The 72,089-nt window shown below is 34.4% G+C and overlaps 3 protein-coding genes and 1 long non-coding RNA gene across 4 annotated transcripts; 3 read left to right on the forward strand and 1 right to left on the reverse strand.

Moving 5' to 3' along the window:
* The first annotated feature begins 10,258 nt into the window (after positions 1-10,258).
* Positions 10,259-11,456, forward strand: LOC140872667 (cytosolic sulfotransferase 12-like). The gene has a single exon (XM_073275555.1). It carries the CDS (start codon positions 10,300-10,302, stop codon positions 11,296-11,298), a length of 999 nt encoding a protein of 332 aa, XP_073131656.1. The 5' UTR covers positions 10,259-10,299; the 3' UTR covers positions 11,299-11,456.
* Positions 11,457-36,809: 25,353 nt separating this feature from the next.
* On the forward strand, positions 36,810-37,912 carry LOC140872615 (cytosolic sulfotransferase 12-like). Its single transcript, XM_073275505.1, has one exon. It carries the CDS (start codon positions 36,810-36,812, stop codon positions 37,851-37,853), a length of 1,044 nt encoding a protein of 347 aa, XP_073131606.1. The 3' UTR covers positions 37,854-37,912.
* Positions 37,913-47,263: 9,351 nt separating this feature from the next.
* Positions 47,264-54,677, forward strand: LOC140872412 (uncharacterized). Its single transcript, XM_073275206.1, has 7 exons — positions 47,264-47,395; positions 48,288-48,377; positions 48,519-48,583; positions 48,688-48,768; positions 48,932-49,016; positions 49,309-49,373; positions 54,408-54,677. The coding sequence occupies exons 2-7, from the start codon at positions 48,343-48,345 to the stop codon at positions 54,422-54,424; spliced, it is 348 nt and encodes a 115-aa protein (XP_073131307.1). The 5' UTR covers positions 47,264-47,395; positions 48,288-48,342; the 3' UTR covers positions 54,425-54,677.
* On the reverse strand, positions 49,568-51,638 carry LOC140872673 (uncharacterized). Its single transcript, XR_012147879.1, has 3 exons — positions 51,103-51,638; positions 50,999-51,026; positions 49,568-49,878 (listed from the first exon to the last, which is right to left on the reverse strand). It is a non-coding gene; the product is annotated as an uncharacterized lncRNA (long non-coding RNA).
* Positions 54,678-72,089: the final 17,412 nt, after the last annotated feature.

Consider the following 72,089-nt stretch of genomic DNA (forward strand, 5'->3'; position numbering starts at 1 on the left):
AAAGCCCAAATTACACTTAAACTCTTAATTGATTTAAAATTAAAATACCCGAGCCCGGCCCACCTAACCCGGACCCGAACCACCTGACCCGAACCTAGACACTATGGACCCGACCCGGACCCGACCCGGACCCCCCAGGACCCGAACCCGTACCCCCCTCCCTACTCCCTTGGCAGCGCGAGCAGCAGGCCTTAATGGCTTGCTGCCGCCCGGCTCCGGCCGCCCCTGGCTGGAGCACCGCCGCCCAGACGTAGCCCACGTCTGGGCGGTCCTAACCCACCAGGCCTCACCCTCGGCTAGCCCCTGCATGTCTCGAACCGAGCCCCCTTCCAGAAACCCTAGACCTGCGCTTGCTGTCCTCCTAGCCGAGACACCCTTCGGCCAAGCCTCTAGCCACCCCTCCCTTGGCCATGGCTCGGTCCCTTAGACCCTACTTGACCCTTAGAACCTCTGTCAACCGTCTGAACCAAGCCCCATGCCAAGCAAATTCGACCCATGCAAACCGTGTGCAAGAAAAAGAAAAGAAAACACTAACATGCTTCAACCCTTCAGAATTTAAACGTGTGAATCATAATATTTCTGATAAACCATGAAGTAATAGCTTATATGGTGTTGAATGGAGGAATTAAACATGCCTTTTATTTATTTGACGAAGAAAGACGCGTATACGAGGCTCCGGGACGACGAACGACCAAATAATTCCTCAAATAAAAGTTGATCGGCTATGGTGGCTTGTTTTCTGCTGAAACCGTGAGGAAGATGCAGAAAGATATGGGGGAGGCGGCTAAGGAGATTGTGGTGGGGTGTAGGGTAGGTTTAGGTTTAATAATAAGTAAAAAAAAAATATTATTAAATAATATAAATATTATTCCATAAAACTAATATTAAAAAAAAACCCTTAATAAATAATAATAATCTGATGGGAAATGTTAAATCCCGAAATATTATAATAGGGAATTTTTAAAATTACTAAAAAGTCATTATTTTGGCTTATTTTGAATAAAAACGGACTCCTAAAATTATATAAAATTAAATACTAAAAATATTGAGGAAATAAAACTCAAAATAATATTTTTGGGCTCTAAAAAGACTCATAAAATAATTTGGATAGAAAGTTGTCATCTCGTCCGTCCACGGTCCTGTCTACGCGATCAAAAACAATTAATTTCCATAAACCGTGAAAATCACTAATTATGGGTTTAATGCTTAAAAATAACTTAAAACATGCACAAATAATTTCACATAATTATTTAACCCATAAATCTAAAATTTTAAATAAATAAATTTCCTAATTATGCATACGAATTCACGTATTTAAAATACCGGGTGTTACACCCTTGTTTTTATGGGACAAAGGGGATTTGTTGGAAGAAGCAGCATCCAGGGCTGCAGCCGAAGATGTGGCCCAGTATCTGATGGCTCAGCAACAGGGTAGCGGGAACCAGGGTACACCAGGCGAAGGATTGCCTTTGCATCACTCGGAGAGAGTTCTATGGGAAAAAGAGGTGGTCGGAATTAAGTACCACCTATAAACATGCACGAAGAAAGGGACAATACTTCGAGAAGATGAGGCAAACAGTCACGCACCACCCCTCCGCCGCGCCAAGGGAGATGAGGGTTCTTTAGCCATTTTTCTCGCTCGTTGTAGTCCGTTCACCACCGCTATCTTGGCAGAAGTACTATCGGCAGGAATCAAAATAGCAAATATGCTTGAGTTTAATGGGATAGGGGATCCGCAAGATCACCTAGATAGATTATACGCAAAGGCTGACCTCTATGACATCATCGACACTGCATATTGTAAAATCTTCATAACTACTCTGTCAGAACAATCCCTTACTTGGTTCAACAAGCTACCCCTGGGACCAGTGTTTTCATAACCAGACCGGTGATCAAACCGGTCTATCTAAAAAACAATGGTCCAACCGGTCGGACCGTTTTAACCGAACGGTCGAACCGGAAAACCGTTTATATAATATAATCTAATAAATAATATATTTTGAATTTTAAAAACTCAAAAATATATGTAAATAGACAAAAAATATATATATTTGTCATAGTTTAAAAGCTAAATAAATATGTAAATATATTCAAAATGTCAATTATACTTCTAAATTATTTAAATAATTAATTATTTAACTTTTAAAAAATCAATAATTACTAAAATAATTTTTTAATGAAGTACAAATTTCAAATAATCATGTATATATATATATCTATAAATATATTAAATTTAAAGTTTTTAAAATAAAAAGAGTATTATGTTAATAACTCATTTTTCAGGTCACACTTAGATTGAAGTATTTGATTTGGAGATAGTGTTTGCATTTGATTTAGGCGAGTTTAAAAAACACCAATCCAACTCAATCAAACTCAACCCATATTTTTTATGTGGTGGGATGGGCCAACCTGAGATGGTTATGTGTCATTTGGAGTTAAGGTCGGCTGGCCCACAACCCGTCGTAACCCATTAGGTGGGGCAGGGCAGGGCAGGGCAAACCGACCCTTTATTTGGTGGGTTAGGAAATTGTCAACCAAATCCTCTTATTCTATATGGCAGGACGGACTTAGCCTATTTTGACACCTCTACTTGGGATGATCTAAAATTACACACATTTTGGGTAGATTTCAAATCCATCATAATCACCATTACATTTAAAGTAAGGTTGCGCTTGGAAGAAAGAGATATTTTATTTATGAACTTCGATTATAATTTATTGTTAATAATGAAAAATAAATCAAATCTTAAATTCACACCTTACTTATTTACACATTAGTTATATAAAGTAGAATGAATTTCAAATAACACTATTATTTGGCGAATTTGAAATTCAACATAATTAACATTAAATAATATATAAACATGAAAGATGTAAATTTGAAGTTTATTATCTTACTTCTGCAAACAAAAAAATACATTTGAAATTTATTTATTTTGAATCATTTCATTCAAGTACAATATAAGTTAACAATATTATGGTATGGTGGATTTAAAATTCATTCATGCAATCAAATGGATTTAAATTTATATCTTCAAATCCAAAATCATGCTTTTTCTATGTGCATGAAAATGTTTTGGAATCAATTCGACTTTTATGTGTCAACTCACCAGATTATTCGTTTCTACATTGCTCTCGGAAAGCCAAGCAAGTAGAGCATCACTAGGGAATCCAACTGACCAAATTCCTCCAATGCCACCAAATGTTGGAAGATCTGCCGGGGGGCCTAAAAAAGCAAGGAGAAGAGAAAGAGATGAAGTTGAAGAGAGGGGGGAAAAATGAAAAGAGGAAAAGTGCTGAAGTTGAATGAGAATCGCATGAGGAGACAACAGAAGACAATTAAATGCAGCAAATGTGGGGTTCAAGGTCACAATAAAAAAACATGCACTTCAAACATTCCACCACCAAATCCAATGGTAAATGAAGAAATGGTTGCATCAGAAGTACTAATAAGCCAACTAACACAAGAGCTAGATTGTCAAAGGCCCCAGAAGTTACATGTACGATTATATGTTTAAATTTGGATTTAATGTTTATATATATTTTTATTATTATTTTTTTTTGAAGATGAGGAGAAAGACATCATTCCAAGAAGACACATGGGGTGGTTCGTCCAATCTGCACACAAGTTTCATAAAATAAAAATATATATAAAGAAAAAATGTGCAGATAAAAGTAATAATACACTGAGTAGGCCAAAAAAGCATGCATTAAAATAGAGCAGATGAGTAAATGTGGCAACTCGAATGTGAACATGAACCGTCAAAAAGGATGTAATCTTAATTCACAAAGACACAAATTATTAATTTTAAAATAAGTAGACCCATCATTATCATATTAAAACAATGACTCACAAATGTGTTATGCCAAAACTTTCAGAACAAATCAAATAAGAAAATCTAATGTGAACAAAATTAACAGAATAATGCAAATTTGGAAACGAAACAAACTGTAGTTAGTGGGGGTTGTATAGCATACTTCAATGGCTGATTTCTCATTGCAATTTTATTGTGAGAATTATTTTTTGTTCATTGTGAATGGGCCACCCAGTGTCTTCATCGCTTAGGGTTTATCGAGGGATTAAGCGATATCAGTAGTTGGGGATATTGATTTGGGCAGAAGTCGTGTTTTTCACCTTCATTTTTGAATGATATTTTTTAATATTTTATTATTTATTAATTGGTTTAATAATGTTAAAGATAGGTTACGTGTGATGATTTTTTTTTAAAATTGAAACTTTCCCAATTTTTTTGCCACATCATCGGCTTAGTCAGCAAATTCCGGTTAAAATTAAACATTCCGGTGAAGTAGGACCAAAATAATCAAAATTTAAAAGTTAGAAGACTAATATAAAAATTTGATAAGTTATAGGACTAAAATAGAAAACAAGTAAAATTACAGGACGCAAATGGATTTTTTCCCTTTCGGAAGTCAATAAAGCTATGTAGAATTTGATGGGCCACCGACCCACCAGATTCTTCGACGGGCATCGTACGGTCCATACAAAAGAAATCCGCCCACTTATGTTTGCTAATGGCAAATTTATTTCATTTATATAAGCATATATATACTATGATGCTATCATATAATGATATTTGAGTTTGTGGAATAGGTGAACGTTGCAGCAGAGGCGTAGCCAGAAAATATTTATCTAGTGGACAAATTTTCATTTACAATAGACGTAAAAAAGAACGTAATTTCATAGAACTGACAAATTTATTTTAAACAAATTCACCTTGAAACAATATTTATTAAAATTACAATTATATCATCATCATATAATTTTATTGATGAATTTCTTTATTTTCCTAAAACAACCTAATTTCTTTTTAAATTTTTAAATCCTATATTTAATAAAATTCAACCCCTATATTTATTTATAAATTATTTGATTATATTTTAAAATTAATCATATCTTTATTTATACTTTAAAATTTTTATATTAAGAAAAAAAACATTAATTTGATTAAAATAACAAGATTTATCGTGTAAGATAATTATTCAAATTGTCACATCCCACACCCGAGGAGATCGACACCGACATTGTTCCCAAACATTCATTCGAAAACAAAAAGCCTCAGAAGTATAAATTTCAGAATTTAACACCAATCTATTTATTCATAACACTGAATTGATATTGTCATTAAAATATTAGAAATACATTGTCTTTACAAACTGAACTAATAACAAAGTCTAACGCAACAGCTTAACAATACAAAACTAAACAATGAACAACAGAATTCACAGGTCTTTTTTACCAGCCCCAAAACTGATTTTGTTCATCTTCTTCCATTTCCTCTTCGTTTTTATCTGAGATGGTGTTTGATTGGTGAGTGATATGATCGTCACTCAGTAAATGGGAGAATCCTAGCTTTAAAATCTTTTTTAACAGAAATATCATATACTTACATATCAGAGCATAAATTCATGTATTCATCAGAAACAAACAGGTATCGTTTTATGCACAAATCCGCGTATGATTTTCGTGGCTAATGTATATCAGTCCCCTATATTTTAATCCTCGAAGGGGCAAGGCAGAAATCAGGAATCAGGAATTAGTCATGTTTAGAATATATACTTCTACCACTAGTTCATATGTTTCAGTGTATCAGAAATACATGTTTCGAAATTCATACTTTGAGTACAAAACATACATGCTGGAAGTGGAACATTTATAAAAAATACTATTTGTTTTAAAGCAGAAAGCCAACTTATCGTGAATTCATCAGAAATAAACAAGAATTATTTTCGTGGCTAACTGATATCAGTCCCCTATATTTTAATCTTCTAAGGGGCGAGGCGATGCAAGGAATCAAGAATCGGCAATGTTTAGAATATATACTACTCCTACCACTAGTTCATAAGTTTCAGTGCCTCAGAAATACATGTTTCGAAATTCATACTTCGAGTACAAAATATATACGTTGGAACAATTTTAAAACATACTATTTGAGAACCCAAAATTTCACTCAGTTTGGATCAGTTCAGTAGACTACCCAAATTCAATCGAGTCCAAATTCAGTTGAGGAAAAATTCAGCAGATCAAATTCAGTTGAGGACAATTCAGGAGACCAAATTCAGTTGTGGTCAATTCACCAGACCAAAATCAGTTGATTCAGAAGACATTAAGTACAACTGATGATTCAAAGTTGTAACTGATGCATTAACTTGAAATAATGACAAATAATGGAATTAAATGTGATTTGCCTATAAATAGCACTCAGATTTATGATACAATGTTACACGAAATTCTGAGAAAAAGTACATAAAATTCGAGTGAATGAAGAGCAGTTGAGCAGTTCAGTTGAGCAAGCCGTTCAATTGAGCAAGTGAAGAACATTTTTCAAGGACAACCGAAATCTGTTTAACAATATTCGGTAAGTAGGCTTTATTTTTTAAAAAATCTGATATGATGTTTTACACGATTCCAACATGTGTATTATAGTTCAAAGTATGAATTTCGAACTATGTTTCTGATGCATGGAAACTTGTGAACTAGTAGTACGAATATATATTCTTAACATCTCTGAATTCTGATTTCTGATTTCTGGCATCACCCTTGGATAAATATATAAGAGATGGATATCAGTTAGCCAACAAACTCATAAATAAATTTAGTGCATAATACGATAGCTGATGAATATATATATATATGAATTTATGTTCTGATATATGTATATGAGATTTCTTTTAAAATGGTTTAAATTCTGGGTTGATTCCTCCATTTACTGAGTGACGATCATATCACTCACCCACCAAACACCATCTCAGATAAGAATGAGTGAGAACCGAAAGAAGATGAACAAAACCAGTTTTGGGGTTGTGAAAAAGAATCAAGAACTCTGCTGTCTAGTTTTGTTTCATGTTTTCGCTGCGGCAGACCTTGCTTTTCAGTTTAGTTTGTTATCGTTTTAAACATTGTAAATACACTGTAAGTTCAGTTTTATGAATGACTATGCATTTCATTTTATGAATAAACAGACTAGGGTATGTTTATGAATTTTGTACTTCTGAGACTTGTTGTTTTCAAAGGAGTAATTTGGGAACAACGTAGACGTCGATCAACCCCGGTCTCGGGACGTGACATACTACTTGTTTTAAATTAAAAAGACCCCTTACCTTAAATTTGCTAAAATATATTTTGGTGGTCACTAGTGTTCAACTGACTGCTCGAATTGATCTTCTTTCACTCGAAATCTGTTTCTTTTCACTCGAATTTCTAATGTTTATGCTCAGAATTTGTGTAATATTACCACAGAAATTCGAGTTCTATTTATAGGGAGAATTAAATCTGACTGTTAAATTATAATTTATTGTCATTATTCGTCATGATTTCGAATTAATGTGTCAGTTACCACTTTGAAGCAGTTGGTCTATTGAAATTTAGTCTGACTGATCTTGTTAGTCTAGCCAAACTGAACTGGTACTCTAATATAACTCATCTAGCTTTCCTTAGTCCAAATCGATCAGTTCCTTCTGTTCAACAAATCAGTTTTATTCCGTCTACCCCAAATGATTCGGGTTCTCACACAAACTAATTAATAAGAGCTAATATACTGATATAAACAAGAGTTTGAACTAATCATGTTATTGTGAGAAAATTATTTATACAATAATTGATGGGCTTTTGTGATTTTTTCAGCTTCGTCCTTGAGACATACCATTATGTCAATTTGATCAAGCTGCTATTTCCACTTAATGGATGTTTTTTTGGTTTTGTTTTGTTTTGTTTATTCTTTTTGGGTGTCAATAAATACCATGAAAGGAACCACGTACACAGCCACTAGGCTTAAGAATGAAATAGGTAGGTGTAGTACTTATTGTCTTCAATCAAAAGGGGGAAATCAAGAGCAACTTGATCATCAAATTGGTACATATTGATTCAGACATGGGCCAGAGAGAACATGCTACTGTCCAATCAACTTTATAATTTCTTATAATTATTTTTTTTCTTAATCTATTTTTATTTTTATTTTTTTAATAACTTAACAAGATATATTCGTTAAGACAATGTCATGTCGATGCAAGCACGAGTGCACGACCAGACAATGAGTTCATGTAGCAGTTATTTCTTATATGTTATCATCACTTTTTGAAATAGTTCATTCATGTTTTTATAGCAATGTGTTGTATATTATTAAAAACTCATTCAATACAGTATTTATCCATGTAATAAGATGAGGTATTTTACAAATTTTTTACAATAATGAGTTATAAATCTCTGTAAGACGATTTCACCGATGTTATAAAAATTTTTCAAGTGACGTCGGGCGATATTAATGTTTATAAAAACGATTGAAAACTACCAATCCAAACAGATTTAATGGTGCATTAAATGGCACCAGCTACGCCCAATAATCGTCATGTCGGTGGTAATACAGATTAGGACACGAGCAATGAAATGCGCATGCTATCACGAGGATAATACCTACGTGAATAGTCCATAATTATTTTACACGTGGGTCGATCGATATCGCTTTAGTCGACTCGACTCCATATACAACAATAATTTTAGATCATTAGATGCAAGATTTCGATGCTAGTTCTTTTATTTTGATGATGTGGGAACATGCATCCGTTGCTATTTGATGTGTACTTAGTAAACCTTTTTGCTAACACAACAGTATATATATCACAATGATATATGATGAATCATTTGGTTACTTGTATAAACCAAATCAATATTTTCGGACAAAAAATGAGTTATTTGCACCAAACACCCCTGTGAAATATTGAAAATGCACACTTCTCCACTGTGAAATTTTAATAGACATCTTCAACTCTAACATTTTAAAAAATTAGCACACTCGCCCCATCAGATGAGTGATTGTTGCGCACGCGCCCCTCATGCGACTGAGCAAATATTTTGATATTTTTTTTGCACCAAATATCCTGTGAAATATTAAAAATTCATTTTTAACCCCTGTGAAAATGATTTTTAAATCTATTCAACCCATAATACACAATTTTTAATAAAATCCAATTATAAATATTTAGCAAACATTTTTTGTTTCATTAATTTTTATTTTTTATTTTAAATGTATTATCATTAATTAATTATTTTTTAAAAAATATTATTACTTTATAATGTTATCATTATTTTATTAAACTCACTTCGTATTTCCAACTTTTTCATTAAACATACATTCATAAACAAGTATTTAAATAATTTCAAGTACCAAAATATTGAACTAAACCGATAAGTTCAAATATATTGCTTTTTAATTTATGACTATATATTATTGAACCAAAATTAAAATTTTTCTAGAATATGCATTGCACAATTTGTAATAAATAATAAAAAAATAACATGCTTATATAATTCTAATTTGAAAAAGTAATACTTATCATTTGGTTCAATATTTTGATATTTTTAGATATTTAAATCCTTATTTATAAATCATGTTTAATGGAAAAGTTGAAAACACGAAGTAATTTGATAAAAATAATGATAACGAGATAAAGTAATAAGTTTTTTAAAAAATAAATTAATTATAAATTATAAATTTAAAATAAAAATAAAAAAATAAAAAATGTTTGAAAAATATTTTATAATTAGATCTTAATAAATATTGTGTATTATTATTTAATGCAAATTCTGCAATGCATTTTAAAAAATTTAGATTTTGGTTCAAAAATCTATAATCCTAAATTGAAAAGTAATTTGAATGAAATTATCATTTTTGATATAATATTTTGGTACTTTTTAAATCTCTCAAAAAAAAATAATACTTTTTGGAAAATAATTATATAATCATAATAAATTAAAAATTAAAAATAATATTAATAAACGAAAAGTGTTTGCAAAATATTTTATAATTAGATTTTAATAAAAATTGTGTATTATGGGTTGAATAGATTTAAAAATTATTTTCACGGGGGTCAAATATGCTTTTTTAATATTTCACAGGGATATTTGGTGCAAAAAAAATATCAAAATCTTTGTCCAGTCGCATGAGAGGCGCGTGCGCAACAATCACTCATCTGATGGGGCGAGTGTGCTAATTTTTTAAAAGGTTAGGGTTGAAGATGCCTATTAAAATTTCATAGGGGAGAAGTGTGCATTTTCAATATTTCACAGGGATTTTTGGTGCAAATAACTCGACAAAAAATGAAAGGTGGTGAAGGATAACATATAAAAATATTTTAATTTTCTTTTTCACCTGATCAAGAGCTATGCATGTTATTATTGCCAAATTCTTTTCTATATATGTATGCCAATATATATGCATGATCAGGGGCAAAACCTAATTCTTGAAAGTGCTTCACGGGGGAAAAAAAAAAACACACTAACCAAAAAATGTCAAATGGAACCACATCACCCCTTCCAAAATATTTAGTACAAGAAGACGAAATATTCAAGGAATTCAAATCCTTAATCTCGAATCTACCTAAAGAAAAAGGGATGGTTGCCACACATCTCCATCAATACCAAGGTTTCTGGTACCCTCCTAGATTACTTCAAGCTACAATCTTATGTCAAAACCATTTTCAAGCTCGAGATTCCGATGTTTTTCTTGTTTCCACTCCTAAATCGGGCACTACATGGTTGAAAGCAGTCATATATAGCCTAATAAATCGAAAGAAATATCCCCCGAATTCCGAAAATCACCCTTTGGTCAGCACTAATCCTCATGATCTTGTCCCGTTCATAGAAGTCAAACTCTATGCCGATAATCAAATACCGGACATCGAATCGTTGCCTTGTCCACGCCTGTTTTCGACCCATATACCTTATTTTTCTCTACCGGAATCGGTACGCGACATCCACTCGTGCAAGATAGTGTACTTGTGCAGGAACCCGAAAGATGTTTTCGTGTCGCTTTGGCATTTTACCAACAGATTGAGATCGAAAGAAATGGGAACTAATTCTCTTGAGCATGTATTTTCCCAGTTTTGCAATGGAGTTAGCATTTTGGGGCCCTTCTGGGATCATGTGCTGCACCATTGGAATCAAAGCAAGGAGAATCCAGGCAAGATCTTTTTCTTGAAGTTCGAGGATTTGAAAAGGGACCCACTGTGTCATCTGCGTCGCTTGGCAGAGTTTCTTGGATGCCCATTTTCTGCAGAGGAAGATGGATTTTGGATGGCTGAAGAGATTTTAAAAATATGCAGTTTTAAGAATTTGAGCGGTCTTGAAATTAACCAAAACGGGAAACTATCATCCGGTGAGGAAAATAAAGCGTTCTTTCGTCGGGGCGAGGTCGGGGATTGGAAGAATTATTTGACGGATGAAATGGCCGAGAAGCTTGATGAAATTAGTGAAACCAAGTTCGGTGGATCAGATTTAGTCTTCTAAAATTGTCTCTACAAAATTTCTAGATCCGGATCCTCTAGGAGAGAGAGCATTCAAATAGCTTCTTTAATTCATATCATATGATTAAAACATAATGATATCGTTTGATATCATGGATGGGATGTACGATAGATCAATAAAAATATGATGAGATATGGATAAACAAGACATAGTTATGAATAATATGTTGTTTTGCATGTTTTTGATTTTGTAGGATTATTGTGTTTATTATCTTAATTACCATTGTCAATTTCACACAATTTCACTTATATGACATTCATCCTCAACTAATATCATGGGTTGAGAGGTATTTGTCATCAAACCTATATCTAATCTCATACCGGACCATGAGATATCATTGGATTAACAAAAAAATGAGAGAAACATGAGATGAGTAAAAATTTGTGTCTCATCTCACTTTCATCTCATGTGTCAAACGGTGCCAATATGTGTAATTAATTAGACACATGGAATATTGTAAATCAAGGTTTTTTCCATGAACAACACCAATGATGTTTCTCTCTCCATAGCAGATGATCTTTTTCCAAAATTTATGCTGCAATTTTAGTTCTATATATATATATGTTTTATTATTTGTAATTTTGTATGACATAAAATAAGTGTTCGATTCGTTATATGTGCATTATAGTATTTCACGTAGAAAGTCCAATTTCTTTCGATAATTGTTTTCTTTCACGTACAAAATCAAGTGGAGATATTTATTTGTTTTGCTTTTTCTAAAAGTTTCTTTTCTGTCAAAAATTAAAAATGATGACCAAATTAAGAATTGGAAGTTAGTAGACATGTTTAATAGTGGTCGATTAACATATGGACCCCGAAACACAGAATATACAAATTACAAGAACCCAATGGTGCCATATATATATCTAATATATATTATGGTTAATAAGATGCTATAATAATGTATTATCCTGAAAATTCGGTTATCATTATTGACTCAAATACGTGGGCACCATATTCGACCTCACATGAAATATTTGAGATTATAATTGTGACAATTAATTGGACCTAATTAGAACACAGGATGTTTGACTCGAACTTGTTGGTGGATAAGGAGCTTGAAGGGTCATAGCCAATTCAATGGCCGTTATCAACCATGCATGCATGCATGACTAGACGTTGTTACAATTTAATTTGATGGAGAATTCTTCAATTTCTTGGTTAATGAGATCATATCTAGTATCCAAATCATGTGATTCATATATGTATAATTAATGTTATGAAGTTAATGTGGCAAACCATTAAACCATTAAATTTAACGTGACTCGTATATTTAAGATAAGTTGAACTCAATCCAATTTCTGTTAGTTTGTTTAGTCATTATTAAATGTCGGTCAACATGACTTTTACAAATATATATATATATAGGGGCGGAGGACTATATGCTTGGGGGCCGGTCCCCCCCAAACCCCAAAATCTTTTTTTTTAGTGTTAATAATATGCTAGTTTAATGTTGGTCCCTTCGTGAGTTTTGAATTGAATTTATTGGTATTGGGTTGTGAAATAATGTATGTAAACTTTAGCCCAATAAATAAAAACAATAGGACTTAAACTTTGGAAACAAGTTTACAAATTTGAGAATGCATATTTATTAGCATATTTGTTGTCTTCTTTCCTTCTCCCGATTTGTTTCTTCACGTCTCACTTATGCTACAACTTTGAAATAAAAGGTACGACTTCTTTTATATTTCTTTATGTGTAAATTGCTCAAAAATCCCCAATGCAAACATGTTTTGCTCTGCACTCCCTAGCCATTTTTTTGTACCACATTTTTTGTTAATTTGTACCACATCTTGTATGGTTTTGTACCACATCTTGTATTGTTTTATACCATATTTTATGACTAGGGACCCCAAAGCAAAACATGTTTGCATTTTGGGATTTTTGAGCAAATTGCCCTTTTTTTATTCTCTTGAGTTTTAATCTACTTTTAAATTTGTGAAATATATATTTTTTTAAAAAAAATCTGTATCACTCTTAATATTTTATTAACAGATTTTTAAGTTTTATTTGTTTTTATTTCTATTATGTATTTGACCAAATTTTTAATTTTCTGAACATATAAATTGTTTTTCGATTTTTTTACAGTGGTCGATTTCTTGGTTGGGCAAATTCAATATTTGCATTATTTTTTTTTAAATATATTATCGATTAAACATATGTATTGCTTTCTTGTTTTTTATTTTTAATATGAGTAATTAATTCTTTGCATTATTTATTGCTTTTATTATATTATTGATTATATCAAAGATTTATATATTATTATTTGAACTTGAGCCAATTTTTTTGTGGATGAAAAAATCACAAATATTGGAAACTATGACTGATTTATGCCAATGGATGGTGAAAACTAGAAAGTCGAAAATTTATTCGCTTGTGTTTAGAGTCGTAACACTTATTCTCGCGCTTTCAGTTTCTACGGCTACCACATAGCGATATTTTTCTGCAATGAATATAGTAAAGACTACACTTCGTAATAATATGGATGATGAATTTCTTAATGATTTGTTTGCTAGTGTATATTGAGAAGCAAATTGCTAAACAATTTAGTATAGATTCAATTATAAATGATTTTTGTGATATGCAAGAGAGACGTTCTAAATTCTAATAGATTTGGGAGTAACGATATATTTTGGAATCTTTGAGAATTGATGTGATGCATTATATGATGCAAATATTGTTTAAATTTTATTGTTATATATAATAAATAGTTGATCATTTTTAAGTTTATTTATGCTCCCTCAATGTCTAGTCCTCGCTCCGCCCCTATATATATATATATATATATATATATATATATAGCCTTGGTTAAAATTTTTTAAATTATATTAGTAATTAAATATTTTTCACAATATTAATATCAACCATCGTTGAAGTGTAATATCAATAACAATTTACATAATCACCTTAAAATATGGAAGACGATAAGTCATGAAAACGACTGAATAGAAGAGTCATGGAAATAAGAGAAATGAAGGTAGAAGAAATATCCGTGTAAATTGGATAAAAATCCATCTTTTGTCATTATTATTGTTATTATTTAAAATAAACATCAACAATAGATGGCCACCGCACAGAGACCCAAAAATCCCAAAGAGTACTGCTGAAAAATGTCGAGTGAAACCTCTTCACCGCCTCAAAATACATATATGTTGCACGATAAGGTTCATTGTTATGACCAATTTGGTTACAGAAGCATTTTGCTTTAAAAATTATTTTTAAAGTTTGTTTTTAAAAGCACTTTTTAAAGTAAAATCTGTAATAGTTTTGTGTTTGAATAAATAGATTTCAAACACTTTTTTTAGTTGAATTATAAAAAAAACATTTGAAAAGCTATAAAAATGAGCTTTTAAAAAAACACTTATTTTGGCTTAAATAAATGCTTTTAAAAGCACTGTAGATCTATCCAAACACATATAAAACAATAGATTAAAGTATTTTTTTATAATAAAAAAACACTTTTTTTTCTTCCAGCTTCTTAATCCAAATGCACTTTTGTCGTCTAAAATTGATTCTACAAATTTTCTGCAGCTAGCTAGCATTTAATTAGTTCTATATCATGTGTTGAAAGTCCAATTATATACATTATATAGTAGGTCGTGTCTTGCAAGAATTCGAACAACGATTGTGTTATCTATGTTTGATTATGCTGTTATGTAGTGTTATGCCCATCTAGTACTAAATAGAATAATGCTAGAGGTACAACCAAAATATCGTACAACGATATTTACAACAATTATGCCGTGATATTTTGTTATTATCTCGTGAGATTTTGATATGATATCGTGATATTTTGCATTCAATGTATCATGAGATTTGATAAATTTAAATTTTGTATTGAATTTTTTGTGGTGTAAAAATTATTGTACAAATTTGGTTGTACATGTAGCATTGCTCTACTAAATATTATGTAATGATTTATTTATTTTTTTTGAAAAAACATAATATTAATAACATCAAACTTGAGACTCAAGTACAGACAACCAAACTGGAATATTACCATTGTAAGACTCGAGATTATTTAATTTTGATTCGAGTATATTTAATTTGGGAATATTTAGAGTTTCGATTTAAATTCTAATATTCTTAAATTATTTAGGATTGAAATTGAATAAAAATAAGGATCGATGACTGAATTGCAATTATTGAAGAATTGAGGGCTAAAATACAATTTTGCTGAAGTTATCTGATTTTAAATGTAATACTCAGCATGTCAACGTGTAGTTCCATTGTGAATTCAGAAATAAGAACAGAGGAGCCGAGATCCTTTCTTTTTTTTTTTATTTCATAAATTTCAAATCGCCGTATCTTTTGATCCGGTTATCCGATTTCGATTTCGTAAAATGTTCTGAAATCCTTGCAACAAAGGCTTCGATTTGACGTAAGTATTTATGTATTTCATCATGTTTTGAGAATCAAGATATGGCAGAGATCAGTACGTTTGCATATAATTATGTTCTTGAGTTGTTGTATCGTTTATTTTCAAACCGAATCGACGAACGACTATCGATTGTGTTCTTATGATTTCCAGCTTATGATTCGAGTTATATATCTGCTGATATATGGGATTATGATGATACTTTGCTGGTTTTTATAAGTTATATGCTGATATGAGTTGGGAAATGGTTTCGATATTTCGTCAGTTACCGATTTTCAATCGCTACGCTGCCGGTTTAGGTTTTGAGACTGTTTTGATAGCCGATGATTGAGCTGAGATTTTAAGTGATATGTTATTGATGTTGCAGCAATGTTATTTTCAGTTTCAGAGTTTATTCGGAGACTATTAACTCAAGAACCTCAACTTCAAGTTGAAGGAAGAAGTGACGAAGGTTTGATGTGGTTTTGATTGACGATTCTTGATGATTTTGGATTGATTCTGAAATGGTAGACTTGAACGAAGTTTGATATGTGTCTTTTGATATTGTGTTTCAGATTTGAAGCATTCTGAACTGAGAAATACGAAGGTATAAGATGATATTGCGAGTTAGGGATTTGAAACTCGGGAATGACGTTTCTTGAGTTGTCCCGCAAAAATCACATACTTGATTATCTTTTGATTTGTTTTTGATGTTGTCGATCCATCTCAGGTAGTGGATCTTTGAGTTTGAGTCGATATGATATGTTATTGAATTGATTCTATGCCAAGGTCTGAGGCGGCCTTATTTTCGAGTTAAGAATGACTACGATAGATGGATATCCATGTCAAGAACGTTTACGAATCTTGATGGCACACGACGTTATATGAATCAATTCTTAATCGATATATGCGTTATTTACTCTATTGTTGAGTCGTTTATAAATAGAGTTGATATGATTTCTTTAACGCTTTATATATGTCGATTATACTGGGAATGATTTCTCACCGGAGTTTATCCGGCTGTTGCTTTGTTTTGTATGTGTGCATGGCAACAGAGGGGACAGGAGCTAGTCAACGACATCATTGATAGCTTGGGAACAAGATCTAGCAAGTGAGGACTCGGGTTTTAGAGGATATATGATAGTTGAACTAGCATCAAACTTGTGAAAGAATCATGTCGTGAATTACACATTGTGTAGTCTATGGTTTATTGCCTTTGATATTATTAGTTTGATGTAATAAAGGCATGGATTTATGCTTCATGTTTAGTACTATCATTATATTCATGTTCCTTAATATATTCAACCATGTTATGTATTGTTTTGAGGTGATTTAGATTGAACGCTCAAGTTTTGACAACACAAAACTTTTCTGCAGATTTTCTGGGCAGAGTGGCCGCTCGATCGGTAGGATTTCACCGATCGAGCGAGGCCTGTTTTTCTTGAACAGAAACTTCAATTTTCTTGCTCGCTCGATCGGTAAGATTTGACCGATCGAGCGAGGCCATGATTTGCTCAGACCCGAGGGATGAGAACCCTTGCCCGCTCGATCGGTAGAATTTTACCGATCGAGCGAGGTGCAAGATTTTTAAAAAAAAAAATTTATTTGGTTTGAGTATTCTTTAAAATACATGATTAATTGTTTACTAATCGTTAATTGCCCTAAGACGAGATTAGCAACCCGAGGTCCCTACAACCATACAACCATTCTAAGCAAAATAAAGAACTAAAAGCTTTTTGGGCCAATGAATGTGTCACCTTATTTGCCGTACGTCTCATGTGAGTCAAGGAAATGAATCTGCACGATTTAATACCGTCACGAATCTCCAAGATCAAGTTACCATTCAACCTCATATTCTCATCATTTTGATTCACTTCTTGTACTGCTTGTAATGAGTCCGAGAATATGCAAACTCGCGAGAAATTATATATGTTGGACACAGAATTCCATTACAACACAGATACCCGCCAACTCTGCTAATTTAACCGATTTAGCATAAGGAATAATGTTGGATTTTGCACCTAAAACCACCCCATAACAATCTTGCACCACTACCCCAACACTACACATCTTACTACCACCATCATAAGCAGTATCTACATCCATTCTCACTTGGTCAAACGAAGGTGGTTTCCAAATCCTATCAGATTGGGTGACCTGTTTTGTTAACACAGTACTCCCCCAACCACAACATTCCTATAAGCTTCCAGCAATGATATGGCCCAATCAATATTTATCTCCCTTTTCTAGACATTGGCCTCTTGATTATATTTGCACACCTCTACCAAAATCGTCCATACCATCATCGCAAAGAGCTCCACGTCTTCTTTTTGCATCAAATTCATTATTGTCCACCCACAAACCACAAAAGGCTCCTTCTGTACTTGTTTCAAAACTTTCTAAAAAACAGTTTTTCCATAGTTTTCGAATCCCATCACAAAACAACAGACAATGAGTAGTAGTAGCATGATATAATCTGCACAAAGAACAAATTCCATTAGTAGGCACATGTCTCCCCATCAGATTTATGTTTGTTGGAATAATATCTCTTGAAGCTCTCCATAAAAAAACTCGCACTATGGGAGGTATACGGAGAACCCAAATAAATTTCCACCATCCTTCAAAAGAGTGTGTTGATTGAAAAGAAAGAGGAGCCCAACTATTCATTTCCATAAAATACCCTGTTTTGACAGAATACAATCCTTTCTCACTACCTTTCCAAAATCTGATATCCACTCCTCCCCTACGATTAAATGGCATTTCAAGAATAGCATTAGCCTCATGCACAGAGAATAATTGTTTCACCAACCCCTTATTCCAATTACCCTCCAAAGTTATCAAATTTGAAACCTTCATGTTAATATCCGCCATTGGATTTAAACAACATTTATGCATTGGTAAATCTGGAATCCTCATATCTGAATATACTGAAATGGATTTCCCATCCCCTACTTTTCAACAAAGGCCCTTTTGATGTAGATCACGACACCAAAGTAATGATCTCCATACATAAGAAGGGTTTGAACCAAGTTTAGCTTCCATTACATCCGTATTTTTGAAATAACGAGCTTTAGTACCCTTAACATCAAAGAGTTGGGCCACCTAATGATGCACCACAACTGTTTTACCAATAGCTCTTTATTAAAAGCTACCAAATCTCGAAATCTCATACCTCCCTGCCATTTCGATTTACAAAGATCTACCCATCTCAACCAATGCATTCCTTTTTTTCCCCTCTTTATCATTCCACCAAAATTTTTCACAATCTTTTTTCAATGTCCTACACAAAGAAATAGAAATTTTAAAACATGACATTGCATAATATGGTATAGCTTGAAAAATTGATTTTATAAGAATTTCCTTTCCTCCCATTGATATCAATTTAGAATTCCACCCTTTTACTTTATTGCGGACTCATTCATGTAAATAAGAAAACTGAAGCCGTTTCTTGCGCAGAAAAATTGTCGGCAAACCCAAATATATATCATGCCCCTCCACCATCTCCATTGAAATAATACTCTTGATGTCTTCAATGTTCTGTACTGTAGTATTAGGACTGAAAGTAATCGACGATTTTTTGAAATTCACCATTTGCCCCAAAGCTTTCTCATTAAGATGTAAACAATTATGCACTTGCAGACAATTCTCCCTTGCCGCCTTAAAGAAGACAAAACTAACATCCGCAAAAAACAAATGTGATATGATAGGGCTGCTATTCGCCACTTTCACCCCCTTCAATAATCCTCTTTCTACCGATTTAACAAATAAAGAACACAAATCTTGTGCACATAGAGTAAAAAAATATAGTGAAAGCGGATCCCATTGACGGTGTAAGGCCCTGAAATTAATTATTTTGGGATTAGTGGAATTTATTATTATTAGAATTAAATTGAATTGAAGGGAATTAATTGAGCCGGGATTAAATCGATTGAGTTTGGAGTTTCAGGGACCGAATTGCAATAGTAGAGTGTTGGACTTAGTCAAAGCATGGGGTTATTATTATTGTTGTTGCATCTCTCTCTCTCTCCTCTCACTTTCCTCCTCCCCCCCATCTCGCCTAGAAACCGAGAGAAGCCATGGAAGGTTCTCAAGCTTTTGCTCCGTCCGACTCGCACGATCCGACCGTCAGATTTCAGATTCGAGTTGAGATTCACGATCACCGCAACGAGGGCTTCATTCTGACGTAAGTTTTGTTACGATCCACTAACTTTGAATTTTTTTGGGTTGTTAGAATTTGATAATCTTCGAGTATGTTGTGCTTGAGCTAGCATAGGCCGTGTATTCGAAGTCGGTTCGGAAAAAGAACGAAGTTTGGATTTTTATGATTTTTGGAAGTTAATTTCGAAAAATGGGTCTTATGATTTTGGTTGGATTTGTTGAGTTTTGATGGATTGGAAGATGATATGAGTTGTTTGGAATGGTTTCACGATGTTGATGATTTTTGGTTTGACCGTTTATAGTCGTTATGCCGTCGAAATCGAGTTTTGGATTATCGGTATTATTATTCGGTTTGATTTCCGGGTTTGTTTGAGTTAGAAGATTTATATCGAATCCGTATTTCACATTTTCAGATTTGAGTTGAAAGATTCGGGTTTGGATCGAACTTGGAAGTTGAATCGATTCGAGAATTGAAGAACGGTATAGTATTTGAACTTCTTGTATGGCTTGTTTTGATTCGATTCGATTTTGATTGAGTTCTTTGTTATTTTCAAATTTGAATCCCCGACGAACTTGAAAAGGTAAAAAGACGACGATTGAATGAATGGGACGATTAACTCGAATTTGAATTAATTCGAGTACCCAAAAGAAATCACATACTTGTATGCTATTTGAATTATTTGTTTTTTTTAACTTGAATGAGTTTATTTTCACTTGCATACATCTTGAGCCGAAGATTCGATTCGTTTTGAACTTAGACGATTTAGGGAGCTATATTGAAGTGGCTTTGGATTTCGAGTTTTTCCAATTTCCAAAATACTTCTTATAGTTGCTCTGAAGTCTAGGGGTTTGAGTTGAGCGACATCCACCCCGAATGGGTGTGTCGGTAAGTTGTTCGCAAAAACTCGACCCCGGGATCCCAACCGAGTACCGAATGATATTCGATTATCCGATTAGATAGTCCCGAGTTTTGAAGTCATGCATTGCATTTTAATGCATTTCGAGTTGAGTGCTGATATGCCTTTTTGAATTGATTGACTCGTTGTTTACTCGTTGTTTTATATAAAATGAATTGATATATTATTTGGAATTGCTTGATTTGTCTCTTTTACTGGGAATTATATTCCCACCGGATTATCCGGCTGTCGTTTTGTTTGTATGTGTACTTGACGGCAGGTGGGGCAGGATCGAGTCAAGAGCTGCATGATTAGATCGAGTGGGAAATGATAGAGTGAGGACTTGGTTTTAGAAGTCATACCTTGTATTCGAACTCCCGTGTATTCCATTTTGAATTGTAGAATTTAGAATCGACGCTTGTTCTACATTTTTATGTATTTGAATACCTCGTTGTTGGAAAATATTAGTTGGATCATGTTAGAGTCCTTATGGGTATGACATTACACTTTTAGAGTCATTTTTGGTGCAAAAACATCAGGCCATGCGCGCCCGCGCAGCCCGAAAGGCGCGCACGCGCGTCTTGCACTGTCTCGAAGGCCCGGACAGGGCGTCATGTGCGCCCGCGCCTCGTTTGGTGCGCCCGCGCCTCGTTTGGTGCGCCCGCGCGTCACCCCGATAAAAAAAAAAACCTATTTTTCGCGACGTGGTGTTGCATCGCCGAATGTAAGATGTGCGTCGCTAAATGTCTTATTGATTATTTTTATTTATTTTGATTTACATGATTTATTTATGTTCGAGAGATTAGAATCTGGGTCCTCACATTAAGTGGTATCAGAGCCCTAAGATTCTTGGAATTGAATTAGAGTGAGCGGGGTAGATCGAGTTCGCATGAATTGAATTCTCGCATGTGATTGATTTATTTAAATGATAATTTAAATACTTGAGAGCATGATTTATTGACTCTTGAATTAATTGAATTACATGAGTTGTGATTTAATTTTTGGATCAGGATTACTTGATTTGATTGAAAGCATTCTTTATTATTTATGGGTTACTTGGAATTACATGATTATGTGATTTAATATTTAAAGCATGAATTACTTGAAATATGAACTGTATTTTAATTTCGGACCCGAGTTCCACCATCTACTTGAGCTAGCAGATCAGAGATTGTTCGCGATGAGAATTAGAATTCGATTGAGATATGAAAATTCAGTAATTTGTAGTTGAACGAACTTTTCGAACAGAGATGTGGAACACCAAATTTTGAGATGAAGATTTGGTATCCTTTTCATACTAAATATCAGAATTGTCCCCTGAAGAATTTTAGCAGACGACAACCAGCAGTAACTCCTTCGACTGATCTAGATCATACCACTACTGCACTGTTAGATGTCACTCTGACATCGATGGGAATTATACCGAGGAAGTTTTAGTCGTTTAGGTTACCGATTTTGAAGAGTATCGAGAATGCTGTTGGATGCGGGAGTTGAATAGAAGGGATCGATCAATTGAGTGATTCTCTTAACTACACAGACGACCGGAGAATTCGGTTAGTGTGGTACCAACTTAGAGGATCGATAAAAGTTGGTATAATTTGAAGAAGAGAACATTAGGGAATCAAGGTTCGATCACTTTTTAGAAACCACTTTCATCCGAATTTCTTCGACAGATCCCTTTTCACCTTTTGATCAGAGTTAGAGGGACTTAGAGATCATCTTTAATCAAAGAGAAAGCAGTTTATGAAATCAGTGATCACTGCCTTGAGATCAGAAGACGCTGTCAGGTCGGTCATCAGCCGGACACTATGCTAGAGTTCGTCATCATGATATTATCGAAAGATCTCCGAAGGGATTTTCCTTGTGTCTTTAACTCCGACAAAGATACTAGCCGTTTAAGTTGCTCCTTTCGGCTGCAATAACAGAATCTATGAGAACTTAATCACATGATGAATCAATCTTCGAGGCAACAGATTCTAGATGCACTCTTATTGAGGATCAGACTCAGATTTTGCCGAAGATGACCGCAAGAAACAGTAGAGTATGGTTTCTATTCTTATTCTGATATAATCGGTTACGCACCTTACCTTTCTTCTTATTGATATTTATTGATGCATCTCGGTTTGTTGAATTTTTATTAGCAATAGTCTCCATTATTTGAATTGATGGGATGAGTTGGAACCGAACAGTATTGTATTTCAGATTCTGATTGATTGAGATTTTGATTTGATTGTAACCGAGCAGTATCATACTTCAGTTATCAGATTTTGATTTGATTGTCTGTTAGCTGCTTTATCCAGTACAGGACTACTGTGGATTGTATCAGGAAGTTGACAGATTCAGATCCGAGCCAACAGACGAACGAAAATCCTCCGGTAAGGATTCTCGATTCCAGGATTCGTTGTTAGTTGATCTGCCGAATGACCTTCTGATTTTAGAATTTCGCGGAGGAATTCTCTTGTTCACAGCTGATGTTCTAGAATCTAGCCTGAATTGGTTGATAAACCAGTGGTTAGAGAGTTGTTTTTATTTTCCAGGTGAGATTTTTGGATTACCTCTGAGTCATGAGGTTAGATTCAGCAATGAATTGAGATCAGACATCATCAGTTGAGAGTTTGATAGAAAGAAGTATTGAAGACTAGACTTGGATCGAGGTATGACTGCTTGGGAGTATAGTCGTACCGTTTGAAGTGAAACTCGTCTACAGTATTGTAGATCATTCGAACTGAATCTATAAGAGGTATTTAGATGGAAGTAGAAATTCTTATCGATCTTTTTGGTTCTTTTCGAAGAATAGTACTGATCATACAGAATATGGGAGAATGGTTTTACAGAATTGAGTGCCTAGACATTGCATCTCATGCTATTGAAGTCTGAATAGTGCTTGTATCGAGATGTCCTTTCCTCGATCATATTAATTCTAGAGCTGGAAGTTCTGTGATTTTGCAAGATCGAAGCTGTTTTGATTGAAGCCAAACCGGCATCTGTATCTGAGAATTGAAGATTTTGAGTTCTATAGCAGATTTTCGAGAGATTCTTATCGTCGTGGAGCCGATTTCTCATCTAACTCCAAAGAATGCTCTTATACCTGAACTGAATCTTATGAGATCAGTTGTTTGACATGAAGAAGAGATCGACCCGAGCTCCAGTATTTCTTATTTCCTTTGTACTGATGATCTTCAGTGCATTACATTTTCTTATCCAGATTCTGGAGGTATTCTTATTCAGAAGAAATCTGTGTTAGCTCAGTCATGGTAGCAGATGGAGCAGTCGAGACTCAACATCCTATTCGTGATATCAAATTGGCAGCGATCTTATTGCTTGTTAGATCGGGCATCATTATCTCCAGTGAAATTTTTGAGGTCTTTTCTGAACTGAGAAGTCAGAGTATGAATGTCGCAACCGAACTGATTTTGAGATTGAGGAACAGATTGGATATGATGTAGAATCTGATGGTGAATTCCAGTATGATCTGAAGTAGATCAGTGCAGCAACTGAAGTTTGAACAGAATGATCTATTATTATTTTATCTACTACCATTATTCTCTCTGAGTCGATGGACCTGTTCTTATTTTATCTACTATCCTTGACTTCACTGACCGATGAGTGTTGCACTTCTGATTTAGAGTCTGAAACAGATAGGAAGTCTGTCAGAATTCATTTATCCGAACTGAGCCAGAATTGATTTAAAATATGGAGATAACGTAGAAAACAGATTCGAATTGGAGAATTTAATGAAGAAGAGTCAGAACTGGGCACAGTCTGAGTTTCAGGACAGTGACGATACCTCAGTTGTGAGTAATTGTTTTGTTGTGCCAGATATTTTGATTGAGACAGAGTATCTTGAGATTGGCACTTTGTAGTTATTCAGTATTCTTTCAGACGATCGAAAGATATTCAGAGTATTAAGGAATCGACCTTTATAGGAATATATGAAGAATGAGGTTCGAAGTATGATTTCGTAATTGCTAGTCTGTCCACTTTTGATAGCTGATAGAGAGAAGGAACTGACTGTCTATGGTACAGTTAATTGTCATAATGAAAAGAAGATTACTTTTCGACGAATACCTTTCTGAAGCTATTGATCAGTCTGAAAATTTGAAGCCACCTGAGCTTTTATAGATCGATTGCAAAAATCTGCTACTGTACTCCGTACATAATGAATTCCTGACTCGACCCGATGTTGAGAAGTTGGTCAGAAAGAATTTCAGATTGTTTTGCTTTGTCGCAGTTTATCCGTGCAGAATAGAATTGGGAGTGTTCGGCATGTGGTCACGGAGTATAGAACTGTCTGATTTGGAGATGCTATCTGATTAAAATCGAGATATTGCTGTAGTCTGCTTCTGTTTTCGTATAGAATGGATTTCAGACATGACAATATGATTAGAATTGTCGTCAGGAGGATTTTCAGATAGTTGACTTGTCAAAGTCTGTGACAAGTCTGTCCTTTCAGAATGAGATTTTGAGTTAACTCTCACCTTGAACTCAGTCTTTAAGAGACTTTTGTTATTGGATTATAATTGGGTTCAGTTTATTATCCTCAGAACGACGGACAGCCAAGAATAAGCGATATAGACTTTAAGAGTTTATGCTGAGTTGTAGTGCTTGATTTTGGCACTAGCTGAATGGATTTATCATCTTTTGCGAAGTTTCTGTACAACAGATATCAGTCGAGTATCTTGATATCAATTTTTGTAAATGAGTTGTACGAGAAGAAATGAGAATCCCAATTGAATTGGGATGATTTTCTGAGTTCCCTGGCTTGGGATCAGATTTTATTCGAGGTTCGATAGACGAATGGAGATTTTCTGTCTATGATGAAGACGACTTGAGAAGAAGGATGAACGAAGTATTCGGATTTCGACGCAGATCTCTGTACTTATGTTCAGGGAAGCCGAGTAATTCAAAAGATTCTTCAGTTTAGAGGATGTGGCAATTATGATAAGAGAGAGAACTGTCTCGATGAACTCACGGGTTCCTTTGAGATTCTAGAGGAGATAGGCGATCTCGCCTACCGATTTTTACTCCTTCAGTTCTCCTTGTTTTCCACTAATTTGTTCTTCCGTATTCTTCGGGTATTCTCGACGTACTTCACGTCTTTTGTTGTCAAATTCACAGATTTTCTTTGAGGTTGAGACTAGAATTGATGAGTCGTCAACTTTGTTGAGACGACCGATTCAGAATTGACCGAACTGAGTATCAGCTCTTTAGCGAGACCAATTCAGATTGAGTTTATGCAGTTGAGACGATTCGGATTTGAAGAAACGGTTCAAGAAGCGGAGTTGATTAGAACCGCGATTTCAGAGTTATTTTGAGAGAAGAATTATTTTAGCAGTCTTCGAACTGTATCTTGTTTTTTGAGATGGAACTGCTTTGATTTCGAGGACGAAATCGATTCTTAGAGGGGGAGAAATGTAAGGCCCTGAAATTAATTATTTTGGGATTAGTGGAATTTATTATTATTAGAATTAAATTGAATTGAAGGGAATTAATTGAGCCGGGATTAAATCGATTGACTTTGGAGTTTCAGGGACCGAATTGCAATAGTAGAGTGTTGGACTTAGTCAAAGCATGGGGTTATTATTATTATTGTTGCATCTCTCTCTCTCTCCCCTCACTTTCCTCCTCCCCCCCATCTCGCCTAGAAGCCGAGAGAAGCCATGGAAGGTTTCTCATGCTTTTGCTCCGTCCGATTCGCACGATCCGACCTTTATATTTCAGATTCGAGTTGAGATTCACGATCACCGCAACGAGGGCTTCATTCTGACGTAAGTTTTGTTACGATCCACGAACTTTGAATTTTTTTTGGTTGTTAGAATTTGATAATCTTCGAGTATGTTGTGCTTGAGCTGGCATAGGTCGTGTATTCGAAGTCGGTTCGAAAAAAAAACGAAGTTTTGATTTTTATGATTTTTGGAGGTTAATTTCGAAAATGGGTCTTATGATTTTGGTTGGATTTATTGAGTTTTGATGGATTGGAAGATGATATGAGTTGTTTGGAATGGTTTCACGATGTTGATGATTTTTGGTTTGACCGTTTATAGCCGTTATGCCGTCGAAATCGAGTTTTGGATTATCGGTATTATTATTCGGTTTGATTTCCGGGTTTGTTTGAGTTAGAAGATTTATATCGAATCCGTATTTCACATTTTCAGATTTGAGTTGAAAGATTCGGGTTTGGATCGAACTTGGAAGTTGAATCGATTCGAGAATTGAAGAACGGTATAGTATTTGAACTTCTTGTATGTCTTGTTTTGATTCGATTCGATTTTGATTGAGTTCGTTGTTATTTTCAGATTTGAATCCCCGACGAACTTGAAAAGGTAAAAAGACGATGATTGAATGAATGGGACGATTAACTCGAATTTGAATTAATTCGAGTGCCCAAAAGAAATCACATACTTGTATGCTATTTTAATTATTTGTTTTTTTTAACTTGAATGAGTTTATTTTCACTTGCGTACATCTTGAGCCGAAGATTCGATTCGTTTTGAACTTAGACGATTTAGGGAGCTATATTGAAGTGGCTTTGGATTTCGAGTTTTTCCAATTGCCAGAATACTTCTTATAGTTGCTCTGAAGTCTAGGGGTTTGAGTTGAGCGACATCCACCCCGAATGGGTGTGTCGGTGAGTTGTTCGCAAAAAATAGACCCCGGGATCCCAACCGAGTATCGAATGATATTCGATTGTCCGATTAGATAATCCCGAGTTTTGAAGTCATGCATTGCATTTTAATGCATTTCGAGTTGAGTGCTGATATGCCTTTTTGAATTGATTGACTCGTTGTTTTATATAACATGAATTGATATATTATTTGGAATTGCTTGATTTGTCTCTTTTACTGGGAATTATATTCTCACCGGATTATCAGGCTATCGTTTTGTTTGTATGTGTACTTGACGGCAGGTGGGGCAGGATCGAGTCAAGAGCTGCATGATTAGATCGAGTGGGAAATGATAGAGTGAGGACTTGGTTTTAGAAGTCATACCTTGTATTCGAACTCCCGTGTATTCCATTTTGAATTGTAGAACTTAGAATCGACGCTTGTTCTACATTTTTATGTATTTGAATACCTCGTTGTTGGAAAAATATTAGTTGGATCATGTTAGACTCCTTATGGGTATGACATTACACTTTTGGAGTCATTTTTGGTGCAGAAACAGCAGGCCATGCGCGCCCGCGAAGCCCAGAAGGCACGCCCGCGCGTCTTGCACTGTCTCGGAGGACCGGACAGGGCGTCATGCGCGCCCGCGCGTCACCCAAATAAAAAAAAAACCTACTTTTCGCAACGTGGTTTTGCGTCGCCGAATGTAAGATGTGCGTCGCTAAATGTCTTATTGATTATTTTTATTTCTTTTGATTTACATGATTTATTTACGTTCGAGAGATTAGAATCCGGGTCCTCACAGACGGAGTCCTCTTTGGGGCCAATTAACACAATAGATGGATATGTTAACTCGAAATTAATAAGACATTGAATGAAACACATTACATAATCAGGCTTACCCATTCTGCCGCAAAGCCCAGCTTAATCATCATTGCTTCCAAAAATCTCCACTCCACCCTATCATACGATTTACTCATGTCCAATATAAGCGCTGCAAATCCAGATTTTGATTTCTTGTTATTTCTTATCCAGTGCATACTTTCAAATCTCACTATTACATTATCCAATATCAACCTCCTCGGGATGAATGCACTCTGAAAAGAGTCTATAACTTGATAGAATAGGCCTGAACCTGTTAGTTATAGCTCTAAACACAATTTTATAGCTCAAGTTGCAAAGACTTATAGGCCAAAAATATTTCACATTTGAAGGCTCCTTGATTTTTGGTATTAACGTAACAAGAGTTGAATTTCATTCAGTTAAGTCCCCTTGCTCATTTAGGATAGATAATGTTGTTTTTGTAATATCTCCACCAATACCGGGCCAAATTTTTTGATAAAACAGAGCTGTGAATCCATCTGGACCCAGTGCTTTGGAAGGATACATCTCAAAAACCGCTTGATGAATTTCCTCCGGTGTGAACGACTTATAAGGCTCCTCATTCATACTATTCCCCACCACTGGCTCCAAGAAAATCATAACATTGTCGATATCCTGTTGTGAAGGAAGTGATGAGGAAAATAAAGTATCAAAATAGTTCAGTGTGATATTCGCCATACATGTATCATCATGACACCACTCCCCTCGGTGATTCTTAAGACCTTTGATAAAATTGGTCTCTCCGAGAATTATTTGATGCATGAAAATATTTTGTATTTCGATCCCCCTGTTGCAACCAATTAACCCGAGATCTTTGCTTCCAATGAATTTCCCCCTGGTCAGATAATTTGTCAATAGTTTTCTCCAACTTCAGTATTCTCGCATACGTTACTTTTTACTGTCTTGTAATTCATCATGTTATTCAGGTCCTTCCTAAGGAGATTAGTCCTTTTGCCCAATTGATTAAATCGATCCTCTGCCAATTGCTTCATGTTTTCACTGTATTTTGCAAGTTTTCTAGGTAGATTATTGCCTTCCTTTTGAGCCTCCCAACTCTGTTTAAACCGTTCCTGAAAATCATCTTCTAATAACCACTTATGTTTTGTAACGCCCCAAATTTATTTTAATTGAGTTTTTTTGAGATAATCGGAGATTACATATTTCAAGATCCGGCTTGATTTTGATCAGGGTCTATTTTGAAAATTTTCGGATTTTTCAGGGACTAAAGTGCAAATTTGAGTTTTTACATATTATCTTGGCACCTTTGACTATTCTTGATTCACTCCATCACCTCCATCTCGCCTCTTCACCATTGTAGATGCCCCAAAGCTTTCTCAAGCTTTGTGATTTCAATTTGCGATCGATCCGTCCGTTGGAATTTATTTCTGAAGGCAGATTAGCAATCACAGTCGCGAGAGCTTCGTTCTACCGTAAGTATTTCTTCGATCAGACGTATTTTATTTTCTGGATGTTGTTATAATCGTTTCAGTTTCGGTTATGTTGCTCTTGAGATAATTCTTATCGATTATTCTCAGTCGGTTTTGAATTAGAGCGTCGTTCGGAATTGTTATGATTTTTTGAAGCATAATTTGAAAATGAGGATTTTGAGATGTGTTGGATTTGTTTTGTTGTTGTTGTTTTAGCATTGATTTGAGTTCTTTGCAATGCTGTACTGATGTCTGCGTTTCCGGTTTGATCAGTTTATAGCCGTTATGTCGCCGGTTCGAGTTTTGAGATTTTGAACCGTTTGAATCGTAGAACTTTGGCAAATGGGTTTGTTCGTCATTGTTGATCATCTTTTGCCTATGTACAGATTCGTTTGAAGTTTGTCGAGCCCAGAGTTAGCAGAAGTCTATTGTCGAAGAGTTGGACGAAGAACGATAAAGAGATTACTTTGAGCGGTTGTTGTTGTTAGGTTGTATAGTTTCTGATATAACCTTTTATTGTAGCTTATCCAGAGTTGGAGCTATTCGTATCGAAATGTACAAGAAGTCATCGTTTTAGTGGGATAGCACACTCGAGATAGTTGGTTCTTAAGTTTCCCTTGAATCACGTACTTGCATCAATACTTGTTCTAGAATGTGGGACTTGTATTTTGTTGATTGAGCTTTTGTTATATGACTTAATGTTTTATGTTTTTTTCTTATGAATTCATATTGAGCCAAACTTTTGATTTCAGCGGGCAGAACTACACTTTTGTTTAGACGTTTTGGGGGCTATACTGCGAGTGGCCTGGGTGTAGAAGTTCACCTAGTGTCAGCATACTCCTTATAGTCGCACCAAAGTCTAGGGGAGTGGGATACGTGGCACCACCTCAATTGGGAGAGTCGGTGAGTTGTTACGTGATCTCATCCTCGGGATCCAAAAAACATAGCAGCAATCCCTTGTTTATCAGATTTGATATCCCGTTTTTAAAGACATATATTTCATTTGTATTAACATTGAATATGTTGTTGTCTCGGAAGCATGTTGTTGTTATATTACTTTTTATTTATGTTATGTTGCTTTTACTGGAAATATCATTTCAGTAAAAATATATTCGCCTCAATGACCTCTATACTCATCGGTTTTTTGGCCTGCAGAATTCGAAGAATTTGCACTTTGAAAGTTACTCTATTGACTGCCTTACCTGCAAACACCTTCCCCACAAGGCTTGATTCGAGTCTCCTTTGGCTCAGATTAGTTAAATTTGACGGGATGATAAGGGGAGCTTCAATACCTTCTAAGGATAGTTTCAATTTACTTACACGCCTTTCAATCTCCTCCGAATCCATACCAACAGCCTTCTCCTTAGTTACAAACTAAAGAGAAAATCTTATACACCGATAGGAAAGTGACTCTCACCTGAACCCTAAGAATGGAGAACGAGAGAGAGATATATTATGTAATGATATTTGATATTCAAATAATTTGATATTTTTAAATTTATTAATGAATCGTTTTCATGAGCTTGTATATCTATGGATTAGAGCATGTTTAATGATGCGATAAAGTTGGTAACTTGATCGTATGATGATGTCATCGTTGATAACTCTATTGTATATTATTCCTACAATGATGCGATGATATTGTAGTGGTGATATTGAAATATTATTTTGTTATTTAATTTAATAACTTTCTATTTTAATTAAAAGAAATAGTAAAATTGCCCATAGTTGAGAAAAAAATACAATTAATTACACATAACTAAATATTAAAACTTACACATAATTTTTAAAAACATAACGTAATTGAATTTAAAAAAACCACATAATTAAAAAAATTTAAAATGACATGTTGGTAATTGTTTTAAAAAAAATTAAAGATTCTTTTTTTCAATTTTTTGAATTTTTTTTTAAAAAACATTTACACTATTTTTAATTTTTAATAATATTTATAACAGTCAGATTAATCTGACCCTTGATTTTGAGTGACCAGATCATAATTTTGCTTTAAAAAAATTTATAAAGAGTTGGTGGAATTCACTGCTCGAAGAATCTCCGCGAGGAACTTTCCAACATCACCGTACACAGAAGTTTTTGTGTGCGGTTTTCTCATCCCTCGGAGGGGGTGAGGATGATATGGGCTGAGGAACCATTTTATGTGCTCTTATATTTCAATATTATAAATCAAGTATTTAAAGTCATCGAACACATAAATATTTGGTTTGCAATGGATTAACCAAAGAAATGAAGAATCATAGTTGATAGACAGCAAAATGACACTAATAGTTGAATTAATGGTGCAATCTATCATATGAGACTATCGGATAGAAGTTGAGAGTTGAGTAATTATGAATAGATAAATTCGATGTTAATATCCATTAATCAGATAGGATTGGCTACAATAATCTCTCCTAGGTTTCCCCTGGAACCCTTGTGAGAGCCTCTGACCTACTTGCATGTAGGAATTTCGCTCGATCATCCGCAGGGCATGATCTGAGTGCTTGTTTCTTTTTTCTTTGGTGTCATGGATTTAGAAGATATATCAAGACTTGTTCGGGAGTTTAAGATCTCTAACAATGGGGATCAAGGTATTACGATCAAATCTGATTATCTCAAGTTGGGTGCAGATCGTGTTACAAATTTCCTTGTAGCACGAGTTATTTCGCCAAGTGCTGTGAATCGAGAGACTTTCCGTACGCAAATTCCACGGATATATTGCAATTGACACGGAAGGTGGATATAGACGTAGTATCCTTGGCCATTCATTCTTTTAGATGTAGTATCCTTGGCCATTCATTTAGAACATGTAGGGAACCAGTGGAGATGGATGGTAAAATAAAATATGGAGTATGGATGCGTGCGCAAACACTGAGAAGTAAGTGCAGGAGTCGATCACCTCAAGTATCTCCCTCTAAATCTAGCTCAGGAATCAAGGCTGTGGTGATCCGAGATCCACCAGGGAACGAACCAATGGAGTTGGATGGAGGTGTAAATCAGGAGCAGGTTGATGGGATGGTCGTGATCGAGCTTGGGGTTGCTGCCGGTGCGAAGGATAATTTGTGCATACATGGGGATGAAGAGGGAATTCGAAGCGGTTTGGTGTCGTCCGAGGAGGAGTTAGCTAAAAATTTTATGGCTGATGCGACAATGATTAAGCCAAAGTCAAGCCCAAAGAGATGGAAACTCCTTGCCCAAGCCAATAACGGGAAGAAGAGTGCTCATTCTCGGGTAAAAGTGAGCTCCCAGAGCAGTAAAAGAGCAGTAGGCGAAAAGATGTTGATGAACACCGTGAAGTTATTAGAATGGGTAAACGACAGATGGTTGAGACAGTGGAGGGTGGTACCAAAAATCTTTTAACGAGCTGCAACCCCGCCGATCCCAATGAGTTGCATAAGTTGGAATGCCCAGGGGGTTGAGAACCAACAGGCATTCCGTGATTTAAAGCGGCTAATTGCCGAGAAGAAATCTTCTCTCTTATTTTTGTGTGAAACACATAGGAGAGATATGGATAATAGTCGATGGACGAATCTCTTAAATTTCAAAGGCTGTTTTTCAGTGGCGAGTAGGGGGCGAAGTGGTGGCTTATGCTTTCTTTGGAAGGAACCACTAGATGTCTCGATAAAATCGTTCTCATAGGGTAATATAGATTGTGTGGTCTCGCACGATAATAGAATATGGCGATTCACGGGCTTTTACGGTAACCCAGATACTTCTCTACGTCATGTATCTTGGTCTTTACTTCGGAGACTAGAGAGAGCCCTCCAAAGATCAGGGTGTTTTGGTGGCGAGTGTTCCATAATATAATTCCAACAGGTACGAATCTGGTTTCCCACCATTCTCCGATCTCTGATCGATGCCCTCTCTGCCGCTTCTCCGATGATACTACTTTTCATGCCTTATTTTTCTGCCCATCATTGAAGAAGTTCTGGAGCCATAATAAGATTTGGAATTTCTTTAAATCATGTCTAGTATTTGATTCTCGAGACATTTGCTTACGGCTTATGGAGATGCCAAATCGCGGTGAGGTTGAAGAGTTTGTATGCCATACGTGGTCGCTATGGGTGGAAAGGTGTAGGGTGTCTCATGCAGAGGAAGTAACGGAGATAAGGGATGTTATTGAGCTTGGTTGGGCGATGCTCCGCGACTTTAAGAAGGCTGTGATTGATTTGTCTTTTCAAAGGTCTCGGATGCCATATGTGTCTCCAACGACCTGGGAGAGGCCGCCAGCAGGTCACCTGAGAATGGATGTAGATGCGAGCTTTAATTAAGCTGCAAATTGTTGTGGTATTGGTGGGGTGGTGCGTAACCATGGGGGTCAACCTATTGTTGCATTTGGTAAATCTATTTTGATGCCGAGCTCAGTGGTGCTGGGGGAGTTATTGGCAATTAAAGAGGGACACAGGATTGTTCAGGAGAAGGACTACAAATAGGTGACTATTATTTCGGATTCACTTTTGGCGGTGCAAGCAGTCACTCAGCCTTTTGGGAATCTCAATGATGAGGGGGTCTTTGTGCTTCAGATATTAAGCTCTCAAATATTGGATCTCGACATAGTGTCATTTTTTCATGCTCGGAGAACAGCTAATGGGGTAGCCCATGCATTAGCGAAATTTTCTTGTTCATTCCCTACACTTTTTTATTGGATGTCTGAGACTTTTCCTAGTTGGCTTATAAATCTTGTAATTACTGATATTTCATAATAAAAATACAAGATTTTCTGTCAAAAAAAATATCTTGCATTAATAAGATGATATCATTGTTGAAGGGTAATCTCATTCCTTGGGGTCATTCTTGTAGGGATGTAGCTAGCTAGGAGGAAAATAGTAAATTATTTTGATCATTTAACGATATGTACTATAATCGCTAAAAAATTAAATTATTGAAACTTAATTTAGCTGGATTTAATAAGGTCCCTCTGATGACTGAAACAAGACCCGACTTTAAACGATCGTAAATTGAATAGAAATTGTTCTAAATCGAACTGATCCACGTTAACCTTCCCTATGGTATATAGTGCTTCGAAAGGTGATTTGCATAAGTGGCAAAATAGATGCGATCTAATTTAACCACCGAAGCATTAATTTCTAGCCGAGTTGAAATTATTCATAGTAGAAAAGTATATGAAGATCAAACTTAAATAAAACAAAATAAGATGAGTGATGAGTCTAAAATAAATTTCAAGTTCAATTTAATGAATGCTTCTGACATATATAAGTAATTAATGTTGTCTGGCGAAATTTAATTTGATGTGCCATTAATGTTTATAGCCAACTGAAACCTAACCACCTAATGTTTATATGATATGGGCGCGTATTTTGTGGTCTTTTAAGTTGCATGTGATCATATATGTTACAATGAATTTTTTTAATTTTTTTTTAAAATTTGTGCCTACAGAGTCGCATATATAGCCCATAGGTCATCAGATATTATGGCCTCCAGTTTGAGAAAAGATAAAGATTCGAGAACCAAAATCTTCGCAAACTCATTGAAAATCAATGGAAAGGGTGCTTGAGCTCGGGTTCACAAGTTGACTTTTGAGGTCGAATTCTGTTTACAATGTAAAAACATTTAAGCATTATTTTTGTGTTCATGAACCCACTAGCTAGGATAATCGATTTGGGTGGGTTTGGTTTGGGTTGATGCATGGTATCGTTAAAAAAAATTTCAACCCAAAACTGAATGCGACTAATATAATCAACGAGAACCAACCTAGTTTTATTTTTTCAACAAAATAATTAAATAAATATTAAAAAACATAATAATAATATTTTAATTTAAATACATAATAACAAAATATCACTTATGTATGAATTAAATTTGAAAGTTTAATTGTAGAAGATTTAAATTATACTTACCACAGAAAACAAACAATTGTTTAAAATTCAATATTTCATATAATAAATATTACATGATGAAAATTAGGATATGAATATACGATAAAAAAAATTTCAATATACAATATATAAAAATGTAGTCAAACTTTCTTAATTCTAAATAAAAATAATAATTAAAAAAATTTCGAGTCCAACCCGATCAAAGCCGAACCCGAAAACCCATAATCCTAACCAGTTTTTTTTTTTTTTTTGAACCGGATTCATTTTTGACACCTCTATATTAATTTTAACTATTCTACTCAATTTCCCATATTAATTCCAATTCGTTGATAGAAGTGGACAGATACTATGCTCCATCTGGTTTAACACATCTAGTTGCGGCAACAACCCTTGAATAAATGGATTCCAAATAATTTGATGTGGATCCATTAATCAGATGATACCATGCATTAATTTTGAAGTGTAGGAGGAAATTAATAAATTATTTTGATAATTTAACTAGGATCAGTTGATTACTAAAAAATTTAATTATTGAAGCTTAATTTAGCTCGATTCAATTAAAAAATAGTGCACGAAGATCACACTTGAATAAAAAAAACTTTTTTCGGAGGTCTGCTATTGTTACTGCGAAATGTCAACAAACAGGTTAGTTTAATTTTATGCTCAAAAGATTTTTTTTAATTAAAAAAAACAGGTTAGTTTTGAAATTTCTATTATTTTAATAAAATTATTAATAAAAAACCCGCTAACTTACCGACGAAATTTGCAAATTTCCATTTATATATACAAGTTGTATATGAATTATAGTTTAGAAACATTTGATAACATTGAATAATCTATATTGACAAATCATGGAGATTTGACATATAATTATTTTTTGGGAAAATTGCTTTTTTGGTCATCTATATTTGACGTTTTGCGATTTCAGTCCTTTATATTTTTTCAGATTTCAGTTTTAATCCGCTATCTTTATTTTTTTGGCAATTTTAGTCCTTTTTCCGACGTGGCGCTGACGTGACACCAATTCAGTGTTGATGTGGAGCTGACGTGTACAGTGCCACATAAGCATTTTAGAGTAAAAAAAGACCGAAATTGCCAAAAATCAAAACATGCAGGACTAAAACTGAAATATAAAAACATAAATGACCAAAATTGCAAAATAACAAATATACAGGATCAAATTTGCAATTTTTCCTTATTTTTTTTTATTCGAATACATGAATCAACTCAATATTTCCTGGAAAATGAAGATTTCATCTACCAGCTCTGGGGATATTAAATATAATATAATATTTGATATTGTTTAGCACTTGAGAATATATAATACCATGTAACATATGCACTGGAACAGGCAAAAAATAATGAACCAACGAAAAATGTGTGGTGAAACCTCTACGCCCCTTCCAAAATATTTATTACAAGAAGAGAAAATATCCCAAGAATTCAAATCCTTCATCTCGAATCTACCTAAAGGAAAAGGGATGCTTGCTTCCTATCTCCACCAATACCAAGGTTTCTGGTACTCTCCTAGATTACTACAAGCTACAATCTCATGTCTGAAGCATTTCCAGGCTCGAGATTCTGATGTTTTTCTTGTTTCCACTCCCAAATCGGGCACTACATGGTTGAAGGCAATCATATTTAGCTTAGTAAATCGAAAGAAATATCCCCCGAGTTCCGAAAATCACCCTTTGACCCTTACTAATCCTCACGATCTTGTCCCGTTCCTCGAAATCAAGCTCTACGTCGATAATCAAGTCCCGGATATCGAATCATTGCCTTCTCCTCGCCTGTTTTCGACTCACATACCTTACTTTTCTCTACCGGAATCGGTACGTGATTCCCACGCATGCAAGATAGTGTACTTGTGCAGGAACCCGAAGGATGTTTTCGTTTCACTATGGCATTTTACCAACAGATTGAGGTTGAAAGAAATGGGAACTAATTCTCTTGCAGATGCATTCGACCAGTTTTGCAATGGGGTGAGCCTTTTCGGACCCTTTTGGGATCATGTCCTTCAGTATTGGAATCAAAGCAAAGAGAATCCAGACAAGATCTTTTTCTTGAAATACGAGGATCTGAAACGTGATCCTCAGTATTATCTTCGCCGCCTGGCCGAGTTTCTTGAATGCCCATTTTCTGCCGAGGAAGCTGAGGGAATTTTCGTGATGGCGGATGAAATCTTGAAACTATGCAGTTTCGAGAATTTGAGCAGTCTTGAAATTAATCAAAATGGGAAACTATCTTCTGGTGTGGAGAATCAAGCATTTTTTCGTCGAGGCGAGGTCGGGGACTGGGAGAATTATTTGACGGATGAGATGATAGATAAGCTTGATGAAATTAGTGAATATAAGTTTGCTGGATCAGGGTTAGTCCTCTAAAATTAAGCATGCATTTATATTAAGAATTAATGTTTTGATTTTTGTTTACAAATAAATTGTTGCTAGCATGGACCAATATTGGATTGTATCAATACGATAAATCGAGTGTTTAAGTCGTTAAACATTGAACAATGTGGTCTATGATTCAATCGATATAAACATTGTCCGCAGTTGATAAATAAATAGACATTTTATCTTGGCAAGACTATCTCAATTTTGACTATCTCAATTTTATTCAAGTCTATATTTAACTTGGTAATAAATTGAGGTTTTGTAATCATGTCCCAGTCTCACATGCATGATTGGTTAATAATATATTACTAGTTGGGTCTGCACACGCATTCATGCATGAATACATTTGAATGTTTTGTTGTGTTCTTAGGGCATCTCCAATGCAACACCATTTTGGCGTATGGTGTAGCATTCTTTGCTCCAATCCAGCGCTATTTTCATGGCCAGGTTGGAGCAAAATGATGCAACACTGTAGCTTTTACGTTATCTTTTTCTCTTTTTTTTTTGGGTTTTTTTTTTGTTTTGTTTTTTTTTGTTTCTAATTTATTCTTTAATTTTTTAAATAAATAAAATTAAAATTCATAAATTAAATAATGAGTTTAAATATTTAAGTAAATAAAATAAAATTTTTAAAATTATTCTGAAAATATATGTAATTAAAATTTTTAATTCATTATTATTTCTACGTAGAAAATATTATTTTAGATATTATTGATATTTTAATTATTGTGTTTAAAAATATTTTGTGGAATAAATTAGTTATTGAGAATAAAATAATAGAGAATATTCCAAAAATATTTTTTTAGTGTAAAATTTAGAGTTAATGGGTTGAAGATTAGTTTTGAATTTGACGTAGGAATTACATTATTTTGAAGTTAGTGGGGAAAAATGCAATTTAGGTTCCTATGTTTGCTTATTGCATTTTTAGACCTGCATGTTTCAATTTTTGGCAATTTCAGTCCTTTTTATTCGAAAATGCTTACGTGTCATTATACACGTCAGCTCCACATCAGCACTGCATTGGTGTCACATCAGCGCCCCATCAGAAAAAGGATTCAAATTGCCAAATAAATAAATATAGCGGAGTAAAACTAAAATCTGAAAATATAGAGGACCAAAATCGCAAATTGACAAACATACAAGACTAAAAAAGCAATTTTTCCAAGTTAGTGTGACAACAAAATAGCGTAATAATTTGGAGATGGTTGGATCAAGATCTGAACTGCAAATTAAAAAAAATACGATCGATAAATAATAATTATATTATACTTTGAGTTATTTAATTTAAAATTGGCATATCTACTCTTTTATAAATCTTTTGATATTTGAAATAAATATATAAGTTGGAATATCTTACAACAATTTTTATGAAATAGACACAAATTTTTAATATTTATTTTTTCGTAATATTATGGATATTTGATATAGTAAATTAATGTATCATTTATAGTGAAATTTATTTTAAATCATAGATTTTGTTTTATGTTCCTGGTCTTTTAAAACTAATGCCATAAATGATATGATGTATATGTATATTAAATATATATTTAAATTATTTTAACGATAAAAATTTATAAATAGTTATTTTATAGAATGAATAAAATTTTATATACAAATTATTTTAGAGATAAAAAATTATAAATAGTTATTTTATATGTTGGTTGTGAAACACAAGTAATCTTGATTTCGATGATAACAAAACTTGTTACTATGTTTTTAACATATTTAATCAAGTGTGTAGTTGGTAGATCAAAGTAGGAAGTTTTGAGCTGGAACTGATCAAATTTATTCAAGCTGGAATTATGGCGGAGTTTGTTTCAAACATATCTCATAGCTTAGTGATCCAAATAACCAGAGGACAAATCTTTTTGAAAGCCATATTTCAGACAAGATAAGTTAGTTCGGATGTTATCCATGCGAAATATTGGTCGCAATATCAAGCTGGATGCAATTGATGTAGCAACCAGATCAAACATTACTAACTCTGGTATTTGGACAATATCTTCCTGTCCATTTATCCAAATGGAACGATTTAGTATGCGTTGTGAAGCTAAGAGAATGATCTACAAATAATCTTCAAAAGTCAAAATCTGAATCGGAGTTTAAAAAACTGATAAATCACGATGAACTTTTTGGTTCTGGACTGAAATTCTACAAAGCAGAATCTCTGACACAACTGAGTGTTTTGAGCATATCTTTCACGTACGAACTCGAAATCAAAATATTCTTGATTCCATGGAAATCCAAGACAAAGGGCTACAACTTTTATGTTCATCACTTTGCCCAGAAATTAGTGAATCAAGAGTTATGATCAAGTGAACAGATCAGATCAATTGGACAAGACCAGATCAAAGTTGGACTATACCAGATTAGTTTGACCAGAGCAAACCAGAACAGACCAGATCAATGTTTGAATATACCAGATCAAAGTTGGACCAGACCAGATCGGCCAGACCAGATCAATCAAACCAGTCCGATGAACAGTAAAATCATCTCAACTTCAGAAAATTGCCAACAACTCAAATATGACAGTTTCAACACCAGAAATCATACAAAAACATTCCAAACGGTCATATTCTTGTATCTAACGTTCATATCATTCTTGGAGCCCATAAATACAACACTTTGAAGATCATTTACAAGATTTTGATGGGGATTCAAAGCGTGGGTAGCCTACTTGAAGAAATTAGCTAGAATGGGAGAAAGTCCAATGTGTGAGGATATATTTGAGAGAAAAATACGCTTTAAAGAGATTAAATCCTCATACACAATCACTCACACTTATACAAGAGAGATGGGCATCAAAGATTAGTTGAGTGAGTCTTAACACAACGACATTAAAGATTATGCTTATAGTCTTGGCATAAGAAACATTAAACATTATGCGGATTGTGAGGTTGAAGCTTACAATCGAGAGGCTAGGAGTTCTTGTTTAGGCAGTTGATAAGTCCTAAATCGGATTGGGTTTGTACAATGGATTGTATAAATAAAAGTTTTCTAGTGGATCCTTCCAAGGGGAAAAAGGGATGACGTAGGAGTTTTATCTTCGAACATCCATAAACAAATCCATGTCTCTTTAATTCTTGTATTTATTTATTGCTACTGTTTTGGATTGCATCGTTGAAGCATTTTATGTGTTTGATAAAATACCAAAATATTGCATACAAAGTTTTTGATAATATGTTTCAACCAAAGTATTTTTATCATTTCAACTTGCATTCTTTTCAAACTATTTCTAAAATGTTTAATTGATTTTTAGAGGGATTAATATTTTGAGTGTTTTCCGCTCGGTTTGAAAACCGATCTCGATATAATCTTTTGGTGTTTGGTTCATTTTTGAACATTTCAAAAATGAGCTATTGTAGCTCAAAAATATTTTTAGTGTGTATTCACCACCCCCTCTACACACCCTCACGATCCTAACATTAAAGAATCATAAAATTTATATATCTAACTAGTATCTCACCCGTGCGATGTACGAAATTTTATTTTATGTAATTAATTATTATAATTAATAAGTATAAGTATTTGCATAAATTAGTTATAGTTATTGATATAATGTAATAAAAAACTTTTATAAGACAGTCTTATGAATCAATTTTGTGAGATAAATATATTTTTTTCGACTAAAGAAAAAGTATTATTTTTAGGCTAAGATTAATATTTTTATTGAGATAGCCATCGGGTTGACCTGTCTAATAATATTTTTATTTTATAAACTGTTATTTTTACAAAAAAAATACCTAACAAATAATAAAATTATTTTAGTAAATCTATATATAAAAAAAATTTACCTACACAAATAGAATGATAAAGATTAGGAAAAAGGGACTATACTCTAAATATTCAATGACAAAATCAATAAGTTTCGTGTGATATCCATTGATTTCTCTGTTTTGAGGGAAGTCTCTTGAAATCATTACACAAATGATATCTAGAAAAAATATGATAAAAATACGAACTATGTTAGATCCATTTACAAAAATTACGTCAATTACACAAAATATTTGATGTATACATAAATAAAACATGAAAAAGAACTTGCCAGAAAAGTTTGTTAGGATCGGTTTAGTATGTAGAGGGGGGTGATTACACCGAAAAATTATTTCGATGGGTAAGGATTGAATTAATCGATTTAGTGATTAAATTTGAATTTTATCTTGATCTCTAATGCAATTTAACAAACAGAGTATGTGCGGAAATATGTCAAATTACATATTTGAACACTTATAATAAACCAGTGTATGCAAGATAGATAATAGGTAGGTAAATTGATAATATACACGAAAAGATGTTTCTGGATGTTCGGAGATTTCAATAACTCCTACGTCATCCCTTCTTCCACCTCGAAAGGATATCACTAGAAGACTTTGAATCTTACAAGAAATTTGCAAAACCCCAATCCGGTTTAGGACTTATACACTGCCTAAACAAGAACTCCTAGTTATATATCAGTTTCAGTCCTAGACTGATAAAATGAAGATGTTTACAAATCGATTGACTTAGCACAAAAATGATCCTTCAATGATCAGAGTATCAATTGAGCGTTTGTGCTTTGAGTTCTTTGATCGATTATCAAGCTTTTGAGATTTTGAATATTCACGCAATGAACGTTGTTGGCAAAAGTTCCAGAAAGCTTTTTCAATCGATCGAGATCCCTATTTATACTCTTTGGATGCTAATGGTAATACATTCAAAATGGATCTTCAGATAGAATTTTGAATTATTCCCGTTGCATTTGTCACTTTCAAGAACAATCTCTGAGGCCGACAATTTCCTTTGGATCATGGTACTAAATTTTGTGAATGTGTCAGAGTACGTAAAATTCTATCCAAAAGATCGTAAGGGTAAACTGATGATGTTTCAGTTTAGTGTCTTTAGTCTCGTTGATTTGAACACTCTCAGTTGAGGTCTTATGCGAGACGGTTTAGCGCTTCTTTCTTTGTATGGCAGTTTGGTCTTAGCGCTTCAGTTTATCTTCCGCAAGTCAATTTAGCTTAGCACTTCAGTTTAGCTTCCGCTAAATCAGTTTTGCTTAGCGCTTCAGTTTAGCTTCCGCTAGATCATTTTAGCTTAGCGCTTTAGTTTAGCTTCCTCGACAGTTTTTCATACAAGTTTTTCACGATAACTTGTAAACACCAAAATTTAATTTCCCAAAAATTTCCTCCTTTTTGGTGTTTTTCAAAACTTAGATGATGCTGACATAATAATGCTGACATAAACTAATTGACTGATCAAACTGATGTCATTTTGAAAAACTGTTGCGATCTTCCCTATTTTTGATAAATCAACAAAATTCCAGGTAAAAGCGGTAACATGTATGTTGAATAATTATAAAATCCAGATACAAGTGTAGATAAAATAATAAGACAGAAGAATCTATCATAGATCTGGAAAGGGTCTTGGCAGAGAGGTGTTGGGACTGGAAGAGGATGGTCGAGATGCTTGCGTGTGATAACTTGGTGCTGGTTGTGGAACAAATCCCTGAGTATGTAAAATTTCCCGAGAAATGCCTGTTAGTTGCGCAATTTGTTTGGACAGACCTTGAAAGTTTGAGTTGACCGTCGTGTGAAGAACCTGAACATAAAAATTCAAATTGTCAATTTTTTTCTTCAGAGACTGGTGAGATTGCTGCAGTTAAGACATCGAACTATTCAGTTCTCTAGAGTTCAGGAGAATCTTGTCCAAGATTGCAAACTTCTCTTGTAATTTGATCAATTCAGAGTTCACAGAGTTGAGAAGAGAATTGATGTTGCTGTTAGTTTTACCATGATTATCTCGAAGAGCAATTATATCCTTTGATAGAGTATGCAGAGAATATTCCATGTCTGCGATAGTTTGACACCAATCTTCATCCACATCTGATTTTGGTGATAAATGTGATTTGCCAGAGATAGCAAATTGTTGTTGTAGAATGTTCATAAAATCTGTTCTCTGAGCTTTGAAAAGATATGGAGGATCAGTTAAGCTCACGTCAACTTTCTCTTTTCCTTTGTTCTGCTGAGAGGAGGATTCAGGAGCAGAGTGAGTAACGACTGCTAGAGACTTAGATTATGTTTCAACCTCAATAGCGTCATCAACATGAGAAATGACTCTTCTATTGTGTGATTTTTCTGGTGAACTCTTGGAAGGATTCGCTTGTAAGTCATCAGTTGCAGTATGGGGTTTTGCTTGTAAATCAACGATTGCACGAGGTGAAGTTTCTTGTACATCGGCAGTTGATCCAGATGATTTTTCTTGTAGATCACCAGGTAAACTGGATGGTTTTTCTGGTAAATCCTCAGTTGAATCAGATGTTCACAGCTTTGAGATTGAGCTTCAGGCTTTTTGAAAAAAGACATTGGAATAACCACTCTTCATGAGACTGGTGAGGATGAATAATAATGGCCAACAATTGATCTTGATTGAGATCAGTTTTAGGAGGTGCAATTTCTAGAGAAAGTGATTTACTTTCTGGCTCTGTGAGTGCAGTAGTGGGATAAGAGATATCTTCCAAAAGAAGAGGTTGTTCTTCTTCAATTTCAATGTGATCAGAAATTTGGGGGACAACTTCATCCATAGGAGTTGGATGATAGGTATCGTCCAGAAGAGGAAGTTGTTGTTCTTCATGTCCAATATGAGATATCACTTCATCTACATTCATCAAATGTAGTTCAGGTAAAGCCGTATCAGTTTCAGAGATGTGTAGTTGCTGCTCAATTGAAGTATCATTTGGGTTCTGAGCTGCGAAGGCTTCCTTTTGAAGTTCTTCAAAGACCTTATCAACTGTATATGTTGAGGATTCAGTTGAGGTTCGAGCCTTTTTAGTCTTATTATGTTTGGATCGAAACTTGGAGTGAGACTTATGTTTCTTCTCAACAAAAGGTTCTGGAATAACTAGGTTTTTGTCATTCTCCCAAAACTTGATTTTCATATGTAGAGTGATGAGATCACTTTGAAGCTGAGTGAACACTGATCTATCTTCATAGGCAGTTCTGGTGAACAGATCATAATTCTTTTGGAGTTCTTCAACAATTTGAGTTATATTCTCATGAGATCAAAGAAGTATTGTCTTCTCTCCATAGCTTCTTGAATGTCTACAGTTTTGACTACCTTTAGCACAATCTCCTCATATTTAACAAACCTATTCAATTCATTTTTTTTTTTTTGAGATTTCGGGCCAATGTAGAAGTCCGATATTTATGTCATTCATCATATAACGAGTCATACTTCTTTAAGCATATTCAAGGACTTTATCCATAGTTAAATCTATTTGAACTTGAATTGCATTTGTAGGCATGTCATGGTCTGAGGAGGAAGCGATGTGAGGATTAGATGATCCTGATTGCAAGTCTAGACCGGAGTGATTGTGCTCAACCAATTGTCTTGAAGATAAACCTCCTGAAGGTCTTGCAGGAGGAAAGTCCACGAGTATTGATAAAGTCTGGAATGGAGCCTGTTGAGGTTTGACAATATCTTCAGAGTCTTCATCTGCTGGAGTTTCTTGAGATACTCTGAATTGGTTCTACAACCATTGGTTGTTTTTCCTTGATATATGATTTCGTTTGAGTATCCTGATCCTCAAGTGCTTCATTAGATGAACTGGGAGCTTTTGTAGTGGAGATATTTGTTGGTTTGGGAATCACAGAAATGATCAGTTTAGTAGGAGAGTTTGTGGGCTTAGTCTGCAAAGTTCTTGGGGGTTTTTGGCAGATGCTCCACAATCTCTTCACTGTCGGTTTCTTCACTATCATAGATGACAAGATTTCTTTTCTTCTTGATGCTTTTCTTGGCCTTGGTCTTGGTCTTGGGTTTCTCGCAACGACAGAATCAGTAGACTCTTTGGAGTGAAAATTTGCTAAGTATTCATCGTTCATAACTCGAAGCTTGTGTAGTTGAGAAGTCTCTTGAAGGCTGATTCCCAAGACTTCGAGGAGTCTACTAATTTGAGAAACATATCCCGAAAATTGTTTGGAAGCAGTCATCATCTGAGAAAAGATTATGAAAATAAGATAACCCCAGTTGATCTTAAGGCCCTTCATAATAACTGTCATCACCTTGAATTTTTCAACTGTCAGTTTAGCAAAAGATTCTCTTTTTGCGAGAAGTCTCTTTGCAACAATGTCGGCGAGAAGTTGATATTCCAGTTTCAAGTATCTTTTAAATGCGGAGAGAGAGATAGCTTGATTTGAGCTTGAGAAGGTACTTTGCATTTCTGTAAGATCAGTTGCAGAGACGATATTAAAGTCGATAATACCCGAAGTTGGTAAACTGAAGGTTTCTGCAAAAAATTCTTCACTGATTGCGACGAGATGTCCTCCAACAGAGAGTAAGAGTTTGTCATCTTCCGCTAAAGTACATTTGTGACGGGATTGAGGTTGCAAGAACAGGAAACTTATTCTCTTTCACGTATGTTTGCTCACTTTATCAATGGGGTGAGCTCTTTCGGACCCTTTTGGAATCATGTCCTAGAGTATTGGAATCAGAGAAAACAAAATTCAGACAAGGTCTTTTTCTTGAAATATGAGGATTTGAAAAGGGATCCCGAACTCTATCTACGTCGCTTGGCGGAGTTTCTTGAATGCCCGTTTTCTGCAGAGGAAGAGGGATCGGGGATGGTGGAAGAAATCATAAAAATTTGTAGTTTCAAGAATTTGAGCAGTCTTGAAATCAATCAGACTAGGAAATTATCATGTAGCGGTGTGGAAAATAAAGCATTTTTTTGTCGAGGTGAGATTGGGGATTGGAAGAATCATTTGACTGATGAAATGATCAAGAAGATGGATGAAACTAGTGAAAAGAATTAAGTTTGGTGGATCAGGATTAGTCTTGTAATTGAATTTAATTATTGAGTACTTATTTATTTTTTGTGAGGTCAACATTGCAAATAAACCACTTTATTTGTTTGTGTAGTTTGGCTTTAATTTGTGGGGGTGGTTTATCCTTTTCTTTCTGTCTTGTTGATGTCTTTCATTTTTTATTTTTTTTTATTTGGGGAGGGGATTATGAGGATTGGTTCTCGATATTTAAATCTCATCACGAATTTAAGATCTTGGTGTCGGACTAGTCAAGAACGGATTTAGTTTAGGGGAGTCCAAGATTGTAGCCCATCCCAAATTTTTTTTATTATTGTATAATTTTTTACTTACAAAATAAAAGATTATAAAATCCACAATAATCCATCCTTCTATTTAATTGTGCGAATAAATTTTTCCTCAATACTTTTGTGAATTTACCATTACGCCCTTCCAACAATTCCACTATCCAGCAACCCAAAAATAATAATAAAAAAAATTATCTTCTTCTCACCAAACGACGGTTCACCCCTCCTCCACACATTTCCCCCCAACAGTTATCTGCCCAAAATCATCAACATCTTCAACAACTTCCTCTTCGACTCCTACATTCCTATTCTTATTCCTATTCCTACAAACAAAGCAAACACAAGCATTCCAGTACTACGGCACACAAAGGCATTCTTCTCTACCAAAATTCTCTGCAACATAAATCACCCCCATCTCGCTACGGAACTCAAAAACGTTCTTATCAAGGTACCATTCTTCATTCACATTGTATCTCTAAAAAAATTCACGCACAAAGTGTCTGAAGGGGACAACCCTTACACTCAAACAACGACCTTAATTTGTGTGGGATCCGGAAAATTTTCCAATTTGGTTGAATAATCTTGTAATGTTTGATATTTATACTACTTAATAAAATTTACAAGATGTTTGCCCTCAAAAAAAATAATTCACGTTCCCTGTGTACTTTGTTCTCCTCAAATTCCCAAGGTCACACCACATATATATACAATCAATTGCATTACAGCCTCACCAATTAACGTTATATGCGATATATTTGTGTACTACTAATTCAATTCCAATAAAATATATTATGAATTTTAAAAAAAATCTCATTATAGTTTTGTATTTAATTTTAATTCTAATAAAATACATTAACATATTATGAATGAGATATATTTCTTAGTTCATATTTATTTAAGTTTATCAATTAGTTTTTTCATAATAATAATAATTACAAACTATTACATCAATTAAATTTCATTCATATCATCAGTAAATGCAACGAAATGATTAAAATGATATATGTTCTCTTCATAATATATATTAATCATGTTATAATGATGGATATCACGTACAATCATTTCTATATTCATTGAAAATTAGCTTGTACAATGCTTAATGAAACTCAAAATTAATTTCTTCTACCTTATAGCAGGTTAACAATTATCTATATCAACTTTATAAAATTATTAAGTATTTTATAATTATATTATTTACCCTTTCTTCCATACAATTTTATGAAATTAAAACTTCAATTTAATTTAAGAGAGAATGATTGCAAATACTTTACAAGTAATATATTTTAATATATTTAAATATTATAAATTATAATTAATTTTCTTCTTCATTTTCATCTCAGGTCCTAAAGCTGCATAAACCCATATTTTTTCATCAAATCAAAATCAAATTATAGCATGGGCCGAAAATCTTCAATATTCTCAGACAAAAGGTACGATACAACATTTTTCCTATAATTATTTCTTATTGTAGCATTTTACCCTTAATTTTTCTTGTAATGAAGTTCTTAATGGGTACAAAAATATCAATTTTTTCGAATTTATGATAGTTGATTTAATTTTTTATTCAACAGGTTATTATTCGAAAGTAGCATTTGCAAGGCTGTCGATAATATGACATCAAATTCAACCTCGCAAGGTATATGTATCTTCACAACCTATTATGAACATCACTTCAAAAAAAAAAAACTTGCAATTCCTATTTGATGTTGTTCACTGTATTAATATTAGAGTCATTCGCAGCAAGTGCCTCAAAAGTTAAAAAAGGGTCTGAGGACGCATCCAATCTCAGCAAGAAAAGAAAAGAAAGAGATTTCAACTCAGGTTTCCCAAATTTCTTTCATCATTGTGTTTCCAATTGTCATAAATTGTTATGTGTTTTTAAAAAATGATCTTCCCATATATTTATTTCTTCATTTCTTATATGTGATTTTGTACTTTAATAATTTCTCAAAATCATTTTATGAAAAAATAAACAAATTTGCAGAAAGTGCCTCCAAAGGCAAAAACCGATCTGAAGACGCATCTGAGCCAACAAAGAAAAGAAAAGAAAGAAATTCCAAATCTAACAGGTTCTCCAAATTTTGTTTTATCATTGCGATGCGTATTGACAATATAAAATATAATAATTACTTTTTTATTTCCTTATTATCGTTTTAAACACTAGATCCTCAAAAATATTCCAAAGAAAAAAAAGTTGGTTACACTCGTTCTAACATTTCTATACAATTTCATTTTGGTTGTGCATTGTTAGTAATTTTCCGAAAAACATCTATTGCATCTATATTTTTTTCCTATCAATATTATACATTACAATATATGCCTAAAATGATGTTCATTTTCATTTATTTATTTTATCAAAAGGGTATTATCCGATGATGCCAGCTCTATGCCTATTGATTACATGCACACCAAACAGCTGGCACAAGGTATATTTTTAAGATAAAAGTTTCATATATCCTAGAATTACCAATTACCTCGCTTTTTATATTTCAAGCTGTTAACTATAATAATTATTTGCATACATATTTGCAGTAAATACTTCAGAAAAGGACAATGCAATATCCAAACATTCAAATTCTCTTATCCAAGCTTGTCCTCAACAGATTAAAAATGCATTACAACCAAGAAAAAAAAGGAAAAGAGAAAGATAACGTCACGTTACTCATTGCTGTAAAATGACTAACCTAATTCTGCGGTCATCGGTATAGTCAAAAAAATCAAAAAGCTGATCAATGTCATCAAGCCAACTTTCACAATCGACGGAGTTCTCGGTACCCGTCAAGGTCGGCGGTCGAAACGATCGAAATCTCTTCAGCAAAATTTCCATAGGAGTGGCTGTCGCATCCATCCGCTCACCCTCAGTACTACCCTGATCCATCGGAGTAGTAAAAACTGGTCGTCCTCTGTTCGAACCTCGTCTAGGAGCCATATCTGATACCAAAGGAGTTAGGACACAATAACTCAATTCAAATAATTCGGTTTCCAATCATTCCTCTTTCTCGATTAATCCAACCTTCTCGAGGAGATTCAAATTCGATCCAGGAATTCCAACAATTGATATCTCAAGTAATTCATGCTTTAGAAATTAAATCACAAATCATATAATTCAATTAATTTAAGAATCGATAAAGCATGTTCGCACGTATTCAAATAATCATTTAAACAAATCATTCACATGCGAGAATTCAATTCATGCGGACTCGATCTACCCCGCTCACTCTAGTTCAGTCCAAGAAACTTATCGCTCTGATACCACTTAATGTGAGACCCCGTTTTTAATCATCTAATCTCGGGATAAACAATAATTAAGCATATAAGATCCAAGATTAAAAGCAAAAGAATTTTTTTTTCGGATGAATAGTGTCGCGCTCGATCCTACGAGTTCGTAGGATCGAGCGCACCCAAAATGTGCTAGGTGCTGGTGAATAGTGCTGCGCTCGATCGCACGAACTCGTGGGATCGAGCGCACCAATTATTGCAAACTCACTGCCTCAACAATTTAAGGGCCGCGCTCGATCCGACGAAATTGCGCGATCGAGCGCGCCCTCTGCCCAAAAAACCTCAGAAACAAGGCAGGCTTCCAACAATTCAAACACCATACAATTCTTCAATCTAAAACATGGGGAATTAAAAGGATATGCATGACTTTAAAATCAGGGATTATCAAGTCTGGATAATCAAAGGTAATCTGGTTATTCTCTTCTTCTGATTGGGATCCCGAGGACAAAATATACACCAATCACACCGACTCTCCCTTCGGGGTGGATAATGCATATTTCAATCCTCTAGACTCTACAGCAAATAGAGAGGGTTACGTCGGTCATTGCAGTAATTCGTCTGCCAATGCCCCCTACTATAGTTCTCAGAACGTCTATCTTAAAAATGAATAAAGTCTATAGGCTCAATATGAATGCAATGTCAAACAAAATTCATTCAATAAATTCAAATAAATCAATTATCAATTAACATGCAAGTATGTGATTTTTTCGGAACACTCGAATCAAGTCGGATTCGAGTCACTCGTTCCATTCCAGTCTAAGTCATCTTATACCTCTTCTCAAGACGTCGATGCTCCAAACCTGAGAACAACAATGATTCTTCAATCACGATTCCTTATAATATCCTTTAACGATTATAAGAAAGTCGATACTATACCGTCTCCAATCTCTAGAAATCTTTCAACTTCTGCAAATCTCGTAAATCACGGCCTTCAACTAAATCTGTAACAGAGATAATAAAGGCTCGAGATCAATAACGATATCCACATTTGACTGGAAGCGGTTCAATACAATCCAAACCAAAACTATAGCCCAAAACTCGAATCGGCGGCATAACGACTATCACTGATCAATTCGAAACCACAGACAACAGTTAATCAATACAAAGAGCTCAAAATAATATCAATACAACCAAAATGGCTCAAACCCAACAAATCTCCAAAACCCAAATTTTGAATAATCTTCCAAAAAATAACAACAATTCCGAACGACGCTCAAATTCAAAACCGACTGAAAATAAACGATCAGAACTCTGCCAAGAACAACATACTCGAAACTCAGCCGATTCTAACAACATCCGAAAAACAAAACGTATCTGATCGGAGAAATACTTACGGTATAACGGAGCTCTCGTTGCCGTGATCTCTAATCTGCCTTCAGAATTAAATTCCAACGGACAGATCGAGCTCGAGGTGAAATCTGAGAGATCAAAGAGGCGTCCATGGCGTCTGGAGAGGGAGGAGGCGGCTTGGAGGGGAAGGGAATGGGATTGAAAAGTCAAAAGGGCTTATAAATATCTAACAAATCCCAAATTTGCATTTTATTCCCTGAAAAATTCAAAATTTGCAAAAAAAAATCCTGATCAAAATCAAGTCGGCTTTTGAACTCTGTAATCTTTGATTATCTCAATTAAACTCAATTAAAATAAATTCGGGGCGTTACAGATTGGTTTATCTTTTGGTATTTTAGTTGAAGGAGGACTCTAGTTTATTATTTATAAAACTTACCTTACATTCTTGTAGTTTTGATATTTGATAAATTCATAAAAATCGAGAGTTTTCTCTCAATCTGACATTTGTGATACTTTGATTCACATCAGTTTGGAAGTTCAATTATATATCGAGCATCCTTTAACATGAATTTTGTAGCAAAAAAAATGGAATTAATGCACATAGCCTAACTTATGATGCTATAAATTGGAATTAATAGGTGAGTTTTTATATAAAATTTCACGTACTAATAATGGATGCAAAATCAAATAATAATAAATTATTAAGATACCAAATAGCTCAAAAATAAATAATAAATACTAACAACTTACTCAACCAGCAATCGAAATAGCCCAACATCCTAAAATTTTGTTCACGCGTAGCTCTCATTAGGGCTTTGAATAGGTCGGGTTTGCGAAACTTTTTGAGCTCGATAATTAATACCTAGACTGCAAAAGCAAAAACATTAAGACGTACATCTACCCACTTGGCCACTTCTCGTCCAACAAATCTATACGTACGTTGTCTTCAAACATATATAGCTACAATTCAAGCATAAACAAGTCGAGCATGTTAAAAAAAATTTAGAGCTCGAGTTCAAACTAAATTAAGGTCATATTCGAGCTCGTGTCATTGGTCAACTTGTGAGATCATATTATGTTTTACCTTAATAAGTTAGGTGAGTCGGCTCGAAAACTCGTAGCCTACTTCTTAAACTTGAGTTCTGACTCAAGAACTAATCCTTAATTAACTCATCAAGTTAGTAAATCGGCTCGATTCACTATACATCTCTGGCTCCATACTAATTAAATATCTTATATTTTGTTAAAAATATTAACAACAAAAGAAAAAAGAATATCGGGGGTGCATATATATATATATATATATATATATATATATATATATATATATATATATATTTATTGACAATTAATATTGAGTAAGTATTTACGTGTTTGAAAACGAGTTCTAATCATGTGCCTTGCAAGTCTCATTAAATTAAAGTTAGTTGATAATTAATTCGTTAGCTGGACAATATTGAAGCAGAAAGATTTATAGGTGGAGTACTTGAAAACGTGCTTGAATATTAAGGCATTTTTACACGAAGTGATATCCCATCTTATATTTAGTGAAATGTGTGACGTGGTTGCGACGTTGCCTCTATTCTTACATTAAATATATAAGATTATATATTCCCAATATGGAGTCTATTCAAATTTCATTATTATTGTTATTAATTGTTAGTATTACAAGAGTGTAAATTTAGAAAGACATTCAAATTAATAATCAAATCATGTAATTACGTAGTGTTAGGATGGAATCGTTCAATGACTTTGATGAATCCTTAACTTAAGTCCGCGTTATTCTTAAGGGTAGTTTTTCGGTATACCTTATTATAAATATTGGTTTGAAAAAAATTCATACCGATATCGATAGTAAAATTTTGAAACTTTGGTACGAAAAAAATCCATATTGATACCGTATAGATACCGAAAAAAAATTTGGAATACCGAAAAAATGTCTGTATATCGAAAAAATTTCGGTACGATATGCCAAAATTTCGGTATTTGGGTACGATATGTCAGCCCTAGAACTTATTCTTTAAGCCTTTTCCAAATTCATGAATTTCAAATAATTAAACTTTAATTTAAGTCGCTTCACTTCTATTTCAAATCCTCAAGTTAATTCAAATCAATTATTCTGAAGCCATTGCTCAGTTCAAATCGATTAGTAAAGGGTTAAAGTTAGTTTGTCAAAAATAAAAATAAAAATTTTAAAATTAAAGTTAGAGGCGGGGAAGTGGTCACGCCCCTCTTAGTCACGTAGCTCGGCTAGTGCGACTGTGCTCATCAATTTTAGAGGTCACTATGACATCAATCAAGTGTAATTAAGGTCAAAGGAAGCCATCAATTATTAGGACTTTTTATTTTTTATTTTTAAGAAATAATAATTAGGACTTTTAAATCCAAGGAATAGAGAAAAAAATATACATCAAATAACGTATCACATGCACCATATAAATGTAGTTTTTTTAGTAACGACCTCTATGATCGTATGTATTTAGTTGTTATATGAAAAATTAATATCATGTCATCGTCAAAATTCATCGGTTTTTCACTATTATTTCATTAACAACTGATGTATTGATATTTATTTCTATTTTCTTTCTTTGAAACATTAGTATATATTAATACTAGGATCTTTCAGTTATTTTTTTAATTATCTATCCTTCAGTTTTCCCATCTTTCATTGTATAAGTGATTGGAGTTACATTGCTGCCAGCCTGCCACTACATATAAATTTTGTTAAAAATAGAAAATATTTGATTTATATATGGATCGAATCAATACGTTTCATAAATATAGATTCATGATACGGTCTAATAAGAGACAAACTTATTATTACGATGCTTACGGACAATGAATACATTGTGCATTTGTGTTAATGAGATTCTAGCTCTAATGTGCGTCAGCGTTTCTGGTCCAATGATCATCGTTGACCCAAATACTATTATTACTGGAGCGACTTTGAAGTCCTTAGGAGCTGGTGAGTGGAGGAGTCACGTGGTGGAATAAAAACAAAAGATGGGATTAGATTCGGGTGTGTCGGAATTAACATATATTGCCCCGGGAACTCAACAAGCCTGTCTTATCCCTTGAAATTCCATTTTATATGTGGGGGCAGTTGGCATATTAGCAGATAACGATGATGTATAAAAGAATCGGAATCTCTCAAGAACGGAGAGTCATAGGTCAACATTATTTTTACTTTTCTACATATATAATATAATATTCTAGATTCGAGAAGGGTTGTTGATCCATTGGTCAATCCCTCCATAATATATACATTTATATACAAAAAATCATATGAAACATCTCATAGGTCGATTTCGTGAAATGTGTCTTCTGTTTGATCCAATGAATTATGTTTTTATGTCAAGAATATTATTTTTCATTGAAAACATGGATCATATTGACCGCTCTCATGGATATACTTTCGAACGACGGTCTTACATTAAATATACTCTAATGTTATATGTTTGATAATTTTAAAATGCTTTCAATTGTTAATTCTGATCTTATTAGTTATTACCATGGACCTCTTGATCCAGTTGCATAATATTTTCTCCACTATGGGAGAGGCTAGAGGATTAAAAACAAAACAAAACAAAACATCCTCCATTAATTGTATATCCTCCCTTAATTGTATATGTTATGAAGCAAGAGAGTTTTATAATTTTATAGTAACTATTTTTTTATGTAACTTTTTTTAGTATAAAAAAACACCCCACTAAATACACAATCTTTTTTAAAATAAAACTATCATGAAAATCTATTTTAGTAAATTTATTATTTTGTCTATATCTAATATATCAGTTCTCAAAATCTTTATTATTATTATAATTTAAAATATTCATACCTATATATAATTCTATATTTTTATATCATATATATCATGACTCTTAAAAAAATATATTAATATATATAATTTATTAATTTTAAAATAAAAAATATCGTGTTTAAATAACTATTCCAAATCCAACCACCCACGTGTACTAAAATAAATTAATAGATTTCTCAAACATATATATATATATATATATATATATATATATTAGCGTCTCTTGCACGCGATGCGCATATACATAAATTTTTTATGTTAATTAATTTTCATGTTATTTTTAGAACTCAAATGATAAATTAGATATTCAAAAGTTTAAGAGTGATAACTATCTAATATAAAATTTTAAAAATATAAACAAAGACAGCGAGTATCATTTTGATAAATAAGATAATATCTAATTAATAAAAAAAAGATGAGACCATATATAATGACTAATTTGTCTAATAATTTTGGTTTTTTTGGTAATTAAGTTAGGATATAATTGTAGTTTCATCTCAAACTTTACCAATTAATTAAAAGTTAGTTACTTAAAGGATCTTTACTATAATATATATATATATATATATATATATATATATATATATATATAATTTGTTTGACTTACATAACAGTACATAACTTAATTTCTTAAATTTTAAAGGGAAAATAATTTTTTTTCATTAACTTGTTAGTTATTTGGTTTTGGTCCATTAATTTTTCAAATTTTGGATTCAGTATACTAACTTTCAATTTTTGATTATTTTGGTCCAATTAGAGATGTGATAGTTTGACATGTCAGCACTTTCCATTCATCATTTTCTGGGTTTAGTCTATGCTATTTCATTCGGGCACTGCCCGAATAAGGATCCAACGGCCCACATTTTTTGCATTTGAGATGTTCACATGAACCTCTCAAATGCAAAAAAATTGGGCCCTTGGATGTAGCACATGGGCAGTACCCATATGCTAGCATAGACTAAACCCATTTTTTGGTCTCACAGCAGCATTTTCTGGTGTCGCGTCAGAAACTAAATGTCACGCCCCGAGATCGGAACGTAGCATCGGCGTTGTTAACAATTTTAAATCGTAAAACAACAAGCCTTGTAGTGTAAAAATAGCCTTCAACCAGTATTTTACAAATCCATAAACGTCTTTACAATATCAAAACATAACAGTAGCGGAAACGAAATATAAAAGATAATAAAACTAGTAAGACTGCTAGCATTTTCATCATTCTAGACTTGATCACCAACCCCAGAAAGTGTGTTGCTCATCATCATCCAACTGCTCTTCGGTATCTGGGAAGGGAAGTAAGGGGGATGAGTGTTTTGGGAAACACTCAGCAAGAGGGGGGCCAATCGTACATGCAAAAGTTGAATATACATATATATAGGAGTTCAAAGGGAGCATGTTCCAACACATGTCGCAACATAAATCAAGACAAGGCAAAACTTGAAACTGAGCATCAATACATATCATGAATGGAACATAAACTTAGACATAGCACTGTTATTCATCTCGTTAATCATGGCTACTGATCAGTCCCTAATTTTTACTCCTCTAAGGGGGCGAGGCCATAAACGGTTATTATAACCCACCGCATCAGGGCCATATAATATCTTATCATGTTTTCAGAATTCTTTACCACTTCTTAAGTCGATTTCTAACAGTGCATAACAAGGAGTTTCATGGAATAACTTGTACATAATTCAAAGACATATTAAACAAGAGATGTACGATTGAACTTTCACAAACAAGATCATGAACGTTTTTAAAACATATATAGGTATAAGCCCTCTTACCGTATTCGATTTATAACAAATCGTGCAGAAGTTTGAGTTGCTCGGTTCTGGACAGAAAATGCGGTTCCCTGATCAACTTTGGCACTGCTTCTTAGATCAACCTCGGTCAGCTTCTTGGCTTAGCCTTGTTGTAGATGATTGCTTGAAACTGGAACAAGAAGTATGCTCGAATTTGGACAGAGTTTCTGCTCCAACCTTGACAGAAATTATGCTCAATACTTGGACAGAAGCCTGCAAGAATTATGCTGCTTCGAATGACAGAGCTGAAACCCGAAATGTGGAGTGGTGGTGCTCGAATTTTGTGTGATTTCCTTGGGGTTTCTGCCACTATTTATAGGAAAAAATCAACAGGTGAAGGGTCTCCTCATTCATGACCAATAATGTTCATTAACAGCCATGATTCCTCATTATTTCAGCTGTTACAACCTCTTGGTTTCTAGCTGTTGCAAATCCTTGGCTGATACATGCAACATTAATCTGCATACTCAATGTGGCTGTTACAATTCCTGCCTATGGCTTAGCCTTGCTGTAGATGATTGCTTGAAACTGGAACAAGAAGTATGCTCGAATTTGGACAGAGTTTCTGCTCCAACCTTGACAGAAATTCTGCTCAATACTTGGACAGAAGTCTGCAAGAATTATGCTGCTTTGAATGACAGAGCTGAAACCCGAAATGTGGAGTGGTGGTGCTCGAATTTTGTGTGATTTCCTTGGGGTTTCTGCCACTATTTATAGGAAAAAATCAACAGGTGAAGGGTCTCCTCATTCATGACCAATAATGTTCATTAACAGCCATGATTCCTCATTATTTCAGCTGTTACAACCTCTTGGTTTCTAGTTGTTGCAAATCCTTGGCTGATACATGCAACATTAATCTGCATACTCAATGTGGCTGTTACAATTCCTGCCTATGACAAAAAACGTGGCTTCACATTCCTCCCACCTTGGAAGAAGTTTCGTCCTCGAAACTTGGATTGACTTGTTCTTCAAATAGGAATGGATACAGGTTGCGCATATTCTCGTCCAATTCCCAAGTGGCTTCCTTTTCCGTGTGCTTAGACCACTGAATTTTCACGTATGGAATGGTTCTTCTTCTCAAGACTTGATCCTTGGTATCCACTATTCGTATTGGAATCTCTTCATACTTGAGCTCCTTATTTAGATTCCATTCAATTACCAGAGGTTCAATTTCAAGGACATGACTGGGATCTGGGATGTACCTTCTTAATTGAGAAACATGGAAAACATTGTGAATCCTTGACATATCTGGTGGTAAGGCCAGTCTATATGCCAAGGTTCCTACTTTGTCCAAAATCTCGAATGGTCCGACATATCTGGGATTCAATTTTCCAATTTTACCAAATCGAACAACTCCTTTCATGGGTGAGATTTTTACATACGCTTTTTCACCTTCTTCAAATTTCAACGGTCGTCTCTTCATATCAGCCCAACTCTTTTGTCGATCTTGAGCAGCTTTGAGTCTTTCCTTGATGATGGTTACTTTTTCTACCGTTTCTTGAACTAGTTCAGGTCCCGTTATGGTTTTCTCTCCTACTTCATCCCAGTATAAAGGTGAGCGACACTTCCTCCCATATAATGCTTCGTATGGTGTCATACCAATACTGCTGTGGTAATTATTGTTGTAAGCAAACTCGATTAAAGGCAAGTGTTCACTCCAGTTTCCACTAAAGTCTAGAGCACAAGCCCTTAGCATGTCCTCCAATGTTTGGATCGTTCTCTCTGTTTGGCCATCAGTTTGAGGGTGATAAGCCGTACTGAGAGTGACCTTGGTTCCCATGACATTCTGAAAGCTTTTCCAAAATCTGGATGCAAACCTCGGGTCTCTATCTGACAAAATACTAGCAGGTACGCCATGTAATCTTACTACATTGTCCATGTACAGAGTAGCTAGTTTATCCAGGTTGTAATTCATGCGGACCGGTAGGAAATGCGCTGTTTTTGTAAGTCTGTCTACAATTACCCATATTCCGTCATGACTCTGCCGTGACTTGGGTAAGCCGACAACAAAATCCATAGAAATGTGATCCCACTTCCATTCTGGAATTTCCAACGGTTGAAGTAATCCTCCAGGTCGTTGATGTTCAGCTTTAACTTTCTGACAGACCTGACATCTAGACACAAACTCAGCAACATCCTTTTTCATTCCATTCCACCAAAAGTTTCCTTTTAAATCTCGATACATCTTGGTGCTGCCGGGGTGGATTGAAAATTTTGATTTGTGTGCTTCAGACATTACCTCATGACGAAGATTATCAATTTCGGGTACACACAATCGTCCTTTCATCCACATAACTCCATTGGAATCTATTTCAAGATTTGGTGCCTTTCCTTCTCCTGCTTGCTCCTTGAATTTTGCTAAAGAAGGATCGTGGCTCTGTTTCAACTTGACTGTTTCTCGAAGACATGGTTGTGCTGAGAGTGAGGCTAAGATTACCTTACCCATGTTCTTCCGACTTAGAGCATCAGCTACCTTATTTGCTTTTCCAGGGTGATAGCTTATTGTCAAGTCATAATCCTTCAATAGTTCAATCCACCTTCTCTGTCTCATATTCAATTCTTTTTGAGTAAACAAGTACTTGAGACTTTGATGATCAGTAAATATTTCACACTTTGCACCGTAAAGATAATGTCTCCAAATCTTTAGTGCAAAGACCACTGCGGCTAATTCAAGGTCATGCGTAGGATAATTTTGCTCATACGGCTTTAATTGTCTTGAAGCATAAGCAATTACCCTTCCATCTTGCATGAGTACGCATCCCAATCCTGACGCGTCGCTATAGATGACAAAATCCTTGCCTTCAGTTGGAAGTATCAATACTGGTGAAGATGCCAGCTTTTTCTTCAGAATTTCAAAGCTCTGTTCACACGTTTCATCCCAGTTGAACTTAGAGTTCTTTTGTGTGAGTTTGGTGAGAGGTATAGCTATCGAAGAAAAACCTTCCACGAATTTTCGATAATAGCCAGCCAAACCTAGAAAGCTTCGGATTTCAGTTACAGTTTTTGGTCTAGGCCAATCCATAACTGCCTCCACTTTCTTGGGATCCACAGATACTCCGTCTTTAGATATTATATGGCCCAAGAAGGTGACGCTCTTTAGCCAAAATTCACACTTCTTGAATTTGGCATAAAGTTCTTTCTCTCTTAGCGTCTGGAGAGTGAGTCGGAGATGTTCTTTGTGGTCTTCTTCACTTGGTGAATATACGAGGATGTCGTCAATAAATACCACCACAAACTTGTCGAGGAACGGCTTGAATACTCTATTCATGAGATCCATAAATACTGCCGGTGCGTTAGTTAACCCAAAAGGCATCACCATAAATTCGTAATGCTCATACCGTGTCCTAAAAGCTGTTTTCGGAACATCTGCTGACTTGACTTTCAATTGATGATAGCCTGACCTTAGATCGAGCTTGGAAAAGACTGTAGCTCCTTTGAGCTGGTCAAACAAATCATCAATTCTTGGGAGGGGGTACTTGTTCTTGATTGTGATCTTATTGAGTTCTCGATAGTCGATACACAACCTCATACTCCCATCTTTCTTCTTCACAAATAGGACCGGGGCTCCCCAAGGAGATGCACTTGGTCGTATTTGCTTTTTATCCAACAATTCTTGGAGTTGCTCTCTTAATTCTTTCAGCTCTGCTGGAGCCATTCGGTATGGTGCTTTTGAGATAGGTGCAGCACCAGGTACTAGATTAATTTCAAATTCCACTTCACGGTCGGGCATTACCCCAGGAAGTTCTTCAGGAAATACATCTGGAAATTCTTGAACTACAGGAATATCTTCTAATGAAAGTGCAACTTCTTCCTTTACTTCGCCTACCACTGCTAGGTATACTTCTTCGCCACTTTTCATAGCTTTCCAAGTTTGAGAAGCAGATAAAAGGGACTTCTGCTCCTTGACTTTGCCATGATAAATGACTTCATCGAGATTTGCAGCTTTCAATTTGACATTCTTCATGCGACAATCTACTAAAGCATGGTTATTTGCTAGCCAATGCATTCCTAAAATGGCATCAAATTCTACCATGGGTAGTTGAATGAGTTCAGCTTGAAATACGTGTTCACTGATGTTAATTACACAATCTCTATGAACCCTATGTGTTTCAATTGTTTTGCTAGTGGGAGTTGCTACTCTAAAAGGTTCCTCAAGTATCTCAGGAGTAAGTCCTAACTTCTTAGCAAACCTCTTAGATATAAATGAATGCGTAGCACCACAATCAAACAGCACATAAGCAGAAGTTTTGTTGATTAGGATGGTACCTGCTACAACGTCATTTGCATTCTCAACTTCCTCTTGGGTTATGGCAAAAACTCGGGCATTCGGCTTGTTCTCCTTTGGTTTATTCGGAGTTGAACTACCTTTTGCCTCAGTTTCTTTCCTCTTGTTTTCTGGGCAATCTGCAATGCGGTGCCCAGTCTTCCCACATCCAAAACAGGCGCCAGTTGCTCTGCGGCATTCTCCGAAGTGTTTAAATCCACAAGTACTACATGGTTTGATTTCTTGATTACTTGGTTTGGAAGGAGTGCTCTTGTTTGTTCTAGTAAACTGATATGGTTTCTTGAATGGCTGTTTTCCTGTTGAAGATTGCCCCACAAGTGGTCTCTTGTTCGTGTTCTCGTCTTCCCTTCGCTTGATATCGGTCTCAGCTCGAATTGCAGCTCCCATTAAATCAGCGAAACTTGTGGCATGGTATACTGCTAAAGCTGTCTGAATACGACTGCTCAAACCTCTTTTGAAACGGTGCATCTTCAAGACATCATCAGCCATGATAGTGGGAGCATACGTTCCGAGTGAATTGAATTTTGAAGTGTATTCAACCACTGACATATCCTGAGTCTGAGTGAAATTTTCAAATTCACTCAATTTCTGCAGTTTAACCTCGGCTGGATAGTACTGTTTCAAGAACGTATCCTTAAATTGTTGCCACGTGATTGGACCAGCTGCTATCATAGGTGGTGAAACTGCCTCCCACCACTTGGCGGCCTTTTCTTCCAAGAAGGGTGTTACTACATCCACCTTGAACTCATCAGGGATCTCGAGTAGGCGGAGTTGAGTCTCGATATTCTTGAGCCAATATTGTCCAACCTCAGGATCTGGATCTCCTTTGAAGGTTTGGGCTCGATTCTTTCTCAGTGACTCGTAATGATACTTCACCCCATGCACCTGTGGTACTGCCTGTGGTGGTGGATTGCCATTTACAGGCGTGTTTCCCAACCCTTGAAGGGTGTTAGCCACAATGGCTGCTATAGCTGCCAAGTCAGCATGATTTAGGCCTAACCCTTGCGGTGGCGGTGGAGGAGGAGGGTTCCCTTCATTGTTGTTGTTGCGGTTTCTATAGCGTGGGTTACGATTGTTGCGTACTGGTCTCTCGTCCATTGTCCTACATACGTAAAAGTTTCTAAGATTCTGATAGATTTATGGATTAGAAAAATAACTTAACAAGTTGAACACATAGGTAAACAAAAGACCATTCATTGAATTTCAGAATAACAACCGAATAACAACTGATAGTTTTGGAATTGAAAGCAACAACTGATTTGGAAATAAGTGACAAGAAAACATAGCTGAATAAAAACTAATGCATCCATACTAATCTAAGTCTATAACTTCTCCATCCCCCAGAACATCGGCGGCCACCTCCTCAACCTCAATCTCTTCCGGATCTTCCTCCGGATCCTCCTCAGGTTCCTCCTCGGAATCCTCTTCTTGCAGTTGATTCACGGCCTGGAGTAGAATGGCATTATGATTATTCAAGTTTGCCACTGTACCCTGCAATTGCTGGACTTGAGCTTCCAGCTGTTGGATGCGATCTCGCATCTGTTGACGACGCTGCCCATGTTCTGCGCAGGACTGCTGCCTCAACTGCTTCTCATGTTCCACTTGTTTAGACAAGTGGCTAACAACACCAGACAGCTCTGCTATGGTGTCCTGTGCTGTCCCCAATCTGTCTTTCGACTGCTTATGTTCTATCTCAGTTGTCTCCATTTTTCCTTTCGTTTTGTTATGCTCTTCTTCAGACTTAATCACTTGGTTGCGCAGAGCTTCTTCACGAAAATGGTTAAGGTCCATGTCATCACGAAGATATATGTTGTCCCCCCTCACTTGCTCTAACTCATAGAAGTACTGGTTGGCCCTCTTCTCCCATTCACGCTGCTCACGTCTAGCAAGAACTACCTTAGCGCAAAGTCGAGTAATCTTATGCTTCTGGTTATCAATAACCAGTTGCTTCATGCGAAAGATGGAATGAGCACGAGTACGAGGAAAACTGGGCGCCATTTCCTGAAAGAAAACAAATGGAAAGGCAGGGCTTAGAACAAAAAAAAATATATATCAGAATTCAGCAATTACACAATACATGAACAGTTTGCAATAATTACAAACGAAACGGGACTTTTCGGAAAAATTTTCCAAAAATGGAAAATTTTGAGATTTTTAATTGAGCTGACAGTATCGATTGTGAGGATCACGACACAATCGACGGAATTGGATTTCGAGTTTTTTATAAAAAGTTATAAGCATTCTAAATCTTTCCTAAAACGGCAAAAACGCGATTTCGGAGGCCTAAACGAAGGAATTCGGCCAAAATCCGAGTTACATCACGACAAAATGTAATTTTGTCGTGACTTTGGTTCGTGAGATCGTTTCGGAGGGGACTACATTGGCCCTTTGGCCTACTGTGAGAAACTGCAAAAAAATTTCTAAGGTATTCCCACCCGGATTATGAACCTGACGGCTCTGATACCACAAAAATGTCACGCCCCGAGATCGGAACGTAGCATCGGCGTTAACAATTTTAAATCGTAAAACAACAAGCCTTGTAGTGTAAAAATAGCCTTCAACCAGTCTTTTACAAATCCATAAACGTCTTTACAATATCAAAACATAACAGTAGCGGAAACGAAATATAAAAGATAATAAAACTAGTAAGACTGCTAGCATTTTCATCATTCTAGACTTGATCACCAACCCCAGAAAGTGTGTTGCTCATCATCATCCAACTGCTCTTCGGTATCTGGGAAGAGAAGTAAGGGGGATGAGTGTTTTGGGAAACACTCAGTAAGAGGGGGGCCAATCGTACATGCAAAAGTTGAATATACATATATATAGGAGTTCAAAGGGAGCATGTTCCAACACATGTCGCAACATAAATCAAGACAAGGCAAAACTTGAAACTGAGCATCAATACATATCATGAATGGAACATAAACTTAGACATAGCACTGTTATTCATCTCGTTAATCATGGCTACTGATCAGTCCCTAATTTTTACTCCTCTAAGGGGGCGAGGCCATAAACGGTTATTATAACCCACCGCATCAGGGCCATATAATATCTTATCATGTTTTCAGAATTCTTTACCACTTCTTAAGTCGATTTCTAACAGTGCATAACAAGGAGTTTCATGGAATAACTTGTACATAATTCAAAGACATATGAAACAAGAGATGTACGATTGAACTTTCACAAACAAGATCATGAACGTTTTTAAAACATATATAGGTATAAGCCCTCTTACCGTATTCGATTTATAACAAATCGTGCAGAAGTTTGAGTTGCTCGGTTCTGGACAGAAAATGTGGTTCCCTGATCAACTTTGGCACTGCTTCTTAGATCAACCTCGGTCAGCTTCTTGGCTTAGCCTTGCTGTAGATGATTGCTTGAAACTGGAACAAGAAGTATGCTCGAATTTGGACAGAGTTTCTGCTCCAACCTTGACAGAAATTCTGCTCAATACTTGGACAGAAGTCTGCAAGAATTATGCTGCTTCGAATGACAGAGCTGAAACCCGAAATGTGGAGTGGTGGTGCTCGAATTTTGTGTGATTTCCTTGGGGTTTCTGCCACTATTATAGGAAAAAATCCACAGGAGAAGGGTCTCCTCATTCATGACCAATAATGTTCATTAACAGCCATGATTCCTCATTATTTCAGCTGTTACAACCTCTTGGTTTCTAGCTGTTGCAAATCCTTGGCTGATACATGCAACATTAATCTGCATACTCAATGTGGCTGTTACAATTCCTGCCTATGACAAAAAACGTGGCTTCACACTAAACAACAATTGTCGAAAACTAAAAGTTAGTATACCAAAACAAAACTTTGAAAAATTAATTAATTAATCAAAACCAAAAAAATGAATAACTTAATATTGAACCAAATTAAAACTATTTTCTCGTTTTAAATTGTGTCTACACTTTGAACTATATATTAATATCATCAAATCAAAGATGGAAACGAATAAAAAATAACTGATAAAATTCATACAGCTAATCGACCCATTATAAAATCATGAATACTACACGAGTGTATATACAAAATCAAGGACCCCAATTTAAAGTATTTTTAAAAATAAAATTTAAAGTACTTTTTTATAAACCATATATATATGTGGTCCATCTTAAATTCAATTACTTATTAAAATATCTTAAATAATTTTGGGTGTGGCGTGACATCTATTAAAGTCTATTATTCATCTAGCGAGGCCAAATCAATATATAAAACATATCAGTACAAGGGCTTTATTTATTTATTTTGAAAAAAATTGGTTAAATTTTTTAAGAAAACTAATTTTATCATCATATACCGATACGAAGATTTATATATTCTAATGAGAACCGTTTTTAATATTCTAATATAATTTGCATTTCATAATTAAAATTATTTTTTAATGGATTATGGGTTGTGCAATATATATATATATATATATATATATATATATATATTTGGAAAAGTTTATTCGATGCTAGCAATATTGAAGATATATACCACATCTTTTAGATGTTGGGTCCTTTTGTAAGCATTACGAAGTATGTGTGACATAATAGGGCCTATGTAAGTTAGCACTAACGCCACCCAAAAAGAATACAAAAACAAAGAAGGCAAATCTCGACATCGATTCCATATATATTATTTATATATGTTAAACAAAAGCAACTTGTGTATTTATTGGATATATCTTTCCTACTATAAACAATTTTAATTAATTTTATGGGCTCATGCCATTTCCCACATATTGGTCGTCTATAAAAGTATATCTAAATTAGTCGAGTTCGTAAGATTTCATGAGATAAAAACGAAAATTTTGATCAGCTCAAATTCTAGTCGTGAATACACATTAAGTGAATATAGACGTATTTGTTTAATAATAATTAATTCACCAATTATATATATTTAATTAACTAATTACAAAATAGTAATTAGTTAGGACAGAACTAGGTAATGTCACGTGCGATGGTGTAGTGTTACGACTTACGCAAGCTTCCAAATCATTTGACCAGTGACCAGAATAGCTTATTATATTTAATTTGACGTATTGTGAATTTGTGATTACTTTTTATACAATTCAAATGTAAAATAAATACGGGGCAAATGTACTTGGCAATTTGACAGAAAAAAGGTTCATATAAATGTTTCAACTTTTAATCATATTCTAAGTATCATCGTGTTAACTTATACTAAAACTCAAATTTATGTTCTCTTAATTAAAAGAAACACTCTTTAAAATAATAAAAGATTAATCCATAAATTAATATTAATAAAATTTCACGATTCTAACATAATTAATTTATAAAATTTGTATTGTACTATTAGTTAAACTTGACATTAGAATATTGAACCTACTACATATATATTCTCACGTGTTTTTAATTTCATAGAAAAATAAAATGGCATAATATATAAAAGCGTTATAAAGATTGCTCTAATGAATTTAAAACTGTTTGGGAGGGATAGCCCTATGGTTGAGTATGGCATTTAATAAGTAAATTGAATAGCCTTGACTTTTACATTTATTTATACGACTACATATGCATGCTATCCAAATTTTGCAAATTAATTCATTGCATTATGAAAATGATTAATTTAAGTATAGAAGTCCAGTAAAGCCCATTAATTAAAAATCATTTTTAACTCTTCAGTTATTATCATGTGGGATAGGGTCATCGCAATCATCCCTCCTTCAGAACGTGACGTTCTCGTAGCGGCCTAATCTCGATTCACCAGCATCGAGAATCTAGACTCCTACAGGTTCAAGACGTGTCTCCGATGATGTAGCACTTTGTCTCGCAGATTCAAGAAATGGCCTCTCATCACATAGCAACTTTGTCATGCATAGGACTTGTTTCTCGCGGTTGGCCGGCTGGTGACTATTTGTAATACCATTCTGTCACACCTCAGCCTCAAGCTCGTGTCTGCGTGACTGCACAATGAACTCTATATGAACTACTTCATATATATTCTTAAATGCCATGCCCCGACCCCAGGCCCGTACTTCGTATTCGTTCTTGTTTTACGAAAATTATTAACTCAAGTTTCTATAAAAAATTCATTGAAACTCATTATAAACCATTCTTTAACTCTTCAATTATTTCCATATAGGATAGGGCATCAAAACATATATATATATCCATGAGACCTACTCATATATCTATATATATATTTCTATATAGAATATTAAAGTTAAACTTTTATATTAAATATTTTGGTCTATTAATGGTGAAGCCTAACATTTTTATTTTTCACTATTTTCTCTCTTCAACCCTCTATTTCTCTCAAACATTTCAATCAACCAGTGTTCGAAAATTCGGGCTAGGCGGCCGCCTAGGCGCTAGGCGCCGGGTGGCCGCACCGAAAACATGCTAATCGGTCGGCCTAGGCGGCCTTGGCGCCTAGAAGGTCCTAAGTTTTATAAGCCCTAAACTGATGTACGACAAGAAAATTGATTCGTTGGCTTGCCCTAGATCAAAATTCATCTTTCATTGTCTGCATGATTGAGTAACCAGAGCATCTCGCAAATGATAAGGCTGAAGAATCAAAGCGAATGAAGAAGCCCACATTTTGAGTGTCATATTTGAAGAAAAATTTGGTGTTTGCTCTTTCTTCAAATACTGAACTCATTTTAAATTTGATATTATTGTCTTGGAGTTATAATATTTCATTTATTAAGTTGAAACCGTAGAATCCGCCTAGTGCCGCCTAGTCCCCGCCTAGGCGGCCTAGGCGCTAGGCGCTGGTCTGGCGCCCGACTAGCGCCTAGCGAATTTTAGAACCATGCAATCAACCGATGAACTAATACAAATTATTGATTCTTAACATAATTACAAATATTCAATATTTACATTTTTGACATTTATCGCATGTGCATCTAGCTATTTCTGTGAGATAAATCGATCCGATCTATACATGCAGTAAAAAGTAATAGTTTTTATTAAAATAAGTCTATTACACAATATTTCTCCAAAATTTAATAATTAACAAAACAATGATAATTTTTCTAATGAAAAATAATATTTAGGACATAACAAGTAATATTTTCATAGATCGACTACTTTTAACTTGAATTAGCATATATTACACAATATTTCTTCATAATATAACAAAAAAAAAACGATACCTTTGCAATGAAAAATTATATTTAAATATAAAATACTTTTTATGGCTCGAGTCCGATCGAAATTTTTTTTCACAAATTTGACTCGTGAAATAATCTTAAAAAATGTGTGTGTGCATATAAATACAATCACAAGGTTCGAAGTAGTTGTGTTCTCAAAAATATTACATAAAAAAATTATAGATATTTATTTCATGAGAGTAAGTTAACTTATATACTCATTCTATCACATAGGGACGGAGTCAAAAAATTTAACTATGAAGGATCAAAATATTTTTTTATCGAATGAAGGGAGCAGTACTCTGGATACTTAAAAAAATAAGTGTTATTATAAATTTGGAGACTAACATAACAGATAATTAACAAACTTGAAGAGGACGAATGCATTACGGACCCCCTTTTTGACTCTATCCCTGTCCCATCATATGCCCCAGCACATGGCCGTTTAAATTTTAGCTTCCATTCGACCATTGGGGCAAACTGTAACTATCACTCCCGTAAAATGTTACAAAATATAAAATATATCCCTGATGTTAAATTAAATATTTTTTACGATCTAGCGTTCCAAAAATGAGGCACATTTCCTCCATTTGGTAAGCGGTTTTACACCTAGTTTTTAGAAATAAGGGATTTTAAAATATCATTAATTTCACATTAGATTTCACATTAGAGTTTATTTGATCTTTGGGATCATTTTAAGGGTACTAAATTATATTTTCCCATGATATGATAGTTTAAGTTTTGTTTGTCTTGTTTTTCAAAGATGATTGAAGGATAGTTTACAAAAATATAAAAATTGAAATTTACAACTTTGGCCTTATACATATATATTAATTTTGATACATCCTAATGTACAGGATTTTTGTGAGCGACCACCAATTGTAAAAAAAAAAAATGAAACACTAAAATCCACGGGTTTTAGTGATCGCTCACGAAAATTCTGTGAGCAACCTACATCCGAGAGTGCAGGATTTTCGTGAGCAACCACTAAAACTCACCTATGAGTTTTAGTTGTGCAAAAAAACAAAAACAAAAACCATTAAACCCCACTGACAAGAGCCTGCAACCAACAACAAGAGTGTTAGGAGGAGCCGGGAGATGTTCGTATCTCCTCCGATGCTCAAGTCAGATGCGATCAAGTGATCTGTGTGCACTCGATGATGTGGAACATCTAACAATGAAATCGAACCATCTCATAAAATTACATTAAGATTTAGAAGATCTATGTTTTTTCGTGTTCGTAAGATCTCACTGGTTGCAGTTTCAATTCAATATCAATGCCTAGAGGTTAGATCGTTCCTGCATTTATTTTTTTGCATATCGATCTTTAAGTGTTACGGTCATGCGTATATGAATCAAATTTATTTATTCTGTATATTAAATTTCTAACAACATGATGTATCTAATTGACCAAGATGACGATGCAGATATATATGACAAAAATTCCAAAAACTGTTATATAAGTTGGTCTAGTTAGATAGACTTTGTTCATCACTTCATCAAATTGATCAAAATATTTCGGTCTTAATATAATAAATTGGTATTTTTGGGGTAAATTTAATTTGATTTTCGCTGTCTTGGCCTCCAGATATTGTTGACATATATATGCAGCATAATATCACCAGCAAACCGGTGAAAACTGGCTAACTATGCCAAACAAAAAACAATTTATTACACCAAAACCAAATCTTAACCAATAAAGGACCAAAATGGAAAAGAAAAGGAAAAGGAAAAAGAAAAAGAAACCAAATAAATAATGAAGCTCACAAGTCTCTATTATTTGAAGAGACTTTATGGTACAAAAGAACAAAATATATAAGATTATACCAAAACACGCTTTATGTACTAGCTAGGCTTAGGTTGATGAGAAAAAGCACCCAAAAGTGGTAGTCGCATAGACATAGCACCTCCATCAGTAAAATCGTGTTCCAGTTCATATATAAGGCGGACATTTTGCAATGGATTATCGTTTAATATACACTTCCCGACTTGGTGGAAACCACTAAATTTCTGTAAATTCCACTTCCCTTCAATTGGATGTATTTTTTTAAGCAAATGGAAGGCATAAATCGTGATTTCAGGTTCTTGTTTTTGGGTTTATTTTAGGAAACCAAATTTAAAAAATTTGATGTTTTTCTATATATATGCATTTTTTTTTTACTTTGATATATTTACATTTGAAACGAAAAATTGAAAAGACATCGATAGATAATTAAATAATGGATTAACTAGTGTTGATTTTCATTTTTCATCCCTTGAGTTCCTATTTTGGTTAAGGCTGGCATACCGAACCAAAATACCCATTTTTTGAGATATCGTACCGAAATTTTTCGATATATACGCATTTTTTAGTATATCTAATGTTTTTTTGGTATTTATACGGTATTTTTATGGATTTTTTCTATACAAAAATTTCAAAATTTCGATATCGGTATCATTATGAATTTTTTTCATACCAATATTTTTTATACGGTATACCGAAAATTCATTCCTAATTTTAATGCGTTCCTCATGTAACGGAATAGCCCCTCAACATTGTTAAATCGTTAAAAAATAAAAAGTAACGGATTTAAGCACGCGGTAGCAGTTATGTTGTCATTTTCCCCAAATTGGTCCATTCCCTAACCTATTTTCATCATATTCCTCCAAATTTCACACTTCCCCTAACCCCCAGCTTGCCTCCTACTGCATCACTTGATTAGATTTTTTTTAGAACAATCTATTTAATTTTATACAAGAATCAATTCTATGTTCGAATGAAATATAAAAAAATAATAATTCCTTTGAAATTTTCCCTAGAAGAAGTGTCCCTCTTCTCTTAATATGTTTTAAGAAAGAAATCACTTATGTGATATTTTACATCCAAATGATATTCCCTAAGATATAAATGGCCTAAATTGTATAAAAACAAACATGTGATACAAAAAATAAACGTTACGTTAAGAATGCAAATTTAAACTATATAGGGAAGATTATATATTCTGTTTATAAGGGTATAGTAATTTTAAATTAATTATAGTGGTGACACGGACACTCAATGCTTGTATATATAGTAATATATATATCTTGCTCGATCTATTCGTGCATGCACAATAATATCTTCATTTTAATTAAATATTATATATAAATCAACTGGAAAATAAATTTCGGACTCAAATCATAATAATATAAAGGAGCACAAATATTTAAATTCAGGGGAAAGAGTGTGTCATGCATCGCGTTCGTAAATACGTACATATGATTACGAGTTACGAAACCCTAAAACTAGGAACCAGAAAATATGGAGTTGGTATACTGAGATGCATGTGGCGTCAGACATGATTATGTAATGGCGCACCAATAAATAAATATATATGTTTATGTATGTGTGTACGTGTAAATATATATAAAATTTAATATTGTATAGATTGAGAGAGGAATATGTCTCATTTTGAGTTTTGGTCTAGCACTCAAAATATAGTTTCGTGAAGCAACTTTGTGTTTTATTTTTTTTTTGTAAATCATGTTTCATATATAATTTGCGTATTGACAATGACATGACACAAATACTAATTAG

Source organism: Henckelia pumila, unplaced genomic scaffold, assembly GCF_033568475.1.
Source record: "Henckelia pumila isolate YLH828 unplaced genomic scaffold, ASM3356847v2 CTG_466, whole genome shotgun sequence".
In the NCBI taxonomy this organism is placed as follows: domain Eukaryota; kingdom Viridiplantae; phylum Streptophyta; class Magnoliopsida; order Lamiales; family Gesneriaceae; genus Henckelia; species Henckelia pumila.

Coding starts and splice junctions, on each gene's coding strand:
- LOC140872667 (XM_073275555.1), top strand. CDS start 10,300: ATGTCAAATGGAACCACATCACCCCTTCCAAAATATTTAGTACAAGAA.
- LOC140872615 (XM_073275505.1), top strand. CDS start 36,810: ATGCACTGGAACAGGCAAAAAATAATGAACCAACGAAAAATGTGTGGT.
- LOC140872412 (XM_073275206.1), top strand. CDS start 48,343: ATGGGCCGAAAATCTTCAATATTCTCAGACAAAAG. Junction 48,769..48,931: donor AGAAAGAGATTTCAACTCAG/GTTTCCCAAATT, acceptor ACAAATTTGCAG/AAAGTGCCTCCAAAGGCAAA. Junction 49,017..49,308: donor AGAAATTCCAAATCTAACAG/GTTCTCCAAATT, acceptor TTTTATCAAAAG/GGTATTATCCGATGATGCCA.